At 46.1% G+C, this 72,089-nt stretch overlaps 1 protein-coding gene across 1 annotated transcript; it reads right to left on the bottom strand.

Moving 5' to 3' along the window:
• Window positions 1-3,391: 3,391 nt before the first annotated feature.
• On the bottom strand, window positions 3,392-43,305 carry ACOT11 (acyl-CoA thioesterase 11). The gene is made up of 16 exons (XM_075321070.1): window positions 43,241-43,305; window positions 34,797-34,960; window positions 31,238-31,307; window positions 29,481-29,541; window positions 28,417-28,518; window positions 27,069-27,204; window positions 25,325-25,484; window positions 25,001-25,120; window positions 12,290-12,434; window positions 11,048-11,103; window positions 9,380-9,446; window positions 7,786-7,869; window positions 6,021-6,154; window positions 5,810-5,941; window positions 5,612-5,735; window positions 3,392-3,890 (listed from the first exon to the last, which is right to left on the bottom strand). The coding sequence occupies exons 2-16, from the start codon at window positions 34,936-34,938 to the stop codon at window positions 3,747-3,749; spliced, it is 1,677 nt and encodes a 558-aa protein (XP_075177185.1). The 5' UTR covers window positions 34,939-34,960; window positions 43,241-43,305; the 3' UTR covers window positions 3,392-3,746.
• Between the last annotated feature and the right edge of the window lie 28,784 nt (window positions 43,306-72,089).

Raw genomic sequence — 72,089 nt, forward strand, 5'->3', positions numbered from 1 at the left:
TGCTTAAAAACACGGAGTAGCGGAGGCTACCGCCGCACGGTTCGCAGAGTCCAGGACAACCTGAATCGCGTAAGAAACAAATGCAGACATTTGAGAGGTTAAGGATGCCACCTGCGGCACAGATGTACGTGTAACCGTGTCAATCTGTGTAAGACAAGCTGAAATAGCTTGGAGTGCCCCAAGGGAGAGAATGCCGGAGCCAACGGTGCGCCGACAGCCTCATAGATGGCTTTCGACCAGAGATCCATCTGTCTGTCAGTGGCATCTTTGAGTTTGCAGTTCCATCTCCCACTGCAACTATGGATCTAGCTACAAGCCTGGAGATTGGAGGATGCCGCTTGGGACACTGGGTCCAGTCCTTGACCAAGTCAGGGGACAGGGATAACGTGTATCCTAAGCCGTTTGGAGAAGCGCATATCTGGATAAGCGTGGTGTTCCTGGACTGCCTCTCTGAAGGCAGAGTGGTCCAGAAAAATACGTGAAGCTGACTCCTCCACTGGAGGAGCTGTGAGAAATAACCCACATTCTATAGATGGACGCTATAAGATTATTTACTATGGCGTCACGATCAGGTGTATCCAGATTGAGAGCGGTCTCAGGATCAGAATCCTGAGCCGCTACTTCCGCCTCATTACACAGCGAGTCCTTCTGCTAGGACCCTGATGAAACCGAGGGCCGCTCATAGTGAGCCCGCTTAGGCTGTCTGGGACTGACGTCCGTGCAGAGCCGTGACTCTGGGATGCGTGTGACATTCCCGGAGCTGTTAGTTGTTCACACTGAGGGGGGCCATGGATCAATGATTCAACAGTGCCCATATTGTGAGAGACATGTCCGGACTGCTAGGCTTCTAGTATCATAGCCATAGTCTCAGAAAAACTGTCAGTAAATACTGCAGACACCGTCCTCATCCCCTGGCCATTAGTGCATACAATGGGAGTCTATGTAACCTGCCGGCCGTATAGCCGTACATGCTGTACCAGCTGTATAGAAAAACATGTGGTTCTGCACCTTTGTTTTACACAGAGAATATGCTGATAACTCCTCCGCATAATCCAGGAGGGTATATACAACGTGCGACCAAACAGTGCAATGTATATAGTACAAGCATATCTATAAGTGCACTTCTGCACTAGTGGGGTTAGCACCACAGGTGCTGCTTAACGCCTGTTGCAGCGATTGTGTGACTATCAGAATGCCAGGGTCTTCCACACTTGTCTCTGTATCGTACAGAAACTGACACTAATGGCTGCCGGCGTCCTTGTAGAGAAGGAAGCCGTGGGCGTGCCTGAGAAAGTGCGGGAATCCGGATTCACAGTGCACACAGTGAGAGGGGTGGAGTATGCAAAACATACTCCAGCTCTCAGCGCTGCTGTGCTATGCAGCGTCACGCCCCTACCCTGACTGTCAGGGCTGTGGGCGGTAACGAAGGGAGACTAGGCCCAGAAGCCGGGGACTCGAGTTAACAGCGCGGCCGCCGTAAAAGCGCGGGCCGCGCTGAAGTCCCCGGCGCACCACAAGTGCCAGCCGCGCCGCAGTCCCAGCGGCCGGCGCGACCGATTCCTAGAAGTGGCCAGCGTCCCGCCCCTCTCCTGACTGGCAGGTCTGGGGGCGGGAACGAACGGAAGCAGGCCGCAAAAGCCGGGGACTCTAGTTATCAGCGCGGCCGCCGTAAAAGCGCAGGCCGCGCTGAAGTCCCCGGCGCACTACAAGTGCCAGCCGCGCCGCAGTCCCAGCGGCCGGCGCGACCAATTCCCATAAGTGAGCCTGCTTCAGCGAAGCTGAATGAGGCCATGGCACAGGCGCCGCAGCGCTGATGTCCCCCGGCGCACTACAACACCCAGCATGCTGCGGTGTGAGCGCCAAATGCACGGGGACACAGAGTACCTTGAGGAAGCAGGGCCATGTCCCTGATGTACTCCGCTCCATCCAGCATCTTCTCCAGGGGCTGTAGATGGAGCACGGTCTCAGTGCCTGGAGACCGGTAAATCCCACTTCACCCAGAGCCCTGTAAAAAGGGATGGGGAAGGAATCAGCATGTGGGCTCCTGCCGCCGTACCCGCAATGGGTACCTCAACCTTACAAACACCTCCGACATACAGTGGGGTGAGAAGGGAGCATGCTGGGAGCCCTTAGTATGGGCCCTCTTTTCTTCCATCCGACATAGTCAGCAGCTGCTGCTGACTAAAAAGTGGAGCTATGCGTGGATGTGTTGCCTCCTTCGCACAAAGCACAAAACTGGTGAGCCAGTGATCCCACTGGGGGTGTATAGCCAGAAGGGGAGGGGCCTTACACTTTTAAGTGTAATACTTTGTGTGGCCTCCAGAGGCAATAGCTATACACCCCAATTGTCTGGGTCTCCCAATTAGGAGCGAAAAAGAAATATCCTATTCTTTACATACGACGTTTCAGAAATCTCATTATCGTCACAGGCAGAATTACAATGATCAGTAAACCCTATATACACAGCTGATAACACATATCACCACCACTCATAGGTGTTGTCACAGCTCACCTGTTCCCCTTTCCTTCATAATGACTTTTGCATAGATCAGAGTACACTATTTACATACTTCAATAAAAGTAAGGTCTGATTGTCTATTGCTAGTAATATCTACGTTATCTATGTTAGTCTTTCTCTTACAGCGGATATAGCTACCATAATTCAGTAATGGCGTATGCCGTTGAATACAACACAGTACATCTAATGTTCCAGGTCACTTCTTTAATATATGTCTACATGAAAAACCACACGCTGCCGGCTCAGACACTGACAGAGTGAAGAATTCATTCTCTGATTTCATGCAACATCTCAATGACAGTCTAAATCCCACAAATAACATCACAAAATCCAAAAGTGCTTTATGTGCAAAATGTCTCAAAACTACCGGAATTGTAAACGGCACATCACGTCAGGAGTGACACGTTCGCTTCCCATCTGTTAGGCTGCGCACCTCCAAACTCAACGCCATTGTGGCATAAGACTGGCTGCAGCCTGACAGATGGTGGACATATTATGAATCCAATCTAAGGTTACCCATACACCGCGTCGGACTGGCTACCGGAGGAATCTCCAGTAATGCCAGGCCTGGATTCAGGTACCTGCATTGCACTCCGGAGCTCTCACCTGAGCTCCGGAGTGCAGCCGAGACTGTACCGCGAGCACCGAGTTATTGATTCCCCGGCGTTTGCGGTTCAGTTCATGTCAGCTGCAGAAAGGCCGGTGTGATCTCCGGTGCTCTCACCTGAACTCCGGAGATCAGCCCGGCCTGTGTGCAGCTGACATGAACTAAACCGCAAGCACCGGGGAATCAATCACTTGGCGCTCGCGGTACAGTCTAGGCTGCACGCCGGAGCTCGGGTGAGAGCTCTGGAGTGCAATGCAAGTACCTGAATCCAGGCCTGGCATTACTGGAGATTCCTCCGGTAGCCAGTCCGACGCTCACCATACATAGCTGTTCCTCCAACAGTTTTACTCCCTAATCTCCCCATACATATGCACACTCCGTTTGGCTGATCATGCATTGCATTTTCAGAGATGATAAGAGTAAACCACTGCTACAGACCTCCAGTGGTGGCTTCTCTACTGATTAGAACAAAAGAATAAGGCGAGGAAATACCACATACCAAATTCTTCTTTCTCCCATCGTCATCCTTCAGGGAGAGTTGAAAGCTATGGCATGTTTAGCAGGGTCCTCCGCCTTCATTGTATTGTGTTTAGGGGTCTAAAGATACTTTCTATATGTGCTTTATGGCTGGTTAGAGTCCTTTGTATTGTCAATAAGAAATTGTTCACAGGCTTGGTAAGTGTTGGCGAAATCTGTAGAAAGTCCTGAAATGTTGGTTGTTACTTGTGAGACAATTCCTGGGGTAAACTGGTTGTAATAGGAAATCTGCAATAGAAAAGTAGATATTCTTTTACAACCAAAATCTTACATTGTACATATAAAAACTTCCATTCAGAAGAAGGAGACCATGTAATGACATCAGGTCCATGCATTTCGAAGAACCAAGTGTCTTGCACCATAATTGAAGGCAATAAACAGCAGTGGCGGGAAGATGTCCTTCCTAGTATGACCATAGCCTTAAGTTGAAATTTTGCAAGTTTTGACCTTCCGAAAACTATTGGCTTAGAAATCGTTGTGTAGCAATGTGATAAAATGTGCAATAAGTCATCAGCTACGTGCATACATATATTTATACACATATATATATATATATAAAACTACAGCTGGAGCAGACAAAGCTGCTATTATTGGATACAGAAAGCTGATCCCTGCACTTTGCATATCATTTTACAGTAAAACTATGTGTGAACACGTTTTCGGTGACAAATGTAAAAAACATTAGTGATCGCATTTGTTTTAAAAGTAAAAAAGACTTATGGCACTTCCTAACATGCAAGTGTGAACAGGTACATACCGAACATGAAATGTATTATAACCAATTCAGAGACAGGTGCACTCTGAAATGCGTCAACAATGAATATAGGAATATAAACATGCATTACTGCTAAGAAAATACATATAAAAATATAGATACTTCACAAAGAAAAGAGGCCAGTTTTATGTGAGCCCAACAGCCAGGTGCCATCATTTTTTTTTTACTTAGACTATGGGGTTATGCCTTCTGATTGCGCACTCTTTCTCATCAGTCTTAGGTGATTTTCATTCTTTACTAGCAGGTTCCTATCCCCTATTCGCCCATAAATTGGAGGGTTTTTTTTAACCCAAACAGAGACAGAGTAGACAGTGTTCCAACAAAAGAGATACACCTTGATGTTGGCTGCTGGGCTCACATAAAACCTGTATTTTTTATATACTAAGTATCTCAATTTATATATGTATTTTCTTAGCAGTAATGCATGTTCACATTTTTTTTTTTTAATTATGGCTCCCTTTTCATTTCCTTAATTATATATAAACATACAGTGGCATAAATGATAGTTTTGAAACCTAGGACAGAATAACTCCTCTGCCCTGTTCATTACAATCATTACAACTTGCCCAATACCCACTGTGATAAGGCAAATTCTCACACAATAGCATAGTAAATGGCACCAACCTGGGTTGGGTTCTTTTTCTCCAAAGGCCCCATAGAAGTACAATGTGCTTCTTATTATGGTATATTATAAATTTGCCCCTAGACAATTTGACTCTTTGGCCAAAAAATATGGCATGGGGTATGCATTTAAAAAAATACAAAACATACTTTAAGGAGACGTTGAAGTTATCAAAGGCATAACATGAAGCGCCTGTGCATAATCTATAACTGGATCACCTGCCTCTTCAAGCACTACTATCATCGCAACGTGGTAGAGAAGCCATAAGGGGGTGCAGTTCAGAAGACAGAAGAGGGCCCCTGTTCAAGAACAGTATATTGGCTCCCTGCATCCAATAGTTCATCATAATACAAAATTCTATCTACTTTGGAAGTGGTTGTGGGCCTCCTCGCCTCGTGGACCCCTATGCGGTTGCACAAATGATATGGCCGCCCCTGGAGCAGGCAACTTTTACAATCCATTTAATCAGGCGCTTGGCTGTAACGTAACAAAATCCAACCCAACTGGTGCTCCCGGTTGGGGCATGTACGTCAAATGATAAAAACGCAGTACCTTTGTCATAGCTCCTTGTGCCCATATACAGAATCCAGAACAGAGAGTCTCTCCCCGGGTGTACTCATCACAGGGGGGATGTGCGGGAAGGGAAACCGAGCGGAACGCTACAACGAAGGGGTCTCTGTAAAAGAGAAAACTCTGAGTATACTGTACTCGATGATCTAAATAGACAAGTGGTTTAGTGTCAGATCTCACCCAACATCACAGGGTGGCCGCCGAGAAGCCAGGATGATAAAATCTTGTAGTTTGCCATCTGTGCTGCTCACGGTGCTGACGACGTGGTAAATAGCATCATCTTCATTCACTTGTTGCAAGAGTTGGCATTCTCTGCAGACAACACACAGCATATAAAGATGCAGAAGAAGAAGATAACCAATGATGACGTTTCTTGCGTTCCTTCTCTCACTTGTAATAGCGGTCCCATTCCCTGCGACGGCCCAGATCAGACAGCAGGTTGAAGGTTTGTCTTGCCTCAGTGGCCACTATCACTTCTACCTTAAAGGATAGAAATTTGCCATCTTCCAGTGTGTAGAGCTGAACCTGCGTGGATAAGACTGGACAGTTATACTGTATGCCAACCTTCTCTCATGGTTTGCATCGTACTTGCACAAACAGTCTTATAGCTACAAGATTTATAAAAAGAAATAGCAAAAATATTGAGACTCAACATTTTATATTACAGGAGCGTGAAATTTAAAGGACATCTTCGTGTGTGATGGGAAGGGGGGGGATTTTATTACTTAAAACAATATATGGGGACATAAATATCTCTGCAATTGTGTTTCCTGAAAAATTTTGTACTGTTTGAGCTTCATGATAACCATGAACCGGTCAGCGACATGTTCGGTTCTGATGATTGTAACTCTTTTATCTGTCCTTATTCTGAGATCCTGTCAGATGTTTTATGTCCATATGTTGCAAATCGAAAAAGACAGATAAAAGAAGTACAACTTCCGCAACCAAACAAGCTCAATGACGGATGCTCAGTAACCTTATTCTACAGGCAGAAAACAAAAAGCCTGGAAAAGCTAAAATAATGAACATTTTTAATGAAACCCAATTTCAAAATTTAGCAGGATGTCAATCAAAATGCCAGGGAGTGATTACAGTATTCACTGTATATTGGAGTGGTGACTTATAGCTTCCTGCACTGCCCCAATGACTGGAAGCGAGCGGAGGCAGGGAGGACGTAACTTCATTTTCTCCCTGTAGCCGACTGGAAGCGAGCGGTGGCAGAGAGGACGTAACTTCATTTTCTTCTTGTAGCTGACTGGAAGTGAGCAGTGGCAGGGAGGACGTAACTTCATTTTCTTCTTGTAGCCGACTGGAAGCGAACGGTGGCAGTGAGGATATAACTTCACTTTCTTCTTGTAGCCGACTGGAAGCGAGCGGTGGCAGGGAGGAGATAACTTCATTTTCTTCTTGTAGCCGACTGGAAGCGAGCGGTGGCAGGGAGGATGTAACTTCATTTTCTTCTTGTAGCCGACTGGAAGCGAGCGGTGGCAGGGAGGACGTAACTTCATTTTCTTCTTGTAGCCGACTGGAAGCGAACGGTGGCAGTGAGGATATAACTTCACTTTCTTCTTGTAGCCGACTGGAAGCGAGCAGTGGCAGGGAGGAGATAACTTCATTTTCTTCTTGTAATTGACTGGAAGCGAGCGGTGGCAGGGAGGACATAAAGTTATTTTCTCCTTGTAATTGACTGGAAGCAAGCAGTGGCAGTGAGGACGTACCTTCATTTTCTCCTTCTAGCCGACTGGAAGCAAGCGGTGGCCAGGAGGACATAACTTCATTTTCTTCTTGGAAGTGAGGGCTAGCAGAGAGGACATAATTTCATTTTCTCCTTGTAGCTGACAGGAAGCGAGTGGTGGCAGGGAGGACATTACTTCATTTTCTCCTTGTAACCGAATGGAAATGAGCTGTGGCAGGGAGGATGCAACTTCATTTTCTCCTTGTAGCCAACTCGAAGCAAGCGGTGGCAGTGAGGACACAACTTCATTTTCTCCTAGTAGCTGCTGCTCCACTAAGGTGGGAATGATTTTAATGCTACTTACCTGCAGATTAGCCCTATATCTGCAGGGAAATAGCGTTTCAGGACAAGACCGATTCCCTTTAAGATATCTTACATCAAATAGCATAATACAAATTAACAAGACATCAATATCATGTACCTTATTGATTTCTGAGGCCAAGACCCAGTCCGTTTTAGACACCAACATTTTCAAGGCAGAGACATTGTTGTAGCTGAGATAAACCTATGAAACATAATATACAGCTCAGTACATGGAGCACAATATAACCAGTTCATCAAATTACTCCTCTAGTCCGGGTCTACATTGTAAGGACAGATCAGTTTACATTGAAAGATTATAACTATTTTTCTTGGAAAGCTGCGGCAATAATCAGCCTGGCCCAATAAAATCACAAAGGGCTGACTACAGGATATGCAGTCATATGGGGCTTCTAGAGAAGGGTAAAGCTTCTAAAAGTTGCACAATCATCATCCATTTTTAGAACTGGCCCTTGTTGAAAAAAAGATACAAGGTGTACGGTAATTAAAATGTATAGAGATGCCGAAATTGTAGACAGCTGTCTCTTTGGGCTATGTGTGGATGCTGAGTATTTGGTGCAAAAAATTTCTCCATCTTGCAGAAAAATGCACCAAAAATGTGGTGCGTTTTTGCTATGCATTTTTCATAATGAAGGCAATGGGTGGAAGCCTGAAAAATGCAGGAAATGAATCAAGAATTGACACGCTGCAGATTATTTTCTGCACCAAATCTGCATGGAAAAAATAAGCAACATGCGCACAACACTCATGAATTCTCAATGACTTTGCTGGTATAAGAATAGGCATGCACCAAAAAAAAGAGAATTTTGTTTACTTACCGTAAATTATTTTTCTTATAGTTCCGTAATGGGAGACCCAGACCATGGGTGTATAGCTTCTGCCTCCGGAGGACACACAAAGTACTACACTAAAAAGTGTAGCTCCTCCCTCTGAGCATGGTCTGGGTCTCCCATAGGAACGATAAAGAAAATGCATCAAAACGCAGTGAGACATAAGGTACCGTCACACATAACGAGATCGCTGTGGAGTCACGGTTTCTGTGACGCAGTAGCGATCCCGTTAGCGATCTTGTTATGTGTGACATCTACCAGTGATCAGGCCCCTGCTGTGAGATCTCTAGTCGTTGCAGAATGGTCTAGGCCATTTTCTTCAAAGGCGATGTCCTGCTGGGCAGGACACATCGCTGTGTATGACACTGTGACAGGGTCACAGTGACTGCTGAGATCGTTATACAGGTCACTACTGCGACCTGTATCGTTCCTGCATCGCTGGTAAGATCTGTGTGACATCTCACCTGCGACCTCCCAGCGACTTACCAGCGATCCCTATCAGGTCGCATCGTTTTCGGGATCGCTGGTAAGTCGTTGTGTGTGACTGGGCCTTTAAAAGAGGGAAAGTATAGGAGCCTGTTGTGGTGTCAGAGAGATAAAGCAGAGAAATAGAGTGAGGAGAATCTGATCCCTGGACAGGTGTAGTTGCCGAAATTGTAGCGTGAGGTTGCGGCCTGAAATGCTTCCATGCTAAAAGTCGAGGTGAGCAGAGTCAAGATCCGCGAGTGTACTTCCACACCAACCTGAGGGAATCTCCAGCCAGAGCCCTCCTATAAATTATATCGAGGTGCAGTCACCTCTTACATATACATGTCTATAAAATGGCACTGACAGACTAAAGACTGATGATCTTCAGTAACTTACCTGGTTGCATGGGTCCCAGGGGACTGACAGAGGTACCTCTGACTGTTTACAGGAGATGACATATTTGCTGTTAACACAAAGAAAACCATGTAAAAACATAATAAAGTAGCACTAGTCTAATTATACTAAAACTATTTTATTATTACAATTTCCCCTCCATAAAACTAAGTACTACAAGGCCTATGCTGGTGGCCATTAGTAATGAGAGAGCACTACTATGCTCGGGTGCTTCTAACTAGTGATGAACGAGCAGTACCATGCTTGGGTGCTTGTAACTAGTGATGAGTGACACTACCATGCTCAGGTGCCCGTAACTAGTGATGAGCAAGCACTACCAAGCCCGGGTGCTCGTAACTAGTGATGAGCGAGCACTACCATGCTCTGGTGCTCGTAACTAGTGATGAGCGGGCACTACCATGCTCGTGTGCTCAGTACTCGTAACTAGTGATGAGCGGGCACTACCATGCTCGTGTGCTCAGTACTCGTAACTAGTTATGAGCGGGCACTACCATGTTCAAGTGCTCAGGTCTCGTAACTAGTGATGAGTGAGTACTACCATGCTTGGGTCTTGTTAAGAACAGTTGGTGCTTAGATAGGCGTGACTCGAGGACCTAAGTATCATAGAAGTCAATGGTGAACAGATTTTTCTGAGAGATTTCCAAGAAAAATGCTTCAGTCCCTCATTGACTTCCATTATACACGGGTGCTTGAGTCGTGCCCATCTGAGCACTAACTGCTCGTTACAAGTACTGAGCATCCGAACATCGTAGTGCCCGCTCATCACTAGTTACGAGTACTGAGCTCCTGAACATGGTAGTGCACGCTCATCACCAATGGCCATACATAAGAAATGTAAGTACCCGATAGAACAATTGGGCAATAGAATTGAGACATGAACGAAAAATATAAAGATTAGTTAGAATGGCTTGTTATGTAAGAGGTGAATTTTAATATTTTTTAGATAAAAAAACATCAGGATCACATCTCAAGACAGATTATTTTGGAAGCCCTGATATTTGTCACAGGAATGGGTGTGCAGGAGGCCTAGTTCTCATTAGATGCCTTCCTATATCCCATAGAGAGTGACCATTGTTACTGTTATGGATGCCACTACCTATAGGTCCCACAATAGGAAAGAGCCATAAATATTCTCACGGCTTATCTCTCAAGGGGCAGGTAGACCCGCCTGAGATTTCAGACAAATAAGGATTGAAATGTACTGGACAATGGACAAACAACCCCAGAATATTATTGAGATTCACTTTTTAATTCATAGAAATGGGTGCAAATTTATCAAAATGGTCTAAAAAGAAAACTGTCTTTGGAACCCATAGCAACCAATCAGAACTCATCTTTTATTTCTTAAACCGCTCTGGTAAAATTAAAGCTCCACTGTGATTAGTTTCCTTGGTCAATAAAGAGAACTTTCGTTTTAGACACCATTGACAAATCTGCAAGATTTATAAAACCTGGTCCAATACAGAAGCGGAGGCGTCGCCCATAGCAACCAGATCACTCTTTCATTCTCAAAAGTGCCTCTGAAGAAAAAAAAAAGACCTGGAATCTGATTAGTTGCTATGGGCAACTTCTCACTTTCCTTATAACCAGTTTTGATAAATTGATCCTTTAGAACAATATACATAGCAATCAGTGTTGATCTTGCCTTACCGGTCCAGTCTAATTTTTCGACGAGCAATTGCTTCACGGTATCGTCTCTCTCCATCCTATTTTTTTTTAAAAAATGAGACAAAATAAAGCCCTATATAAGCACAACATAAAATTCTAAGGAAAGGTCAGAACACGTAATATTATATATATATATATATATTTTTTTATTAGGCCGGTTTCACACATCCGGCTTTTTGCCGGTTTGCCGGGTTCGGCGCACGCCAGTACAGTGTATACAGTACAATGGCAGCGCAACAAGCGCCAGTCACATGCTGTCATGTGACCGGAGCATGTGACCCGTAAGTTGTGGCGCTGCCATTGTACTGCCATTGTACTGTATACAGCTTGAATTTCTTTGGAACTTGATTGGGGCGGCTTATCTCCCATCCGACTATCCTGCGTTGCAACCTTTCATCAATTTATCTCTGCTGCCTACGCCCAGGCAAATTAGTTACAGTGCATGGGTTGCAAACTTCTTGATTATGTTGTGCACAGTGGACAAAGGAACATCAAGATCTACGGAGATAGACTTGTAACCTTGAGATTGTTGGTATCTTTCAACAATTTTGGTTCTCAAGTCCTCAGACTGTTCTCTTCTTTCTGTTCTCCATGCTAAGTGTGGCACACACAGACACACAATGCAAGGACTGAGTCAACGTCCCCCCTTTTTATCTGGTTTCAGGTGTGATTTTCATATTGCCCGCACCTGTTACTTGCCACAAGTGAGTTTGAACGCGTATCACATGCTTGAACCAAAGTCGTTTACCCACAATTATGGAAAAGTGTCAACAATTTGTCCTGATCATTTTTGGGTTTTGTGTGAAATCATGTCCAATGTGTATTTTTTTTGTGTTGTTTCAATACACACAAAGTAAATAAACGTGTGTAACACATTATGTGTAATTGCAATAATTTTCTGGGAGAAATACTTCATTTTTTGGAACAATTTCAAGGGTGCCAACATTTTCCACCATGAATGTATATATGTTATATACAGTATATGATTAGAGGATTATAGAAATACTTTATACACACTTTCACAGGTATATGGTAGAGGAGGGCAAATCAAAATATAGGTAGAATATGGATTGCCAGATGTGAAAAAATAAAATAAACAAAAAGTCAAGATATGATATTGTTTACAGTAGGTCTGTAGTCAAAATACAGCAAAAAATGTTACATGCATCATATATTCGGAAAGAGGTCTTAAATTACAAGGTAACCATTGGGACAATCACTTACCCCTGACTCAGGTTTGATGCGAGGGAGAATACATGGATGATTGTTTTCATCAAGAACAATGAAAGTCATGAAAGCGCTATTTATGTGCCTTCTGGGTACACACACATCGTGGCAAAAGGCTTCAACGCAGACGCCAACTTCCATACTGCAAAAAGAAGGGAATTTTGTTTACTTACCGTAAATTCCTTTTCTTCTAGCTCCTATTGGGAGACCCAGACAATTGGGTGTATAGCTTCTGCCTCCGGAGGCCACACAAAGTAATTACACTTTAAAAAGTGTAACCCCTCCCCTTTGCTATACACCCTCCCGTGCATCACGGGCCCCTCAGTTTTGGTGCCAAAGCAGGAAGGAGGAAAGTTATAAATTGGTCTAAGGTAAACTCAATCCGAAGGATGTTCGGAGAACTGAACCATTAACCAAAAGAACAATTGAACATGAACAACATGTGTACACAAAAAAACAACAGCCCGAAGGGAACAGGGGCGGGTGCTGGGTCTCCCAATAGGAGCTAGAAGAAAAGGAACTTACGGTAAGTAAACAAAATTCCCTTCTTCTTTGTCGCTCCATTGGGAGACCCAGACAATTGGGATGTCCAAAAGCAATCCCTGGGTGGGTAACAGAATACCTCGATAAAAAGAGCCGGAAACCGGCCCCCTCTTACAGGTGGGCAATTGCCGCCTGGAGGACTTGCCTACCTAGGCTAGCCTCTGCCGAAGCATAGGCATGCACCGGATAGTGTTTTGTGAAGGTGTGCAGACTCGACCAGGTAGCCGCCTGACACACCTGCTGAGCCGTAGCCTGGTGCCGCAAAGCCCAGGACGCGCCTACGGCCCTGGTAGAATGGGCTTTAAGCCCTGAAGGAATCTGAAGCCCCGATGAACGGTAGGCTTCAAGAATCGGTTCCTTGATCCACCTAGCCAAGGTTGACTTGGAAGCCTGAGACCCCTTACGCTGGCCAGCGACAAGGACAAAGAGCGCATCCGAATGGCGCAGGGGCGCCGTGCGAGAAATGTAGATTCTGAGTGCGCTCACGAGGTCTAACAAGTGCAAATCCTTTTCACATTGGTGAACTGGATGAGGGCAAAAAGAAGGCAAGGAGATATCCTGATTGAGATGAAAAGGGGATACCACCTTGGGGAGAAATTCCGGGACCGGACGCAGGACCACCTTATCCTGGTGAAAGACCAGGAAGGGGACTTTGCATGACAGCGCTGCTAGCTCAGACACTCTCCTAAGTGAAGTGACTGCCACTAGGAATGCCACTTTCTGTGAAAGGCGAGATAGAGAGATCTCCCGCATCGGCTCGAAAGGTGGCTTCTGGAGAGCCGTCAGCACCTTGTTAAGATCCCAGAGTTCTAGCGGACGCTTGTAAGGTGGGACTATGTGGCAAACTCCCTGCAGGAACGTGCGGACCTGCGGAAGCCTGGCTAGACGCTTTTGAAAAAACACTGAAAGCGCCGACACTTGTCCCTTGAGAGAGGCAAGAGACAAACCCTTGTCCAATCCTGATTGAAGAAAGGAAAGAAAAGTGGGCAATGCAAACGGCCAGGGAACAAAACCCCTATCCGAGCACCAGGCTAAGAAGATCTTCCAAGTCCTGTGGTAGATCTTGGCGGACGTTGATTTCCTGGCCTGTCTCATGGTGGCAATGACATCTTGAGATAACCCTGATGACGCTAGGAGCCAAGACTCAATGGCCACACAGTCAGGTTGAGGGCCGCAGAATTCAGATGGAAAAATGGCCCTTGAGACAGCAAGTCTGGTCGGTCTGGGAGTGCCCACGGTTGCCCCACCGTGAGGTGCCACAGATCCGGGTACCACGACCTCCTCGGCCAGTCTGGAGCGACGAGGATGGCGCGCCTGCAGTCGGACCTGATCTTGCGTAACACTCTGGGCAGTAGTGCCAGAGGGGGAAATACATAGGGTAGTCGAAACTGCGACCAGTCCTCAACTAACGCATCTGCCGCCAGCGCCTTGTGATCCTGAGACCGTGCCATGAATGCCGGGACTTTGTTGTTGTGCCGAGACGCCATTAGATCGACGTCCGGCGTTCCCCAGCGGCAACAGATCTCTTGAAACACGTCCGGGTGAAGAGACCATTCTCCTGCGTCCATGCCCTGGCGACTGAGAAAGTCTGCTTCCCAGTTTTCTACGCCCGGGATGTGAACTGCGGAGATGGTGGAGGCTGTGGCTTCCGCCCACAGCAGAATCCGCCGAACTTCTTGGAATGCTTGACGACTGCGTGTGCCGCCTTGGTGGTTGATGTATGCGACCGCCGTGGCGTTGTCTGATTGTATTCGGATCTGTCTGCCCTCCAGCCACCGCTGGAACGCCTGTAGGGCTAGATACACTGCCCTTATCTCCAGAACATTGATCTGCAGGGCGGACTCCGTCGGAGTCCAGGTTCCCTGAGCCCTGTGGTGGAGGAAGACCGCTCCCCACCCTTACAGGCTCGCGTCTGTCGTGACCACAGCCCAGGATGGGGGCAGGAAGGATTTTCCCTTCAACAAAGAAGTGGGAAGAAGCCACCACTGAAGGGAGGTTTTGGCTGCTCTTGACAGGGAAACGTTCCTGTCTAGTGACGTCGACCTCTTGTCCCATTTGCGGAGAATGTCCCACTGAAGTGGACGCAGATGAAACTGCGCAAAGGGAACTGCTTCCATTGCTGCCACCATCTTCCCTAGGAAGTGCATAAGGCGTCTCAAAGAGTGTGACTGACCCCGAAGAAGAGATTGGACCCCTGTCTGTAGTGAACGCTGTTTGTCCAGCGGAAGCTTCACTATCGCTGACAGAGTATGAAACTCCATCCCGAGGTAAGTCAGGGATTGGGTCGGTGTCAATTTTGACTTTGGGAAATTGATGATCCACCCGAACCTCTGGAGAGTCTCCAGGGCAATGGTCAGGCTGTGCTGGCAAGCCACCCAGGAGGGTGCCTTGACTAGGAGATCGTCTAAGTAAGGTATCACCGAGTGGCCCTGAGAGTGTAGGACCGCCACCACTGTTGCCATGATCTTGGTGAAGACCCGTGGGGCTGTCGCCAAGCCGAAAGGCAGTGCCACGAACTGAAGGTGTTCGTCCCCAATGGCGAAACGCAAGAAGCGTTGATGTTCGGGTGCGATCGGCACATGGAGATAAGCATCCTTGATGTCTATTGATGCTAGGAAGTCTCCTTGTGACATTGAGGCGATGACCGAGCGGAGAGATTCCATCCGAAACCTTCTGGTGCTGACATGCTTGTTGAGCAGTTTGAGGTCTAGAACGGGATGGAAAGATCCGTCCTTTTTTGGCACCACGAACAAGTTGGAGTAGAAGCCGTGACCATGTTCCTGAGGGGGAACGGGAATCACCACTCCTTCTGCCTTCAGAGCATTCACCGCCTGAAAAAGTGCAGCTGCTCGCTCTGGGGGCGGAGATGTTGTGAAGAAACGAGTTGGAGGACGAGAGCTGAACTCTATCCTGTAACCGTGAGACAGAATGTCGCTCACCCATCGGTCTTGGACATGTGGCCACCAGGCGTCGCAAAAGCGGGAGAGCCTGCCACCGACCGAGGATGCGGTTTTGGGAGGCCGAGAGTCATGAAGAGGCCGCCTTGGTGGCGGTGCCTCCGGCGGTCTTTTTAGGCCGTGACTTAGACCGCCATGCAGAAGGGTTCCTCTGGCCCTTCTCCGACCTGTTTGACGTGGAGGAATGTGACTTGGCCGAAGGCCGAAAGGACTGAAACCTCGATTGAAACTTTCGCTGTTGAGGTTTGTTTTGTTTAGACTGGGGTAAGGACGAGTCCTTTCCCTTGGATTGTTTAATAATTTCGTCCAATTGCTCGCCAAACAAACGGTCGCCAGAAAATGGCAAACCGGTTAAGAATTTCTTGGAGGCAGAGTCTGCCTTCCATTCACGTAGCCACATGGCTCTGCGGACTGCCACCGAATTGGCGGATGCTACCGCTGAACGGCTCACCGAGTCCAGGACGGCGTTCATGGCGTAGGACGAAAAAGCCGACGCCTGAGAAGTCAGAGACACAACCTGCGGAGTAGCGGTGCGTGTGACCGCAGTAATCTCAGACAGACAAGCTGAGATAGCTTGGAGCGCCCACACTGCCGCGAATGCCGGAGCAAAAGATGCTCCTATGGCTTCATAGATGGATTTCATCATGAGCTCTATCTGCCTGTCAGTGGCATCCTTGAGCGATGAGCCATCTGCCACTGAAACCACAGATCTGGCCGCCAGCCTAGAGACTGGAGGATCCACTTTTGGACACTGAGCCCAACCCTTCACTACTTTCGGGGGGAAGGGATAACTTGTGTCATTAAGGCGCTTAGTAAAGCGCTTGTCCGGGTATGCTCTGTGCTTCTGGACAGCATCCCTGAAATTAGAGTGATCGACAAAGGCACTCCGTGTACGTTTGGGAAACCGAAACTGGTGTTTCTCCTGCTGTGAAGCCGCATCCTCTACAGTTGGAGTTGGAGGAGAAATTTCTAGCACCTGGTTGATGGACGCTATAAGGTCATTTACTATGGCGTCCCCTTCAGGTGTATCTAGATTGAGAGCACCGTCAGGGTCTGAGCCCTGAGCTGCGCCTTCCTCTTCATCCTCTAGAGAGTCCTCATGCTGAGACCCTGAGCAGCGTGATGAAGTGGAGGAAGGTCCCCAGCGAGCCCGCTTCACCGGTCTGGGACTGCGGTCCGAGTCGGAGTCCTCACCGTGGGACCTATGTGTCACCTCAGGAGCAGATTGCTGCGCCAACTGATGGGGACCTGGGGACGAAGAACGCACAGTGCCCTGCATCTGTGTTGTTGGTCTGGACTGCAAGGCTTCTAGTATCTTTGCAGACCATTTGTCCATAGACTGAGCCATGGACTGTGAAAGCGACTCAGACAGTTTGTCAGCCAAAACTGCAAACTCTGTCCCTGTCACCTGGACAGTGGGAACCGGTGTCTCTACCTGAGCCGGGGGTCCCACCAGTGCCTGAGGCTCCGGCTGAGTGAGTGTCACAGGGGCCGAGCATTGCACACAATGAGGGTAGGTGGAACCTGCAGGTAGCATAGCCGCACATGAGGTACAGGTTGCAAAATAAGCCTGTGCCTTGGTACCCTTGCTCTTTGCGGACGACATGTTGTTGTCCTCCAAGAGATAAGTAAGGGATCACCGTGATCACTGAGGGATATATATATAGCCTCAAGTTAACAGTACAGCCGAACCAGCAAATGTATACACAAAAGAGATATATATATATATATATATATATACACAGTTCGGCACTCTGGGGGGTCCAGCACCGGCAGACCGGTGTGGCTTACCAACCGCTCTGTGTGGCCACCAGATTCCCTGCCCCGGGTCTCCCTCAGCTGCAGCCAGAAGTTCTCCACCGCAGAATGTGCTGAAAAAATGGCTGACGGCGTGCTCAGAGGAGGAGGGAGGCGTGGGCGTAGTTACAAAAGTGCGGGAATCTGGTGCCCCAGCGTGAGTAGTGAGGGGGGCGGAGGACAGCTCAGTGTACTCCAGCCCTCACTGTCGGCGTCATACCGACCGTCCCGCCCTTTTCCCTGACTGGCAGGCCTGGGGGCGGGAGAATACTATATTAGGCCGCAAAAGCCGGGGACTAAAGTTAAAACCGCGGCCGGCCGGTAGTGCACGGTCGGCGCGGTAGTCCCGGACCCATACCGACGCCGCAGTCGCTGCAGCGTCTGGGCCCAAGGTGCTTTATGCGCCGTCCCAACGGGGACACAGAGTACCTGTGGATGCAGGGCCATGTCCCTGACGATACTCTGTCTCCTATCCGGCAGATTCCCCCAGGGGCTGCGGAGGGAGACCGGTCCCAGTGCATGGTGACCGGATAGGATCCCACTTCCCCAGAGCCCCAAAGGGATGGGGAAGGAAAGCGGCATGTGGCTCCAGCCTGTGTACCCGCAATGGGTACCTCAACCTTAACAACACCGCCGACCTGAGTGGGGTGAGAAGGGAGCATGCCGGGGGCCCCATAGGGGCCCTCTTTTCTTCCATCCGATAAAGTCAGCAGCTGCTGCTGACTAAAAACGTGGAGCTTGCGTGAATGTGTGCCTCCTTCAACCCAAAGCAAAAAACTGAGGGGCCCGTGATGCACGGGAGGGTGTATAGCAGAGGGGAGGGGTTACACTTTTTAAAGTGTAATTACTTTGTGTGGCCTCCAGAGGCAGAAGCTATACACCCAATTGTCTGGGTCTCCCAATGGAGCGACAAAGAAAATGACCATATATATTTCACAATAGCAGTTATTTGTGTTAACAGAATGACAGAGCTTGAAGAAAATTGCAGTCCCTTTGCCAAGGCAAAATCTCTTATTTTACATGCTGTGTAGACTAACTTAGGGTATGTGCACATGACGTCTTTCTCAGGCTTGTCTGCTCTGAAACCCTCCTGAAAAAGCACCTAGAAAACGCTATGCGAAACAACTTGCTGTTCCTATGTTCAGCCTTTTGAACATCTTTTAACCGCTTCAGGTTTCCAAAGCCGCCAAGCAGTTAAAAAAAGTGAGAGGACCATTCCTCTGGTGTTTTCTGTTCTGAAGACACCATACAATATAAGTCAGTGGATAGGCTCAAAAGACTCCAGGAAGACATTGAGCATTTTGCTAGCGTTTTTGCTTGAAAAACTGCTAGCCCTTTTCTCATTGTTAGGAGTTTAAAAAAAAACATCTGGAAAACACTAGTACAATAGATGTCACAATAATGCTATAAAAATGCTAAAAAAAAAATCTGCTGGCAATAAAAACAGTTGAAAAAGCGCTCAGAAAATGACAAAAAAAGGCTAAAAAAGATGCTTCAAGAAAAAAAAAAAAAATGCAACGTTTGATAAAGCATTTTCCTTTTGAAAAAGTTGGCAGGTTCGCCGGCCTGAACAAGACGTTGTGTGCACTTACTGTTATAGCCCTAAGAGTTCTGTTGCACTTGCGGTTTGCACATACGAGTGCAATCCGATAAAACATCGGACTGAACTCACACCAGTGTATAACTATGGGGCAGCGTCCATCTGTGATTGATTTCTCATGCCATGCGGCATGAGAAATGAATCACAGCATGCTGCGTATGGCAGCGAGTCTCACCTCACACACCCCCATACAAGTCTATGGGAGTATGTGACATATCACTCTGCACTTGGATGTCATCCGACCGCAGTGAAATGTACGCAGAGACAGGCCACAGAGGAGAGGAAGAAAGTGCTCCCTCTCTTTTGTCTCAGCGGTGATTGATCGCAAGATTGGATCACAGTCGCATGACCCTCAGTTCACACCCACAGCAGAGCGTCATTAGCATATCACTTCCCATACTCTCGCATAGGAAAATATGCTCAAGTAGAATTGAGGCCTAATTGGTAGTTTGGGGGCCCATTCAGTAAGACCTTGTGCACCCATTAGTAGGTGCTAGAGATGCTTATTCAGCTGAGCACATTTCCAATTTGTTTGCTGTCTGTATGTGTGACGGACAATACATGGACCAATTGCAGCCAATGTGCTAGAGCATAAGAGTGATCTTGGTCACCATCACAAATCGATGGTGCGTTTAATAAAAAAATAAAATAAAAAAAAAAAAAAATCGCTTTAGGGTGGTGCACATGATCTGTAGACCCTGCGTCCTAGATGCATTGTCAGTCCTCCAGGGGGAGACAAGAGTATTCTCTGCAGGAGATCACAGTGGTCCGAACCCACAATAAGGGTTTGGGGCGCTGCAGACTTTAGCTGTGTTTTCCCCGCTTAGAATACTCGCATCTCTGCCAGCATAAATTGACATGCTGCGGCTCGGAATGTCAGTTTTTGCAGCGGAGAAAAGAAGCACAGAGGACATGGGATTTCTATTAATCCCATCCACTGTGCTCGTACTGTACAATGCAGCGTTTTGGATGCAGCGAAAACAGGCTGCGTCCAAAACGCTGGTAATCCTGATCGAAACGCTGGTAATCCTGATCGTGTGCACGTACCCTAACATACATAAATAGAGAAGGTAATTCATATGTCTCTGTCTTTTTTTTTTTATGGACTCGTGGAAGCGTCAGTTGTAAAGACGCGAAACGGCCGTCGTCCGACGGATTGTGTGTTCCCACCATGGACTCATGGAAGCGTCAGTTGTAAAGACGCGAAACGGCCGTCGTCTGACGGATTGTGTGTTCCTACCTCCCTCACGCCTTTCCCCCTGACCTGATGGTCGAATAAACAACTTTTTTTATATTGAGCATACTTGGTGAGTGCCTTCCGCCTCTGTTTTATGAACTTTATGGATTGTTGTCTAATGGAAAGAGCACCGCTTCCACTGCTCTATGGATCTGCTGCCATATAGTGCAGTGACAAGTCTGGATCAAGTGGATTGAGAGTTATGCTTGCTGAATAGTGCCGGGTGGTTCCTTCTTCCTTTTGGATAAACTATTTATTGTTTGCAGCTCACGTAACTCTCCATAGCCCATAACAAATATACAATATGTTGTTACAGTTCTTCAGCTGTAATGGAAATATCAAAAGGGGAGCAATAAACTCATAAATATGCTCTTGTCCAGAGCTTTATCTTACATAACCTTGGTCTTTGCACAAGCTTCAGATGCATAAGGTGAATCTACCGCAAGACAAAGTTCACTCGCAAAGTTTTTCCAATGAGGTCAAGGATAGAGTTGAGCGGATCGGTCATAATCCGGGTCCGGCGGATCCGGATCGGGTTGCCTCCGAAGTCCGGATCCGAAATCCGCGGCCATGTAAACCAATGGGGAGCCGGATCCGGGAAGAGAGAGAGAGGGAGAGAGAGGATGAGAGAGAGAGGATGAGAGAGAGAGAGAGAGAGGGAGAGAGAGGATGAGAGAGCGAGGGAGAGAGAGGATGAGAGAGAGAGGATGAGAGAGAGAGAGAGAGAGGGAGAGAGAGGATGAGAGAGCGAGGGAGAGAGAGGATGAGAGAGCGAGGGAGAGAGAGGATGAGAGAGCGAGGGAGAGAGAGGATGAGAGAGAGAGGGAGAGAGAGGATGGGAGAGAGAGGATGAGAGAGAGAGGGAGAGAGAGGATGAGAGAGAGAGGGAGAGAGAGAATGAGAGAGAGAGGGAGAGAGAGGATGAGAGAGAGAGGGAGAGAGAGGATGAGAGAGAGAGGGAGGGAGAGGATGAGAGAGAGAGGGAGGGAGAGGATGAGAGAGAGGATGAGAGAGAGAGAGAGGGAGAGAGAGGATGAGAGAGAGAGGGAGAGGGAGGATGAGAGAGAGAGGATGAGAGAGAGGATGAGAGAGAGAGAGGGAGAGAGAGGATGAGAGAGAGAGAGAGGGAGAGAGAGGAGGAGAGAGAGAGGGAGAGAGGATGAGAGAGAGAGGATAGGGGAGAGGAGGAGAGAGAGAGGGAGAGAGGAGGAGAGAGAGAGGGAGAGAGGAGGAGAGAGAGAGGGAGAGAGGAGGAGAGAGAGAGGGAGAGAGGAGGCGAGAGAGAGGGAGAGAGGAGGAGAGAGAGAGGGAGAGAGGAGGAGAGAGAGAGGGAGAGAGGAGGAGAGAGAGAGGGAGAGAGGAGGAGAGAGAGAGGGAGAGAGGAGGAGAGAGAGAGGGAGAGAGGAGGAGGAGAGAGGGAGAGGGAGAGAGAGGGAGAGAGGGAGAGAGGGAAAAAGAAAAAAACAACAAAAAAAACCCCCAGATCTGGATCGTGCACCACGAATCCTGGGTACTGGTCGGACTCGGATCGGGCGCTCAAACCGTGCGGATCCGGATTTTACGGATCCGGGTCCGCTCAACACTAGTCAAGGACAAATCAAGCTATTCAATTCCAGGACGATATGCACAAAACAACAACCAGAGTCAGGTAACGTAGCTATTTCAAGGATTTAATATACATATTAAATAAACAAAATGCAGCTTAAATCAGTGAGAAAATGCACAACCTGAGCCGTGACTTACACTTATTTCCTCAGCTATTTAAACAGAAGATCAGGTTCCTTAGGGCTGTCCTTTTTATAGACAAGACTGGTTGTTCTGGTTTCGGAGGAGAATATGTTTAATTGTATAGCTATTGTATACATGCCAATCATTGTAAGACTGCACCATCAAAACCAAAAAGGTGGAATACTTGATAGTTTGGTAAACTTTAAATTAAATATTTTGTTATTACATATATTTGAGATCTCAGTATTGTGATTTCTATTACACACTAAAACACGTCACATACCAAAAGAATAAGGGCCCCCAAGTAATTATTTAATCCTCAAAACTGGAAGATCCCAAGTGTGTCATAGACAAGTAGCCACCTTTCGACTTAGAATGACATGTTTGTGTTCTGGCATATAATCTGCCAATCATGCATCCCTCAAAGTTCAAAGGTCTAGATGTCACGGGTGTGTCACATTTGACAGACAGTCCTATGGTGTCTGGCTGTGGAAGGTTGCAGCGTTTGGCTACACAAGCTGCTCCCTGACCTTCCCTTTTTCCCTGCTTCAGGTTATTCCCTTTCTCTTTAGGACCCTGCAGATTTCCTGTCCTTTCAGCTATTAATCATCAGCACCTAACTTTCAATTTTTAAATACTCTCATTCCCCCTTGCTCTTTGCTGGTGATAGGTTTAAAAACTCTTTACAGGTCACGAGTGCAAACAGTCTGCTTGTATTCATCTGGAGAAACTTTATTACTCCCTGAGTCATCTAGAGTTAAGTTATTCGTATACTTTTCCTGTGTGTATTCCCTGTGTGTTCTTTAGTACTTAGTGGGGTTGACTAGTGGGCGTTCATCCCATCCATTCCCTACCTAGGGCCCAGCTCAGGGTTAGCGAGTGTCAGGTATCCTTGCTTGGGGCATAGCTTAGGAACCTATCTAGGATGCTGAGGGAAGCCAGGGGTCAGCGGTAGGTTCAGTCAGGGGTCAGCATCTCCCCCTTCCTTAGACACAGGGTTTCCCTTCCCTTCCACCATTCACTTGGTACTTCTCCATACCTAGCGTGACACTAGGTTTGGTTGCCCTGCCTCATCTTAGTAGCTGGGTGGTAAATTGGTGCACCGTCTATCTTTGCACACACAGGTTTTTGGACCTTAAATTGTACCAATCTTTGCCACTGCAGGTTGATATACGGATATTTTTCTCTCCCCTGATGAACTCTCTTTAATGAGAGGGAAACGCGTCGGGAGGGCGTTTCTTTTTGATAAGGTTGCGGGGCAGACAGCTCACTAGGGTGCTGCCCTTGTCAGGGCGGAAGCTGATACATGGGGCACGACAGGGGTTTTGTACATGACAGCCTGATGATATACCCCAGTGTTTCCGGCCCATCTTTTCCTCTCTCATCTTATTGGTGGTTATCCTTGCCTGTGAAGAAAGATCGGGTGAGATCATTCCATTTTTTGTCTCTTTGGCACCTTATATGTAATTTTGCATTTGCACTTTATTCTTTTAATTAATAATAAGTAAAAGTTAAGTTTTAGTCCTTGTTATTGTAATTGCTCTATTCTGGACTACTGGGCACTATCATTCTGCTTGCAGATTTTGCTTTTGTCTTAAATATCGTGAAAAAGTGTTTACTGCTTATCAAGCGAGTTTACTATCCTCATATGACTTATGGGGGCACTTCTTTCCTCAGATTCATAGCATAGCATAGGTGGTCTTGGGTCACCAACCTGCATATAATGTACCTATTAACGTTGAGAAAAAGTATTTGCAGAACCCTGGTTCAATGTTCATGCTGGAATTCCAAGGTAGCCGGACCAGGGACCTAAAATCTTCCTCAGTCACCATCATGGGTGCCTCAGGCATTCACAAAGGTATCACAACATCATGGCATGACATAACAGCAAGGCGTGATGCAATTGAGGACATTGCTGTCACGCTAGGTACAGGGGAGTACCAAGTGATCGACGAAAGGAAAGTGGAACCCTGCATCTAAAGAAGGGGGAGATGAGGACCCTTGCCCAAACCTAGCACTGGTCCCTGGGGTACCTCACCACCCTAGATATGTTCCTCACCTATGCGCAGAGCTGGATACCTGACCCTAGGTATTCCTAGTGCTGGGCCCTAAATAGGGAACGGGTGGGATGAACTCTTTGTCAACCAAACTAAACACTAAAGAAGACACAAGGAGGACACACAGGGAAAAAGTGCATGAACTACTTATCTGCAGATGACTGAGGTAGAAGTTCAGCAAAGTTTCAGCAACGGTACCACAGAGGAGTACAAGCCAGGTGCTTGTAGCCAGACCTTGAAAGAACTGAATAATATCACCAGCACAAGTCCAGGGAAGATGGGAGTATTTAAGCACAAGGGGAATACTGATAATCATCAACTGGACGGAAAGAGAGCTCCGCTGGGTCCTAAAGGGGTAGAGATGAAAACCCAACAGGAAAGCTACCTAATACAATGGATACTAACAACAGGAACAATAGAAAGTCAGGGAACAGCCAAACGCTGTGACATTCTATTGCCAGAAACCACATGACTGTGTCACCTGTGACAATTGTAGGGACCTTGTCAATGTGAAAAACATAAAAATGTCGGCATAAAAAAGTGCCGACTAAGAACATTTACAAGAGCCTGGTCTGGGTCCCACAGAGTACTGACATGGATGCCAAACCAGGGTTCTGGAAATCTTTTTGCTCATATTTTGGACCCATCTATTACCAGTAGCCACCAAAATGGCCAAGTATGACTCTTATAGCTCCACACAATTTTCTAAAATTTTCTATTACTTGATGCAAAATTAACAGAATTTTACAGTGGGTAGGCCTTAGTGGGTATATATTGTTTGTTACTGACCTGTCTTTAAAGGCATTGTTGACAATGGCCTTTAGGATCAACCGGTCCCCGACTTGTGAGGGTCCTCGAAAATGGAACATTTCAATTACCTTTAATGTTGGGTGAGCATGACAAAGCCGGCTGTGAAATCAGAAAATCAACTCGTTACTAAGAAAGATAAATGATTAGACCAGTACTTGATGGTAACAGAAGGATGATATATGCCTTAAATACATAAAGAATTTAATCTGTATATACCATGCTCAAAAGCTGGCCCTCAGTGGATCACAATAGTCCTAATAATATTATTATGATGATAAACAGATTATAATCCCTGGTTCATACCTGGCAGCTATTGTGGCAATATTCTCCATCCACGCCATTATCTGCCCACCAAAAGTATTGCCCTGATGGTTTGCGTGTGGAGGAAGCACCAGTTCAACACTCTCCACACGAGTCTTCTCGGCAGGAACTTCTCCATTCATCCCTTTTTCTCGGCTCCTTTCTACAGTTCATACATTAGAAAAAAATATTACTTTCCGCTTTTCAAAACCATGAAGTACTGGACCAGCAGCTATTCCTCCCAACACTAACATACATATAAGCGCTCGACTCGGTCAAGCAAATATGAGATCTAACTAGGGAAAAGGGAGTAAGCCCCTGCTGGACACTAATAGTAGCAGCTAAGTTCCCATAATAGTGTGAAAACTGGGCATGTTGAAATATTGAGTGTCAATATGCCCATTCCTTTTTCCCCCCCTGACATGGGACAAACAAACTTTAGCGGACAATTTCATACATATTAGTTGGCTTGCAAGTTTGGGTGATTTAAAGGGAGTCTCGCACAATAAAGTCAGTACACTATAGCGATTGTCATGTCTGAAACTGAAGGCAAACAATGGGTCATACCATTTTGGGTGGCTGTGGGCACGCTATGATGCCTGACTCCTGCCTGTCTGCGGCTTTCATTTGCTGCAACCTGAAATGTAGCGAGCAAGGTGCTTCAGTGAGTAGAGGGTGTTCTGATGTGCGGCTGCTGTCTGTTCAAATTAAAGGGGTTGTCCACTATTTGGACAAGGGCTTCTCATTCCCTATGTTTGCCCCCATTAGTATAAAAAAAGCCTATACTCGCCTCCGCTGCCAGCGGTGTCGGCACTAACGTTCCTGGGGCTCAAGTGAGGTTGTTACGATACACAAGCCCATGCTTCCAATCACCGCCGGCTTCACTGTCGCAGCCTTTGAACGTATGAGTAATCACCAGGGAGTGAGAGCTGCGGCTGATGGCTCACTTCCTGTTAATTTCTTATACTGCGAGTATCAACGTGGCTGGAACAGCGCCGGCAGCGGAGGTGAGTATAAGCTTTTTTATTTTAACTGGGGCAAACATGGGAATGAAAAAGGATTGACCAAGTAGTGGACAACCCCTTTAATTGTCAAAGTCTGACCACTGCCATATGTGCTGTGAGCTCGCTGCCATGCTCATCCAGTGTCAGTGTGCAGGCACAGACATACAAAATGATATGACACAATGTTCTCTCTCAGCTTCAGAGAAATGTCAGTCACTATAAAGGTACTAGTTTTAGTATACATAGGCCATGCCAAGGATGCGCCAAAGCATGGGCCACGCCAATGGTTCGCCAAAGCATAGGCCACGCCAAGGGTGCACCAAAGCATAGGCCACGCCAAGGGTGCACCAAAGCATAGGCCACGCCAAGGGTGCACCAAAGCATAGGCCACGCCAAAGTTGCACCAAAGCATAGGTGATGTCAAAGGTGCACAAAAGCATAGGCCACGCCAAGGGTGCACCAAAACATTGACCACACCAAGGGTGCACAAAAGTATTGGCCACATGAAGGGTGCACCAAAGAGCCCCTAATTAAAAATCAACTTTTATTTTACCTGCAAAGTATTAAATAAAACTATACAAAAATCATTTAAATAAGGGTAAAGTCCCATAAATAAATGTTTATGCACTTTAATTACCATTTACGGCTGCCAGACTACCTTTAAACGTCCTGCCCCATGCACAATAAATTGGCATTAGTCAGAAAGCCAAAAATCAGCCAACAGGTGATGCTCCAATACGTACCGTCCTGCTGAGTGCTTCGGGTCAGCAGATCCTTTATATTGTCAGTATGGACTAATCTCATACGACGTCTTTCTGCAGCAATACTGTGCTCCAGGTTCTCTTCTTCAGTGACCGGTGTCACCGGTTTTAGTTTCACCTGCAAACGTTTAAATACATCAAGAAATATGATCGATTATCAATTCTGGGGGATTTTCCCCCCCAACCCCTCCCTCCTGGCTTATGTGTTGCAGTGGGAGAGGGATCTAGAATTTTCCTTGACAGATATGCAAAGGGATAAAAAAAATTTGCTGGTGCATAAGACTTCGATTAGTTCTAGACTGCTGGAAGCGAATTTCAAACTCCTGGCAAGGTGGTACAGGGTCCCGACCTGACTTCATAGGATATTCCCCTCAGTGGACCCTACATATTGGAGATGCGGTTTGGGGGAGGGTGACTACGTGCATATCTTCTGGTCTTGCCCTTCTTTGAGGCGGTCTGATGTGGGGGAGGTAATCAGATTGTGACCGGCACGAGCGAGACACTGGGACCGGAGCGGTTTCTTTTACAGTCTTCGGTGTCTTCTGCTCCTACATACACGCTCATTGCTAAGACTATTGGTTATGGCCGCTAGGTCTTGCATCCCACTTGGTTGGAAGTCTATTGCACCCCCCCCCCCCCCCGGCACAGTGGGTCTCAAAGGTCAACAACCTCTTGCATATGGAGGATTTGACATCTTCTCTCAATGACAGACATGAAGATTTTTACAGGACAAGGTCTCCTTGGCTGGAGTTCATTTACTTGGCTGATTATACAAGATTGCTCTCTGACCCATGGGTACCCCTCGATAGTTGGTGGTGTGATGCTACTGGAGGAACTTGTCAGGCTTGCACCCCCCCCTCTTTTTTTTTTTTCTCCTTACCCCCCCCTCCCCAGGGCCCCTTCTGCCCCTTTATTCCCCTTTGCCCTCTTATCTTTCTTGGTTTTGCTTCCTCTTTTTCTGCTCTTCTTTCTCTGTGTAGTAGGTTGATTTTCAAATGTTTAAAATTGGGCCAAACCCAAATTGGTTGAGAGGTTGGGATTTGTTTATGGGTACTGATTGACCGGGTACTTGCTAGTGTTATGTTTTTGATATACTCTAAGCAGCTCCATGGGGAGCATACTGTATCCTCGTCTGTTCTTGGTTTGTCTTTAAAATAAAGAATTTTAAAAAAAAAATAAAAAAAAAAAAAAATAAAAAAATCGAAAATGGAGTGAACCATTTCACACTGAGCGCCATACCACATACCACAGAAGTCATTATTGATAACTGTTAATATTGGCACTTATTATAATTTCTTTATTGAAGTATTGATGAGAGAAGTGATATTACCTTTTTATTGCCTTGCGGTTGCGCAACAAACGTTGCAAATGCCTGACACACTTTCCATTCTTTTCCATTACATAAGTCTTCTGATGTGACATGAATTCCAACCTAGAGACAATAACATACAACGACATGATCTTCAGCTACACGTTCTTTGCTTTACGGCCGAAACAAGACAGCGTTCCCGGTGTCGGCACGTGATCTGAGCTGTGAGTGAAGGCGGCTGAATGCTCATTTCACTTTCTCAACCTTCCGCCTTCTTTGGCTAAACACTAGTTGTGATGGAGAAGGGGCATGACCTTGCTATTAAAATTAATAGTTTAAACATATTTAACATCCCATTTTACAACATATCAGACTCTCACCTACCTTGACAAGCTTCAAAAGGAACCTGAAGACCCACCTCTTCCGACAAGCCTACAACCTGCTGTAACCCTCAGTCCGCTATAGCGGCGCACAACCAGCTCTGTCCTCACCTACTGTATCCTCACCTATCCCTTGTAGACTGTGAGCCCTCGTGGGCAGGGACCTCTCTCCTCCTGTACCTGTCTGTGTCTTGTACTGTTTATGATTATTGTACTTGTCCCTATTATGTATACCCCTTCGAATGTAAAGCGCCATGGAATTGATGGCGCTATAATAATAAATAAAAATAATAATAATAACATACACATGAAAAACCAGCCAAATTCACTAATCACATTTAATGTCAAGGGTAGGGCTGTACATATCATTGGTGCAGCCACACAGGGGCCCAAGGGATGGGGGGCCCCTACCACCTCCAAAGCAGGTGGAATTGTGCATTTTGATGAGCTCTTGGGCTGCAATGGGTTTATAAACTATCCTTACACAGGGGCCGTTTTCTGTTTGTGTGGACGAGTGGTGTATGGTGGTGTCCAGAACCTCCCACAACATCAGATATTGAGGGTTAAAGGGATCAGGCATGATGGGTTTTAACATAATGCCACTGAAGGAAGATTATTTATCATCATAGGTGTCTGGTGATCTTGCGCTTACGTCAATGTGTTTGACATTTTGAATCTCATAGTAAATCGTCATCATATACAAACCTCCATGCTGGAATTAAAGGCTCGGTTCACTTTTGTCTTCAAATTAACAACTTGCCCCACGCTGGAATTAAAAGAAAAGGAACAAGTGAAAAATTAGAAAAATGTTGTTGTTTGCACACTTCTATCTTATATATAACTATGTGTGTTTGTGCGTGCATGCGTGCGTCCGCTAAAGGAATCCGCACCGTCATATTTGCACAGACACCTCATGTGACTAAGGGAACGTCACAGACTATGTTTTGACAAGAAAATTTAACCCCGCGCTTTACAGTTACTCGCCAAAAAACCTGCCTCCATTTAAGTGAATGGAGCTGCGAGCTACAGGTTATTAATAGGAGCTGTGATTGGTTGCTATAGGAACAAAGGACATTCTTAGTATAAGAAGCTCATGTGTGAGGTAATATGATGTCAGTGGAGAGACAAATAGAGACAGACAGACTAAGCGACAGACAGACAGGCACAGACAGAGACAGAGGCACACAGGGAAAGAGACAGAGATAAACGGAGACTGACAGAGACAGACAGGTTAAGAGACAGAGAGGCCGGCGGGGAGAGAGGCCGGCGGGGAGAGAGGCCGGCGGGGAGAGAGGCCGGCGGGGAGAGAGGCCGAGGCGGGGAGAGAGGCCGAGGCGGGGAGAGAGGCCGAGGCGGGGAGAGAGGCCGAGGCGGGGAGAGAGGCCGAGGCGGGGAGAGAGGCCGAGGCGGGGAGAGAGGCCGAGGCGGGGAGAGAGGCCGAGGCGGGGAGAGAGGCCGAGGCGGGGAGAGAGGCCGAGGCGGGGAGAGAGGCCGAGGCGGGGAGAGAGGCCGAGGCGGGGAGAGAGGCCGAGGCGGGGAGAGAGGCCGAGGCGGGGAGAGAGGCCGAGGCGGGGAGAGAGGCCGAGGCGGGGAGAGAGGCCGAGGCGGGGAGAGAGGCCGAGGCGGGGAGAGAGGCAGAGGCGGGGAGAGAGGCAGAGGCGGGGAGAGAGATAGAGACAGACAGAGACTGATACAGAGACAGACAGAGAGATAGACACAGACAGACACACAGAGACAGACAGGGAGAGAGACAGACAGGCAGAGAGTGGGAGAGAGACAGTTACTATCCCAGCCAACACCCGGGTACTACAGCTAGTTACTTATAAAACAGTTCAGACCATAGAGGCTTACACCCAATGAGGGTCTTTTTGAAATTCATCTTTCTTGGGGGCTCATTGTACTGATATTTATAATATGCATCAAAGCCTTTGTTATTTAGTTGTGTTTTGTTTCCAGATTGGAAGTATACTTTCTGAAATATAAGCAAGTAAAGTTTGAGAAATGCACTGTTATTTGATTGACAGCAGCTATACAATATCTAATAGATGGGTCGGGTTTTGCTAGTTATTTCTGCCCCTGTCTGCTGCCTGTCCTTCCTTCCCCTGTCCTTCCTCCCTCACGCCTTCCCCTGTAATAACAGATGGGAGGAAGGACAGGCAGCAGACAGGGGCAGAAATAACTAGCAAAACCCGACCCACCTATTAGATATTCTATAGCTGCTGTCAAATAACAGTGCATTTCACAAACTTTACTTGCTTATATTAGAGAAACTATACTTCCAATCTCACAACTAAAGGTATGTATAGAATCAGCATGATAATGCCAGCATAGCACTGGCTTTAGTTTATATATGAAAATCCTCTTTAAATACATGTCCAATTTGTATTTTATTTTTATTTCGGATATCATAACATATTGGACCCATGTGGACGACCACTTATACAACATTTATATCACAGTACCTAATTGTTTGTTCAAAATAGATGTCATCCATGGAGGCGGTGACGCACGGGCAGCCCGCATGTCTCTCGGCTGTAGGGGATTAGAAAGGTAAACAGTCAAGTTCTATCCTGTTATGTATTCCTATACACACATACACCAACATTATTTATTTAACCCCTTAGTGAACAAGCCAATTTTGACCTTAATGACCAGGTCAATTTTTTGAGATCTGACCAGTGTCACTTTATGAGGTTATAACAATGGAACGAGGCAACTAATCCAAGTGAATCTGAGACTGTTTTTTCGTGACACATTATATTTTATGCTAAGGGTAAATTTAGGTTTAATTTTGCGTTTATTTGTTAAAATATCAGAATTTTGGTGACAATTTTGCAATGAAACGTTCAATTGTTATATCCTCATACCAGTTAGGATGATGTACAATATCCATACATAACATTTCCCATATGTCTACTTTACATCTGCATCATTTTTTAAACATAATTTTGTAAGGATGATAAAAGGGTTAAAAGTGTAGAGCCAATTTTTTTTTGTTTGTTTGTTTTTTTAAGAAATTTACAAAACCTGTTTATTTAGGCATCTATTCAGATTTAAAAGGAATTTGGAAACTAGACTCATCAAGGAATTTACACATATATATATATATATATATATATATATATATATATACACACATACATACATACATACATACATACATATATATATATATATATATATATATATATATATATATATATATATAGGTGTGTTCAGCATTTTGAACCCATAGGTATTTCACAGAACTTTTTAAAATGTGGATGTGAAAACAAAAATTTATCTTTTTCAGCTATAATGTCGTTTTAGCCCCAATTGTGTAACAAAATATAGTCTTTTGAGACTGACTTAAAAGCATGGCACGCCTCCTAAAAAGAAGGACATGGACGGAAGGGCAGCCAGAAGGAGCACAAAGTGACTCCATCTGCCACATTATAGTGAATGGTTGAGTGGTTCCATCCCCAAACCTCATTTACCAGAGCTTTATTCTATGTGCGCACTAGAAACTGACTTTTTCTCAACGAAAAATCGGACCCTGTAAAAGAATCCCGCACTTGCGGTAAAAAAAATGCACCGAAATCCGCATGCGGTTTGGTGCGGTTTTGGTGCGGAATTTCTGGAGTTTAGCCGCAGTTTGGTCCCTGCGGGTTTTTACCAATAATTAATGGCAAAACCGCAGGGACCTGCAAAAAAGAAGTGACATGCACATTAATTCCGCAGCGGAAATTCCGCAAGTAAATCCGCAGGGACAAAAAAAAACGCAGTGTGTGCACACAGCTTTTTTTTTAATCCCCATAGATTTTTCTGGAGAAGGACTGCAGAAATGTTAAAAACATTTTCTGCAGCATTTCTGCAGCAAAATCCGAAGCAATTCCACGGGTAAATCTGCAGCGTGCGTACATGGCCTTAGTCAGAAGCCCCTAATAGATTCTCGAACATTGGTTCTCAAAAACATGTTGTCAACCCAGCCATAAGTAGACAAGAAAGGCCGTTCCTTCTAACTTACTACGCTTCTCAAACCATAATAGCACACTTGCCAACAGTCCTGGCAAATTCTCCAGGTCGATCCCAATTATTTAAATAGAAACCAGGCACTTTTGGAGGCGTTCTGGGTCAAAAAGGGTTTTGGTTTTATGAGAACCCCATCCAGAAACCGATGCCTGCTATGGAGGTGTTACCAGGTGGGAATGGAGAAACATCTCCTATACCGTAATGGTCATATTTTAAGAAGGGAGTATGAAGCAGTGTTTCCCAACTAAAGATCTTGGGCTTGGGCCCTAATTTTGGGTTCCCTTAAAATTCACCTGTATTATACTGCAATTTGCTGCATAAGGCTACTTTCACACTTGTGTTCAGTGCAATCTGCCGCCATGAAGAATATCACAGTCCGTTAACGCACTGCGCTATTCTCCATAGACTTGTATTGACGACGCTCTGTAATGCAAGTGTCTGCGTTGCATCCACTGGAAGACGCAGCATCGTTAATTTGACGCAGCGTCGGGTGGAGGGAACGCTGCATGTAGCGTTTTTTGTGTCGTTAAAAAAATATCGCACCTTGACGGATTCCGTTAGTATTCGCCAAGGTGTGTAATGATTTGCTATGGTGGTGGATTCCGCCGCAATGCCCTAAGCGGCGGAATCCACTGACTGTTCCTGTCACGTTCTACTGAGCATGCTCAGTATGTCCAGCAGAACGATCTAAATCATTTAAAATCACTCCAGGTTCCCCCCCCCCTCTCATATTCACCGATCACTGGCACGGCGTTGCACGGCTGACAAAGCTCCGGCGGCTTTTCCTCTTTTGAAAAATGCCGGACGCTCATTAATCCATCTCGTATTCACTGCTTTCCCCGCCCACTGACGCCCATGATTGGTTGCAGTCAGACCCGCCCCCACACTGAGTGACAGCTGTCTCACTGCAACCAATCACAGCTGCCGGTGGGCGAGTCTGTATCGTGCAGTAAAATAAATAATTAAAAAAAACGGCGTGCGGTCCCGCCCAATTTTGATACCAGCCAAGATAAAGCCACACGGCTGAAGGCTGGTATTCTCAGGATGGGGAGCCCCACGTTATGGGAAGCCCCCCCAGCCTAACAATATCAGCCAGCAGCCGCCCGGAATTTCCGCATCCATTAGATGCAACAGTCCCGGGACTCTACCCGGCTCATCCCGAATTGCCCTGGTGCGGTGGCAATCGAGGTAATAAGGAGTTAAATGGCAGCTTGTAGCTGCCACTAAGTCCTAGGTTAATCATGGCAGGTGTCTCCCCAAGATACCTTCCATGAGTAACCTGCAAATGAAAGTAAATAAACACAAACACCCGAAAAAATCCTTTATTTGGAATAAAAGACACAAAAACCCTTCTTTCCCCACTTTATTAATCCCCAAATAACCCTCCGGGTCCGGCGTAATCCACACAAGGTCCTGCAACGCTTTCAGCTCTGCTACATGAAGCTGTCAGGAGCGGCAGTAGAACACCACCGCTCTCTATCAGCTCCATGCAGCAAACTGAAGTGAGCCGCGCGATCAGCTGTGCCCTCATTCAGGTGACCCGCGGACACAGCTCTCGGGTGAAGGACTGCAGCTGTGGCCGCGGGTCACCTGAGTGACGGCACAGCTGATTGCGCGGCACACTGCAGTCACTCAGTGGATTTGCGGTCACCTCCCCCCCTCTCTCTCTCTTCCCCCGACCGCAAATCTCCTTTCCAGGCGAAACATTTAAATAAAAATAAAAAAAACGCAAAACGTTCTTTAAAAGGAATCCGTTACCTTTATTAGCACACTATTTGCAACGCATCCGTCACACAACGCACTGTGATGGATACCTCACAACGCAAATGTGAAACCGGCCTAATTCACACCAAAAGCCCATGGGAAATCCGGAACATCTAGAATTCAGTACTGCCCACCCCAAAAGCAGGTTTCCTTGAGGCAGCTAGAGACATTTTTAGAAGTTCTTTTGAATGACATTATTATGGGCTATAATCAAAGCTCACAAGTTATTTGCACGCTCGTCCTCACCTGACAAGCAGGCCGCTGTGTCTATCCATTTCAGCAGCTGTCCGGTGCTGAGTTGACCGCGGTGGTTGGCGTGACATGGGAGCACCATCTGACTCATACGCACCTCTGTGAGGTTTCGTACATCTCCGTTGTTACTCGTCATGGCAAGATGGGACAAGTGTGACCTGCCAACAAAAATTCAATATTTTGGGTTTTTTTTTCTTTAAAAATGTAAAAATGTTGAGGATTTTCCTATAGCTATTAAACAAATTAGAAATTCAAATGAGTGGTCGGACTGGTTGCTGCGTGCATTTGCTCCACCTAGGGCTGCCAGATGCTGTTTACGATAATTGAGGCCCTGTGTTATAAGACCAACGTGTTCACATCTGGTGGACAGTCTGAAGATTTTCTGGATCTATGGATGGAAATACCACAGTCTATTACATTACATGCAAAGTGGATGAGATTTTTGTATACGAATTTTAGAAGGCCAAGATATTTATCACTCCAGATTTTTACCCTGCACATTTAAGAGGGTCAAATTTGAATCATATCCGAATCAGAACCTATGGCAAATCTGTGGATCTGCAGCCGAGAAATTGTAGGTATCAATGTCAGAAGTCAACTTTTTGCGGAAATATGTCTCCTTCAAGATTTATGCGGACCATCGATCAACAAGAACAAGAAAAGAAAAATGTGTGAATACGCCCACAGAGAATAATGTGTCCATGTGCTCTCTATGGGAAACAAGGACATGCATAGGAAAGACTAAAGTCTAAATTAGGCCTAAATTGAGGATCAGAGTCCTGCAAACCTCCTCCAACCGACTCTTCTGATCAGTAGTCGTAATGTCAAGTATCGCAATGATGACTTCACATTGGACATACTAATCAGAAGAGGAGCCGAAGATGCTAACAGTTAGGGCACACTGACACGAGCGTGAAAAACGGACGAGTGCAATGCGAGAAAAATCTCACATTGCACTCTGACCAATGCTAGTCAATGAGGGAGTCAAAAAAGTCTGTGGAGCCTCTGTTAGGAGTCTCGACACAGAAACTAGCCAGATATCCCTCCGGGAAGGACCTAGCCAAGGAGTGGCTCTTTTTAGGAAACCACCATAGCCACCATATGAAGTGGCCCTTTTAGTCAATATCCAACTCTTTGACAAGTTTAAAGATTTGACAAGGGAAATACCAAGGCCAGGTATCCATCCACAGACAGCTGTTTCGAGGTATTGCCCCTCATCAGTGTGGAGTAGGATTCAGCTCAGGTGGGAGCAATGCCTAGTAGACCAACAAGACTAAACAATCACTTATCTCGGGGAGACCAGCTAGAGAAAACACTGCCGGCAGCCAGTGAGAGCGCTCAACACAGTGAAATCCTAGGTGCAATGAGGGAGAGCAGTTGGTCAGTTTTTCTCATGCTGCGATTTTCTGCGAGAGCCGTATCCCTCGCACCCATTCAAGTAAATGGGTGCGAGAAAAACCTCGGACTGCACTCGGATGTTATTCCAGTGCAGTGCGATATACGCACAGGCTGACAGTGGAGGAGATGGGGGGGGATTAACCCCTCCCTCTCCTCCGCAGCACCCGCGCTTAGCTTCACAGCTGTGACCCGATTGCAAGATCGGGTCACAGTCACATGACACTCGGCTCACACTCGCAGCAGAGCCCGAGTTGGGGGTCATTAGCATATCGCATCCAATGCTCTCACATCGGAAGCCATACGTTCATGTGACTCCAGCCTTAGGCAGTGGCTCTCAGGAATCAGGTCAGGCAGTTATGGAATACTGACGTGGAAACTGGACCAGGATTTTTCCTCAAGTCTAAAGGCTGCTTTACACGTCTCAATTTATCGTGCAATCGCATTTGCGATTGCACCCGCCCCCATCGTTTGTACGACACGGGCAATTTGTTGCCCGTGTCGCACAATGTCGGAACCCCCCGTCACACGTACTTAGCTTCCAAACGACCTCGCTGTTGGCGGCGAACATCCTCTTGCTGAAGGGTGAGGGACATTCGGCGTCACAGCGACGTCACACATCGGCCGCCCAATAGAAGCGGAGGGGCGGAGATGAGCGGGACGTAACATCCCGCCCACCTCCTTCCTTCCGCATTTCCGTCGGCCGCAGGTAAGCTGTATTTGTCGTTCCCGGGGTGTCACACGGAGCGATGTGTGCTGCCTCGGGAACATTGAACAACAGGACGTTCGATTTTTAGAAAATGAGCGACGTGTAAACGAGCAATGATAAGGTGAGTATTTTTGCTTGATCACAGTCGCTCGTAGCTGTCACACGCTACGATATGTCATACAATGTCGGATGTGCGTCACTAACGACGTGACCCCGACGACATATCGTAAGATATATCGTAGTGTGTAAAGCCCGCTTAAGCCCAAAGCTTACAACCAAAGACAGCATTGGTTCGTTGTCCATAGTTTAGACAAGGCAGCAACATAATACACTAGAAAATATGCCGTGTATAACAATGTTGACTTTATGTAGCTCCCTATGCAATGTTTCCATCAGATTCCCATTTGTACAAAAAAGTGGGACTTCAAATTTGTATTCCATGCTACTTATTTAGGCTATGTTCACACGTTGCTTTTTTGCTTCTTTATTTTTTTTTTTTTTAATTTGTAGCAAAATCTGCTCTCCAGGCTTTGCTGCATTTTTGGTGTGGCACTTCACTACAGGACAAGTTTAAATATATATATAATTTATATACAGTATTCCAGAATGCTGTATATAAGAGCCCAGGCTGCTCTGTAGAACAGAAAAAAGACCTTTCTAATACTCACCTAGGGGATGGCCCAGTCCTATGGGTGTCGCTAGTCTCAGTCCGGCGCCTACTCCATTTGTGCGATCACCGTCCTCTTTCCCAGCCCCATGTGCATGTCCTGCGTCATTCACAGAATCCTACATTGCAGTCCTGCACATGTGCACTTTGATCTGACCGGCTGAGGGCAGATCAAAATACTGTAGTGCGCATACGCGGGCGGTCTTTGACCTTTTCTTGTGTCAGCAGGGCAGATTAAAGTGCGCATGCACTGGAGCGCAATGGAGGCTTTTTTGTGAGGCTAGTTTCACACTTGGGTTGAACGGTATCCGTTGCATTGCGTTGTGTGACGGATGCAACGGATGTGTTGCATATAGTGGCACAACGGATGCTGCAAAACAACGCAATTCGTTTTTAAGTTTTTTTTGTTTTTTTTATTACAGTTTTACCGTCGGCAGACTATTGTGAACGATCAGCTGATCACTCCTAGTAGCCGGCCGATCAGCCGATCACTCCCAGTAGCCGGACGCCGGTTGGTCAGCCGATCACTCACAGTAGCCGACCGATCAGCTGATCACTCACAGTAGCCGGCCGATCAGGCGATCACTCACAGTAGCCGGCCGCCGGGTGATCAGCTGATCATTCGGTCGCCGACAATGTGTGCGGGGGGCGGGAGCGGGGGGCGGAGCCGAGCGGGGCCATGGCTGAGGACGTCAGTGCCGCGGGGACTGCTGCATCGCTGGGGGACAGGTGAGTGAGTGTGACAGTGTGTGTGCGATTGTCTGTGTGCGATTGTGTGTGTATGCATACGGAGTGCGGGAGGGGGCGGAGGCGGGCGAGGAAGTGTCGGGCTCCCGGCACACGTAACCAGGGTTCCTTGGTTACCCGATGTGTACCCTGGTTACGGGTGGAGGGAGCCAGGGAGAGCATGCACAGTGAAATCCAAAGGATTCCGCTGCTCAAAAAAAGGTTACATGCTGCGTTCCTTCCGCCCGACGCAGCGTCAAAATAGCGACGATGCGTCGTCCGGCGGATGCAACGCTGACACTTGCGTTACAGTGTGTCACCCATACAAGTTTATGGAGAATAGCGCAGTGCGTTAACGGACTGCGCTATTCTCCATAGTGACGGACTCCGCTGAACGCAAGTGTGAAACTAGCCTGAATGACGCAAGACGTCTCATGCACACGGGGCTGGGCAGGAGGATGCAGATTGCACAAGATGGAGGAGGTGCTGTACTGAGACCAGCAATACCCATCGGACCACACCGCCCCCTAGGTGAGTATAATAAAGGTTTTTTCTACGTTCTACAGAGCAGCCTGGGCTCTTATATACAGTATTCTGGAATGCTGTATATAAGAGCTCACAGGTGGTGGCCGCAAGTTATAAAGGAAGAAACAAAATCGAATCAAATCTTTAATTTTTTTTATATAGCGCTAACATATTCCGCAACGCTTTACATACCTGGTGACAGGTTCCCTTTACGTCAGGGGAAAAAAATTCTGGTGTATGCATGAGATTTTAGGATTCTTCTAGCCTTTTCTGCTGCTGTAAAAAGCAGCTTTTAATTTGCATAAAACTCATGAAAAAAACATGCATAAAAACCATGCAAAAAAAAACCCAAAAACAACAAAACAATGCAGCAAAAACGCAACATGTGAATATAGCCTAAAGGCCCAGTCACACTAAACAACTTACCAGCGATCCCAACAGCGATCCAACCTGATAGGGATCGCTGGTAAGTTGCTAGGAGGTCGCTGGTGAGATGTCACACTAGCGACATTCCAGCGATCCCACCAGCAACCTGACCTGGCAGGGATCGCTGGAGCGTCGCTACACGAGTTGCTGGTGAGCTCACCAGCAACCAGTGAACAGCCCCCAGCCAGCAGCGCCGCGTGGAAGCGATGCTGCGCTTGGTAACTAAGGTAAATATCGGGTAACAAACCCGATATTTACCTTGGTCACCAGCGCAGACCGCTTAGCGCTGGCTTCCCTGCACACCTAGCCACAGTACACATCGGGTTAATTACCCGATGTGTACTCTGCTACGTGTGCAGGCAGCAGGAGCCGGCTTCTGCGGAGGCTGGTAACCACGGTAAACATCGGGTAACCAAGAAGCCCTTACCTTGGTTACCCGATATTTACCTTCATTACCAGCGTCCCTGCTCTCAGCTGTCAGTGCCGGCTCCCTGTTCCCTGCACACATAGCCAGACTACACATCGGGTAATTAACCCGATTTGTACTGTGGCTACGTGTCCAGAGAGCAGGGAGCCGGCACTGGCAGTGTGAGAGCAGGGATGGTGGTAACGAAGGTAAATATTGGGTAACCAAGGTAAGGGCTTCTTGGTTACCCGATGTTTACCGTGGTTACCAGCGTCCGCTGAAGCCGGCTCCCTGCTCACTGCACATTCAGTTGTTGCTCTCTCGCTGTCACACACAGCGATCTGTGCTTCACAGCGGGACAGCAACAACTAAAAAATGGCCCAGGACATTCAGCAACAACCAACGACCTCACAGCATGGGCCGGGTTGTTGCTGGATGTCACACACAGCAACATCACTAGCAACATCGCTGCTACGTCACAAAAGTTGTTCATTAGCAGCGATGTTGCTAGCGATGTTGCTTAGTGTGACGTGGCCTTAAGGGTATGTGCACACGAGGTTTTTTCAGACGGATTACATTCGGAATCCACCTGAAAAAGCATCCAATAATATGAACATAATGCACAGCAATGTTATAACGACACTGCTGTGCACATGGTCCGCATAGTGTCACATCTTTAAACAGCTTCAATGTTTAGAAACCCTGAAGTGGTTAAAAGAAGTCACCTGTCCATTCTTCAGGATGCGTCCTAGGGGAACCCAACCGAAAAAAGACGCTCACTTTCGTTGAGCCAAATCTTTCCCAGCACTTGACAGCTGATTTAATCAGCCATCATGTGCCTCCAACAGCCGCAAGTGGATGGCAAATCACTCTTGGCTGTTAACCAGTTACATGCCGCTGTCAAACACTGACAGGGGCATTTAACACTCGCTGACAGGACTCGTCACTGATTCTGCCATGGGCACCCTCATCTCATGATCACGGGTGCCGATGAGTTGTCATGACCAGCGGGGGTGAGCTGCTGACCCCTGTACCTGTCATCACAATCCTCCAGTGACCGCCTGCTGCGAGTCATCATTCATAGGAGATTGTGAATTTTGCTATACAGGTCAGTGCTGATGCTCTGCTCTGTACAACACAGGCTATTAGACGATCACAGCTTCAAGTCTAATAAGAGAAATATTAAATATAGTAAAATGTAAAAAAAAAAAAAAAAAAAAAAAAATTTTAAAAAGTTTTAAATAAAAACAAAAGTTTAAATCAACACCCTATTTGCCACATAAAAAAATACACATACTTGGTATCGCTGCATTCATCTGATTGCTAAACAGCATAACAAGAAAAAAAATGGCCGCAATTGTGGGGTTTTTTTTGCAATAAAAGGCGATAAAAACATCACATTTACCCCAACATGGTATCAGTAAAACGTCAGCTCAGGACGCAAAAATTAAGCCATCACTGACCGCAAGATCCTGAAAAATGGTAATGTTACAGGTCTTGGAAAATGGCACCAAAAGCAAAAATTTTATATATATATATATATATATATATATATATATATATATATATATATATATATATATATATATATATATATATATATATATATATATATACATACATACATACATACATACATACATACACAATTTTCAGATTTTTATTCACCAATTAAATAGAAAAAAAAAAACTATGCATGTTTGGGGTCTATGAACTCATACTGACATAGGGAATCATTTTACCAGGTCAGTTTTACCATATAGTGAACATGGAAAATAAAAATAAAAAAAAAACCTTGTGGAATTGCACTATTTTTTGCACTTTCACTGCACTTAGATTTTTTTTTTCCCAATTTCCGTACATCATGTGGCAGAATTATTATTAATTATTATAGTGCCATTTATTCCATGGCGCTTTACATGTGAAAGGGGTATACATAATAGGTACAAGTACAATAATCGTAAACATTACAAGGCATAGACTGGTACAGGAGGAGAGAGGTCTCTGCCCGCGACGGCTCACGAATGAATGGTGTCATTCAAAAGTAAAACAGGTCCCGCAAAAAAACAAGCTACGTGGACAGGAGAATAAGCAAAAAAGTTATGGATCTGGGAAGAGGGGAGGAAACGGCGCAAAAAAAAAATGGAAAATCTCCAGGGGGTGAAGGCGTTAAACCCAAACAGTAACGTAAGTTTATCTGGTTACTATACTGAGCAACTTTGTATTTATAATGTATAGTATATTTAGACTATAGCGTATGTATATACTGTATGTATAGTATATTTAGACTATAGCGTATGTATATACTGTATGTATAGTATATTTAGACTATACCGTATTTATATACTGTATGTATAGTATATTTAGACTAAAGCGTATGTATATACTGTATGTATAGTATATTTAGACTATAGCGTATGTATATACTGTATGTATAGTATATTTAGACTATAGCGTATGTATATACTGTATGTATAGTATATTTAGACTATAGCGTATGTATATACTGTATGTATAGTATATTTAGACTATAGCGTATGTATATACTGTATGTATAGTATATTTAGACTATAGCGTATTTATATACTGTATGTATAGTATATTTAGACTATAGCGTATGTATATACTGTATGTATAGTATATTTAGACTATAGCGTATGTATATACTGTATGTATAGTATATTTAGACTATAGCGTATTTATATACTGTATGTATAGTATATTTAGACTATAGCGTATGTATATACTGTATGTATAGTATATTTAGACTATAGCGTATGTATATACTGTATGTATAGTATATTTAGACTATAGCGTATGTATATACTGTATGTATAGTATATTTAGACTATACCGTATTTATATACTGTATGTATAGTATATTTAGACTATAGCGTATGTATATACTGTATGTATAGTATATTTAGACTATAGCGTATTTATATACTGTATGTATAGTATATTTAGACTATAGCGTATGTATATACTGTATGTATAGTATATTTAGACTATAGCGTATTTATATACTGTATGTATAGTATATTTAGACTATAGCGTATGTATATACTGTATGTATAGTATATTTAGACTATAGCGTATGTATATACTGTATGTATAGTATATTTAGACTATAGCGTATGTATATACTGTATGTATAGTATATTTAGACTATAGCGTATGTATATACTGTATGTATAGTATATTTAGACTATACCGTATTTATATACTGTATGTATAGTATATTTAGACTATAGCGTATGTATATACTGTATGTATAGTATATTTAGACTATAGCGTATGTATATACTGTATGTATAGTATATTTAGACTATAGCGTATGTATATACTGTATGTATAGTATGTTTATACTACGCCGCTCGTGTAAATACGGTATATAGCATGCACATATAGTAAAAGTAAGCACTCAGTCAGTATACAGCGGTGACAGAGGAAGACACAGCAGATATACAGAGTTACATAACACAGTGGTAACAGTATATAAACTGTGTGTGGTGCTAGAAAGACATAGAAGAGGGATAGTGAGAAGTGCAAAGAGGTGTATAAAGAAAAACAAGCCACTTTACTATGCCATGCGCCTGTCCCTCCACCTGCTCCTTCCCCAGATTAGGATAGCCTCTGTCCCTCCCCACATTCTTACCCAGCCAACACTTCCTCAACCCAGCAAAGCAGGCGTGGAGCAAGCCTTAAAGTGGCAGTACCTGGCTGCAACAGACCTACAATACAGCTCTATGCATTTTCCATGTAGTTGGCTGAGAAAAGTTCCAATTCATGCACCCAGTTCCCAGCACACAGACCAGCTCAAGGCAAAGTCTATTTTCTGCAAAAACAACACAATATTATACAATATTATATTATATCAGGGCTACAAAATAACAACAAAACTACAAATAGAACTCAATAACTTAATTTTATTGCTGTGCACTTTCCATAGAGAGAAAATAATAAGATTCCCTGTATAAAAACCCATTTTTTAGAGGATTATCTCTCACTAAGGGAAGTTTGAGGATTGCAGACATTGCCCCTTTAAATCACAGTTTGCATGTGGAAGGCATAGTCTGCTAGGGTGAAAGGGATTCTGGGAATGGCACTGATTTGGGTCAGTGGGGTGAGAGGGGGAGCTGCAGGGGATGACTAGTTTTTGCAAAGGTCATTGTATTTTTGGAACTTTGTTACAACTTTTCGCTGTTCTTTATTGTGAGGCTGAGGTTACTAAAGGGCAACATTTAGCATTCACTATTCACTTGCCCTCTACCAGCCTGTGCTGTAAAGGACTTCCTGATAAATGAGGATTCCTTTTTTTGGGCAGCTACATTTAATATTTCTTTGTGTGCCAGAGATGAGTAATCCGGGTGTGCACGCTCGCCTCTGTCCACATGGCTTTATTAGAAGTGATCCCATCATGTATCAGTTATGCAAGGTTAGGCAGAGGAGCACTTATTGACTATAAGGTCCAAATTTTGGAACAGGATAAAAAGGGGTCCTGCATGGAGAACTTTTCTTCCATTCTAAAGAAGGAACCCAGGCGGTCCCTATAATTATTATTATTATTATTTATTATTATAGCGCCATTTATTCCATGGCGCTTTACAAGTGAAAGAGGGTATACATACAACAATCATTAACAGTACATAACAGACTGGTACAGGAGGAGAGAGAATCCGGCCCACGAGGGCTCACAGGGAATGGGTGATGGTACAATAGGTGAGGACAGAGCTGGTTGCGCAGTGGTCTACTGGACTGAGGGCTATTGTAGGTTGTAGGCTTGTTGGAAGAGGTGGGTCTTGAGGTTCCTCTTGAAGCTTTCCACGGTAGTGGAGAGTCTGATGTGCTGAGGTAGAGCGTTCCAGAGTATGGGGGATGCGCGGGAGAAATCAATAGGGATTATCTGCTTTAACAACATCAGGATGTTCCTATATAAGGTGCAGTCAGTGCAGTACTGGCACTATCGGGCACAGGCTGTACATACCATTAGTGGGCAGCTCGGGTGTTTAGGCTGTGAAATTCAACTTTTATAAAGTTTGAAAATTCGTGTACTTTTTGATTGACGTGTGCACCTCTCCTGCTAATGTCCGGGCGGGTTATGCACGTGTATTCCCCCCCCCCCCCCCCCGCTTGTTCCTCCCTCTCATTCGCCGTATATATGAAAATTTCTAATCTTCAGATACACGGCGTCGGATTTAGCGCCTGCGCATAGCGCTCATCTCCGGCGCCATGTTTCTGAAGCCCACAGTATTATGGTGCTTGAGAGGGCGGCGCATGGACCCTCACTTCTTCAGATCTGTTGTGACCGCGGGAGCGCGCACGGTCACAACAGGACTGGAGCACAGCTGATCTTACCCTGATTAGCTGTAGCAGACGTCTATACGATATCGCCTGCTGCAGCTAATCGGTAAGATCAGCTGTTCTCCAGTCCTGTTGTGACCGCGCGCGCTCCCGCGGTCACAACAGATCTGAAGAAGCGAGGGCCAATGCGCCACCCTCTCATGCACCACTCTCTCATGCACCATCATACTGTGGGCTTCAGAAACATGCCGCCGGAGATGAGCGCTATGCGCAGGCGCTGACTCCGACGCCGTGTAACTGAAGATTAGAAATTTACATACGGCCAGTGAGAGGGAGAAACAGGCGGCAGGGGGGCGGGTGTATTCCTGTGCATAACCCGCCTGGACATTAGCAGCGAGGTGCACACGTCAATCAAAAAGTGCACAAATTTTCAAACTTTCTAAAGTTGGATTTCACAGCCTCAACCCCTGAGCTGCCCCCTAATGGTATGTACACACTGTGCCAGTACTGCACTGGCTGCACCTCATATAGGAAAATGCTGATGTTTGGTTCCCTTTAATTTGCACAACTGAAGCAATGGACTACTTTTCGGGACATGTGAACAGATGTGGTCACCGTGCAATTAAAGGGAACCTGTCACCAGATTTTTCCCTATTAAACTAAAAGAATTCCCTTCCGCAGCTTTTGGGCTGCATTCTATGAAGGTGCACCTTGGCCCTGACTCCCCTTCCAGACCCCAACGTACGCCGTTAGGTATGCTAATTACCTGTGTTGGCCAGATGGGCCAAATATGGTGACCGGTTCTCTTTAAGGTATATTATATACCATTCAAATCAATAGGAAACGGATGTTCAGTTCCCGGTCGCGGCCACAAGCGGAAGATGGGGCAGCTCCAGAACTGAGCATTTCCGGCTGGCTGCACGGAGAAACAGCTGATCGGCGGTGGTGCCGGGTGTCAGATCCTGGCCGATCAGACATTGATGACCTATCCAATATAAAAGTAGTGGATGACCTCTTTATCTGTGAGGTTACCATAGGGCAGAAATAGGCATTCACTCCAGACTTATCCCTTCCCAACTCAGACAGCTAATCACATGGCAGCAATGAAGTAATAATCTGGACACCACCTTGAGGATGTCTATTAAAAAGCAGAAGCGGGCTGTGGTGCTCATTGTCCTCTCATGTGGTATCACTGTGCATGGGGAAGTGGTTATCTTAGCATTGATAGCGGGGTGTGAGGACCCAAAATCTGTCAGACAGCCTAACACATATTAAACCAATTGAGTATGGCTAATCCATGTGCGGATATGCGTTCGTTCACACTCCAAATCCTCGACAGAAACCCGTGTGTAGCCTTTTAATGGGAACATACCCTGAAGGAGTTACATCCATCTAGTGAGCAAATCTGTACAAATTTCTATCCCGAAAAGTAGCAGTCTTGTCGCGGTCGACTGACTTGATTTTTCCAAAAACCACAGCATTTTGCTTATAGGAGATAGCCAACTAATGATCAGCTGAACGATAAAAACTATTTTTTATACATAGGGCTTACCTTTTTAAGCGGTGTTAATGTTTTCACGGATAGTCCAAAGGCGCGCCTGCAAATATTTGCATTACCACAATATTTAACTTGGCGGATTGTTCTGGTGGCGATCTACCAACTGCTCAATGAATTTCACATCTATATCATTAGCGCACTCTAGAGGTAAAAATCAGTTACTGCAGATGAACTGAGACTACATACTACAGTGCCATTACTTTATTTTTTAATAATATTCTTTATTATTATATAGCACTAACATATTCCGCAGCACTTTACATACATCAGCAACACTGTCCCCATTGGGGCTCACAATCTAAGGTCCCTAAAGGTATGCCTATGGAGTGTGGGAAGAAACCCACGCAACATGGGGAGAACATACAAACTCCTTGCAGATGTTGCCCTTGGTTGGATTGGAACCCAGGACCCCAGTACTGCAAATCAACAATGTTAACCACTGAGCCACTGTGTTGCATTATCCCTGTACTGTAACATCACTGTGTGCATCATTAATGAACTGCGACATCACTGTGTGTATTATGCCTGAATTGTGAAGCGTTCCCTCTAGGTTGAATAACCCAGAAAAGAGTTAAAACAACATATTAATGGGGTTAACAAACCCAATATCAAATATACCTGTTTGCAGAGCATGGCATTTGCAAGGTTATGTTCACACGTTACTTTTTTGTAGTTTTTTTTTGCATGTTCTTTTCATTAATTTTATGCAAATAAATGTTTTACAGTACCTATGAGATTCCAGAAATCTGCACACACTTACTTTTTTTTCCTGCCAAATGGAAAACTGCTGCATTTTTGGAAGAATCTGTCAATTCTTTCAGTGTTTTTGCTGCTTTTTTCACCATTGGAAGCAATGAGAGTGAAAAAACACAGCTGAGTTTTTTACAACTTTTTTGCTGTTTTTGTGGTGAATGAAACGAACTACTGTAGAGAAAAGACGCACCGAGCGAAAAACGCAGCAAAAATGACAGCTATTTTACTGCCAAGAGATCAGCTTTTACTGCAGAAAAAAAGTGCAGCACATACATGTGTGAACACAGCCTTAGGCCTCCTTCACACATCCATATCTCCGGTAGATATGATGTCTATTTTCACATGGACTGGAGACACGGGCACACGTAGACCCATTAAAATCATTGGACTTGTGCGTGTTTTCCCACTGTGTGCTCCACACGTAGACCTGTCCTTTTTTCTCCAGCAGCACGGACCGCACACTGATGTAATCCGTGTGACATCAGTGTGACACATACCGGAGAAAATCACGTTTCTGTGAAATAAAATGCTTTTCTATACTCACCTTCTCCAGCCCTGATGTCTCTGCCACTGCTGTTGCTTACGAACCCGCTCATTATGCTCCTTGCATATTCACTGCCCTGAGGACCGGAAGCAGCAGCAGCGCCGGACACAGCAGCACCATGGACAGGTAAGTATAGAAGTTCATGCTGTCCGTGTGTTATGTGGATGTCACACGGAGAGCACACTGACTGCACATGCGGAGCACACGCACGGACACACACATACGCACCTGCACCACAGACCGTGCAAAATGTGTGTGTTTTGCACCTACGTGGGAACATAGCCTTAAACTGTCCCATTTTCAGTGTGCACAGGTTGGAGGCTACAATGACTGTGACATCGTTATGCAAAATATTTCACTACTGTGACTCTGCTGTGTATAATATCCTTGTATTGTAACATCTGTGTAATCATTATAGCAGTACTGTGACATTACTATGTGCATTATTCCTCAACTGTGACCTCAATGTACACATTCATTTATTACTCTGACATTCCAGCTTTGCTATGGCACCCCATTTACATTACACATATAGTGATTCTTCTAAGGTTGCGGTCATATGTTATTGTCATGTCACACATCTGAATGAATTCTGATTTTTTTTTCAGAGACCCATAGACTTCCATTGGCGATTTTGATCCATGGACCACTCGGGCAGGGTGAAAAAAAAATTGGACATGTGTGTGTCACCCAGGGAATGGGGTACTCGGTCTCGGGCAGTTCACTATTTAGGAATGTCACTTTGGTGGCCGTTGCCCGGTCCCGTGCACTGGGGCCTTTTTGAAAAGGGGTTATTTACATGGGAGATGCAAGTCATTTATGTGACGCCACCTGCGGGTTGCGGTTAATAGGATGGAACCGCCGTTGCTTAGTGGAATTACCCCTGAGCTGATGGTGATGGCAGCTATGGTGGTAGGCCCTCCGCAGGCAGGGCTGAGCCAGGGGATTTGTGAGATGGGAGCTTTGCACTTTATAATGAAGGAGACCATACCGGGGTTGTAATGAACAGTCTCTACTTACATTAACCTGTGGACGGCTGGTTCAGGTCCCTGTATTCCAGTACCAGTTTAATGACTCGGTTGCTCTGTCCCCGGCACTCAGTGTAGTTTGGGTCCCCGTAGCTTGAAGCGGTTTGGGGGCCCCGACTGTCCCTGTTAGGTAGCAGTCTCCTCGTCCGTACGGCTGGCAGTGTAGACCCTGTGGGGACGTATGTGTCCGAACCCCGATCCTTGCTTTACTGCTGATGCCCCTGGATCTGTAGGTCAGGGAAGTCCATGCAGATCCCTCTTCCCAGGAATTTGCCAGGCCATGTGAAACTGTCGTCTGACCTAGGGCCCTGTGCCCCGTGCGTGCTTGGTTCCAGTGGTGCTCCCTCGTACCGTCCCTGGTAACTTCACTCCAGGTACTCGTTTGCCCCTATTCTGGCAACCTACTACTGTGCCCCCGGGTCACCGTTACACGACCTAGCTCTAGGCACGTCCGTGCACTTCCCTGTGCACCACTGTTCTGACTTGTCCACTCCCACCAGGCTGTTTAGTCCCCTGGCCTGGCTCCTCCCTCTAGGTGGTCATCCCCCAGTGTCTGACTAGTGAATGCCCCTGGTGTGGTGTGGGAACTAGGATTTTGGTGTGTGCAGGTGTTACTGGCACTGGTGTTCCAGGTCCCAGAGGGTAGGCCCTGCATCCTTGTGGGGATGCAGTACCTAGTAGTGCCCTGAGTGGCTCAGGGGCACTACATGTGCACAGGACTGATGGATATGAGTACTATTCTTGAAAAACAACAGATAGAACTCGTAATGGTACGTCCAAGATCGGAAAGCGTCCTCCAAATAGGACGTATTGGTATGTCCAGGTTCGTGAAGGAGTTAACGGGACTCTGTCAGCACAGAATAACTGTTCAAACCAAGCATGGGCGATCAATGCATCATGGCGGGGCCAAACATTCAATTGCACCTTCCGACCTGTTTGTTTTTCCTCTATCTCCACCTCCCCTTCTTTGATTAGATTCATAGAACCAGACAAGGGTAGAGATATATAATAGGAAGGCGCACTTATATCTCTGGCCACACCATGATGATGCACCAAGTTCTTGCTTTGAACAGTCATTCTGTACTAACAGAGTCCCTTTAGGGCTTTTTGCACACGACGTCTTTTTCAAGCAAATTCCGAAAAAGTGCTGCAAACCGGCTGAAAAGATAAACAACATGAACAGCAATGTTTAGTGTTGTTACTTCTTTTAACCGATTTATGATTCGGAAACCATGAAGCAATTAAAAGAAGTAACATGCTAATTTTTTCGGGTGGCTTCAAAGTCAGTCAATAGTTATAGTGTAAAATTATAGAAAAAAGATGGTTGCAGAGCCACTGCAAAAATAACAGCAAAACTCCAATAATGCCACTTCTCGAACGAGACCGCTGGCTTTTACCTGAAGCCAATTCTCCTAGGAAAACCTCAGCAGGCAAAAACCCTAGCACATGCCCTTATTATCTCCCGCCTGGACTATTGCAACCTCCTGCTCTGTGGCCTCCCTTCTAACAGTCTCGCACCCTTACAATCTATTCTAAACTATGCTGCCCGGCTAATCCACCTGTCCCCCCGCTACTCCCTGACCTCTCCTCTCTGCCGATCACTTCACTGGCTTCCCATTGCCCAACGACTCCAGTTCAAAACACTAACCATGACCTACAAGGCTACTCGCAACCTGTTTCCTCCCTACATCTGTGACCTAGTTTCCCGGTACTTACCTGCACGTAACCTTCGATCCTCACAAGATCTCCTTCTCTACTCCTCTCTCATCTTCTCTTCCCACCATGGCATCCAAGATTTCTCCCGTGCCTCCCCCATACTCTGGAACTCTCTACCACAACATATCAGCCTCTCACCTACCATGACAAGCTTCAAAAAGAACCTGAAGACCCACCTCTTCCGACAAGCCTACAACCTGCCGTAACCCTCAGTCTGATATAGCAAAGGCATGACCAGCTCTACCCTCACCTACTGTATCCTCACCTATCCCTTGTAGACTGTGAGCCCTCGCGGGCAGGGACGTTTATCCTCCTGTACCCGTCTGTGTCTTGTATTGTTTATGATTATTGTACTTGTCCCTATTATGTATAATCCTTTCACATGTAAAGCGCCATGGAATAGATGGCGCTATAATAATAAATAATAATAATAATTGTGTCTAAGGCCACGTACAGACATTGAGTATTTGGTCATTTTTGCCTTTTGCCAGTTCTTTGGCATGCCAATATTAAGGTAAAAAACTCACCAAATATTCAACATGTACAGTACAGACCAAAAGTTTGGACACACCTTCTCATCTCTAGAACAACTATTAAGAGGAGACTTTGTGCAGCAGGTCTTCATGGTAAAATAGCTGCTAGGAAACCACTGTTAAGGACAGGCAACAAGCAGAACAGACTTGTTTGGGCTAAAGAACACAAGGAATGGACATTAGACTAGTCGAAATCTGTGCTTTGGTCTGATGAGTCCAAATTTGAGATCTTTGGATCCAACCACCGTGTCTTTATAGAAAAGGTGAACGGATGGACTCTACATGGCTGGTTCCCACCATGAAGCATGGAGGAGGAGGTGTGATGGTGTGGGGGTGCTTTGCTGGTGACACTGTTGGGGATTTATTCAAAATTGAAGGCATACAGAACCAGCATGGCTACCACAGCATCTTGCAGCGGCATGCTATTCCATCCGGTTTGCGTTTAGTTGGACCATCATTTATTTTTCAACAGGACAATGACCCCAAACACACCTCCAGGCTGTGTAAGGGCTATTTGACTAAGAAGGAGAGTGGTGAGGTGCTACGTCAGATGACCTGGTCTCCACAGTCACCAGACCTGAACCCAATCGAGATGGTTTGGAGTGAGCTGTACCGCAGAGTGAAGGCAAAAGGGCCAACAAGTGCTAAGCATCTCTGGGAACTCCTTCAAGACTGTTGGAAAACCATTTCCGGTGACTACCTCTTGAAGCTCATCAAGAGAATGCCAAAAGTGTGCAAAGTAGTAATCAAAGCAAAAGTTGGCTACTTTGAAGAACCTAGAATATAAGACATAGTTTCAGTTGTTTCACACTTTTTTGTATTTCATTCCACATGTTTTAAGTCATAGTTTTGATGTCTTCAATGTGAATCTACAATCTTTAGAGTCATGAAAATAAAGAAAACTCTTTGAATGAGAAGGTGTGTCCAAACTTTTGGTCTGTACTGTACACGTGGCCTTAAAGGTGTTTTCTCAGAACCACTGCTTCTCATCTATTAACAGTTGGCCCGGACAAGGTTCAGGTGTCCCTGGAGAATGGAGTCGCAGTCGAGTATGTGCTGCAGTTCTATCCAGAGTCTGTGTGACTGATGAAGAATACAGGAATTCCATAAGATCATCTCACAATTCAGCAGCACAAAATATAGAAAATGTAGCTTTTTTTTTTTTTTTTAAAATGCACTTTTTGCTGCAGTATGTAAGATTTGATAATGAAAAAATGAGTTTTGGCTCAATAACTACAAAAACCTTTATTAGTACATACAAATATTCAAAAAGTGACATGAATACATTCAAAAGAGAATCACTAAAAAACATGTCACAAGTAAATGAACCCAGTCCAAGCAGTCTCAGTAACTAGGAAGGGGTCCATTGGGATAAGGAAAATCTAACACCCTTAAATGAACAATAATCAAATATCCCCCACAAAGGGAAGGGTTAAAGAGCAAAACAGAGCTCACAGCTTACCCATAAGGATAGTGCCTCTGCATATAGACCACCAAAGCCCCACTCCAATGCGCGTTTCGCTTCTTCAGGGAGATTAATTACAACCAGATTATTTTTGGGTACAAATGCAAAAGAAAGATTTGCTGAATTAACAGACATGCACATCTAAATATATACATATATCCTAAATAAATCCTAAGGGTGGGCGCACACGATCACGGTTTGCAGCATTTTGGATGCAGCTTGTTTTCGTTGCATTCAAAATGCTGCGATGTACAGTACAAGGACAGTGGATGGGATTTATAGAAACCCAAAGCACTCTGTGCTTCTTTTCTGCGCAGCATAAACTGACATGCAGCACGGCTTTCCAAGCCACAGCATGTCAGTTTATGCTGCGGAGACACAAGTGTTCTCTGTGAGGAGAACAGAGTGAAAGTCCTCAGCAGCCTAAAAACTGATTGTGGGCAAGGGCAGCTGTGGTCTCCTGCGGACAACACTCACATGACCGCAGGAGAAGACACGCTGCGTATGGAATGATGTATGGATTGTTAGGGTGGGCACACATGATCCGGACACGCTGCGTCCTAGACCCAGCGTGTCTTCTCCTGTGGATATGCAAGTGTTCCTCGCAGGAGACCACAGCTGCCCGTGCCCAATGGTCAGGGTTTGGGCCACTGCGGTCTCCTACGAACCACACTCACATTTCTGCAGGAGAAGACACTCTGGACCTAGCATGTCTGGATCAAGTGCACCCACCCTAACAATCCATGCTCAGGGGTGCTTTTGGTTCATAAGTGGGGTATAACATGCTTGATAAAAGTTCCCCATAGTTTAGGCCAGCTTGTAGACCTCAGAGGATAAGACAAGTGAATGCTCCAGGACTCCTCTTCTATAGATATAAAGGCGGAATCATCAAGCAGTTTACGCCAACACAACTGCTTGAAATTTTGCACTTTTTGACTTTTTTCCGTCAGTAGCAGCCAGCTCTGCCACCTTTTTGATAAGTGGTCGGAGATCAGGTGGTAGGGTACGTGGATAAGTATGCTTGACACCATAATTTACACCAAAAAAAGTGGCAAATGTGCCTGGTCTCCCACCATCTAGAGACCTCTATCGCTCTCTTCTGGATGTTTATTATTTAGACCGAAAACTGAAATCCAGGGCTTGAAAACTTTCCAACTCCTTAAAACTTCATATTTATTGAATAATTTAAAACTCCATATTAATACAGCAAAGTCCGTGTCAGTAACAGCCAACGCGTTTTGGCCGATGGCCTTACTCATGGTTATCTAGACACTTTATGAATGTTTTATTTGGGCAGTATTTAATTGAACACATGATGGCAATCTATCCCCCCCCCCTCTTTCCTCCATAGGTCTCCCAAAATATTTTTCCCAAGGACCTTCACGGACCTCAATCCCTGCATTCACAAAAGTTTATTACCTCTGGTACAATCTCTTTTTTAGCTTTATAATTTGCCTGTTTACTCCTCATTGTTCAGCTGCATAAAGAACATCATGTAATGCGCGCAACAACCTCAAGATGGCAGCATGATGTTTCCCCCCCAAACAAAAATGAAAAATATACAAAACAAAAAATGTGTTTTTCTAGGTTATATTCCAAAGCGATGACAAAAGAAGTAATACTGTGCCGCTATTTCCCCCTGCAGCCCTAAATCACCGCCATAATGTCAGGATAATTGGGGTTTAAATCCCTTCCTGAAATATGGAGGTGATAATATATAAATTATAAAGGTGTAATAAAAAATAAAAGCAAAGACGATATAAGATGTAAGATTTTCTTTTTTTATCATTGAGAAATAAAAGAAAACTTAAATATGGTAGTAGATTATGGTAGATGGATAACATACCGCAACGCCACCCAATTCTGGCCCCAAAATTAGAAGACCAAATTTCAGCAGCAATTGTGAAATTGGAGCTGGATTTTTCTCTTCCGAGCAAAACACATTGTATTACTAGAATAAGAAGTGATGGGGTCCCTCCCAACCTCAGTGCCAAAACCAGTTGGTCACAATAGGACGCAATACAAAATTTTCCAGCCCGTAGATCCAACAGAGTGACTACTGGTGATGACATCTTGACCAGCAAGTCTTTCCACCCCTCCCCCCTCTGGTTCATCCTGGCTTACCCTTCTGTGTCTGCGGAGTATCTGCAATCCAAAGTGATTAAGTTTAATGGGATAATTTTCTGCTACGACTGTACAAAACCCCACAGGCTCCATCAGGTGCGCTTTGTACAGAGACATATTAGAGGAGGGGGGAATAAAAATATGCATGCATGTAACCCCTTGAAGAAGAGCACTACACATTTTTTCGCTTGGTTCGTATATAATCCAACATAAAAAAACCTCTGTACACATCTGTAGGAGTATTAAAGCTTATGATGATACAGTAGAGGCCTCAAGGGGTCGTGTACAAAATAACAGTAATATGACCATGTACATCATCAGTGGACATGGACAGACGAGGCCCCGATGCAAGAACAATATATGGGGTCTTTGGAGTCCAATAGTTCATCATAATACACAACCCTTCCTATTTTTGGAGGTGAAGTAGCCCCCTTGCTTCTTGGGACCCTGGTTGTATCCCTCATACGTCCACCTCAAGGCTGCAAAAACACACCAAATTTTCATAGAATCCTGCCAACTGTCTATTGTATATGGAGTAGTGATGTGTCGGTCGCGGATCCATGATCCGACACAAAAATCCGGCTCCCTGCTGTGACTGACAGGAGCCGGATCACCAGTGAGACCCACTAAATTCTCTAAACGGCTCTCACTGGGTGTAAAAATGTCCGGTGTTCACTGGACGAAACCACGGCCACCTAAACTAAACCCAGCAACGTTAATATAATCTTAAATACATTAAGATCCATTAACGATCCGAAAGAGCCGGCTCTGTTTGGTGAGTGGAGCCATGGGGAACCGGATCACCAAAAAGAGCCAGACTGCCCATCACTAATATTATGGAGGCCTCCGCACTATGCCCACTATCCACTGATGTTGAAGGGAAAGAAGAATGGGGATGAGTGTGCAGAATTGCCAGCTTGAATAGACTGATTTCTGGTCAACCTGTCTAGAGATGAGTGAACCCGAGGTTCGGTGTTTGTACAGAAAACAATATTACTTGTGGAGACTGACACACTATTCCAGTATGCCAGTGGTAAGGAGACTTTAAGCCGCAATGTTCCTCTGGGAAATATGCAAATTGTCTCTTCAGTGAGAAAGCAGATGAAACCTAGTACCACCTATTGGAGATAGCTGTTAAGCGGGCTTTACACACTGCTATATCGGTCCCGATATCGCTAGTGTGGGTACCCGCCCCCATCTGTTGCGCGACGCGGGCAAATCGCTGCCCGTGCCGCACAACATCGCCCAGACCCGTCACACATACTTACCTGCCCGGCGACGTCGCTGTGACCGGCGAACCGCCTCCTTTCTAAGGGGGCGGTCCGTGCGGCGTCACAGCGACGTCACTGAGCGGCCGCCCAATAGAAGCGGAGGGGCGGAGATGAGCGGGACGTAACATCCCGCCCACCTCCTTCCTTCCGCATTGTGGCCGGGAGGCAGGTAAGCAGAGCTTCCTCGTTCCTGCAGTGTCACACGGAGCGATGTGTGCTGCCGCAGGAACGAGGAACAACCTCGTTACTGCTGCAGTAACGATATTTGAGAATGGACCCCCATGTCACCGATGAGCGATTTTGCACGTTTTTGCAACGATGCAAAATCGCTCATCGGTGTCACACGCAACGGCATCGCTAATGCGGCCGGATGTGCGTCACCAATTCCGTGACCCCAATGAGTTCGCATTAGCAATGTCGTAGTGTGTAAAGCCCCCTTTAGGGTGAACTCTTACAAAGCTCCACAAGTTGCCTACTGCCTGATTCTAAATGGTGTGGATCGAGTGAATGTTTAAACAATGAGATCAGACACAGTCGAATATTCATCTTTCCTCGACCAAAGTCAGCCCAGAAACTGCCTGATTTATTCAAGAAGATGCTCTTATAAAAACTAGGAAAAGGGGCATTGTCAGCCCTACAGTAGACATACTTGGATGTGTCCATTGGTCAGTGGGTTGAACAATGTGTTAGTCCATGAGCTGATTGGTGGGCGTCATCGTAGGCGGGTCTAAGACATCATTGGACGGATCCGTGGTGATGCTGATGGGAGAGACGTCATCTGGTGGATCCATGCTGATAGGCGGGTGTATGATGTCATCGGTGGCCATCTTAGTTATCTCTGAAAATCTGGTTCATATAAGGCACATTTCCCACAATCCCTTGTCAAGAGGTTAATCAAGTATTTGATCTAATGGCCTTCCTCAACATAGCAATCCTAAAAATTAAAAGTGACCCTTTAACGAGCCTTGTCATATGACTTAGGATTTATGACAGGTCAGAACTTCAATTTGCAGACACGGTGTTTCGGGATGGTTGTCTCTCATCAGTGCAAAGTATGAGATCTGATCTGGCTGTATGAGAAGCTAAGATGGGGTCTAAAGGGAAAACTCTTCTCTTTGCATAGACTGACACACCATTTAAGCATGCCAGTGGTGAGAAGACTGTAAGCCGCACTGCTCCTCTGGGAAATATGCAAATTGTCTCTTCAGTGAGGAAGTAGATGAACTCTAGAGCCACCTATTGGAGGTAGCAAACCTAAAAGTTAAAAGTGATCCTTTAACAAGCCTTGTTGTGCCGCCCCGTGGCCCCGTTACCTTCAGGTCGTCACAGGGTCTTCAGGGACGGCGCGTCCTGGGTCCTTCTGGTCACAAGTAGGTTGACTTCTATAGGATTCGTGACGTCACTCTCGGTATTGCGATCAGGGCGACCGTCACTGCAGATTAGGGGACGCCTGGGGCTGATGTTGGATGCAGTTAAATGTAGTGGCTTCCCGAAGTGAGGCTAGCCCTAGGGCCCGGTGTAAGTGTGTGGAACCACAGGTCGCAGAATGACTCACACGCACAGCAAGAATGTCTTTCAGGGTTTTTACTCACTTCAGGTGGCAGAGGTGAGTAACCCGGGTGTAGCTGTGATAGACAGGTGGAACCAGGAATTCCTTCAGGCTGACTTGTGAGGGTGGCTACTGACTCGCCTTCCTAGCCCTTGTGTTTTTGTTGGACTTGTAGTCCTCGGGGTCACCCAGGGAAGTTGCTTCCGCCTGTTCTCCCTTTTTTCGGCCCGTCTGCTTGTAGCCTGGACCAGGTCACTCCGGCTGCTTGCCTCTTGTGAACTATGGGCCCTCTTGTTGCTACGTGGCTCCGGACTCTGTGGTGTTGTGGTTGAGGGTGTGAAGTACCCCCACCTGCAGTTTGAGCAGGCCAAGTGAATGGGCCCCTGTTCTGGGGACCTGTAACCCCGTGCGGGCTTGGTCCACGCCTGGCAGTCCCCGTATTCAGCCACCCCTTTGCACTCCAGCCTTGGGTGGATTTCGTGCGGCACTACCAGGTGACCGTTCTCCCCTGTCAGTAACCACTGCACCTGCGGTGTCTGACTAGTGACAGCCTCCAAGTCTCCTCCTTGCAACTTCTCTGCCTGAGCTCCACTGACTGACTGGCTCACTACTCCCTCCCCTCTGTGCCTGCCTCTGCAACTTAGCAACCAGCCTCTCTACCACACCCCTTGAGTGGAGATGGAGGCCACGCCCCCTCCCGGATTCCCCAGGGGTCCCTTCAAAGGTCAATGTGGGAGACCTGATTACTATGCGCCTGTGTAACCACACCCCGGTCAGCCTTCTGGATTACCTGTATTGTACTGCCCCCAGCATGGGTGCAGTACTCAGTGGTGCCTGGCCAGGTCAGAGGCGCCACATTGTCACATGACATAGGATTTATGGCAGATCAGAACCTCAATTTGCAGACACGGTGTGTTTCGGGATGGTTGTCCCTCGTCAGTGCAAAGTATGAGATCTGATCTGGCTTTATGAGAGGCTAAGACTGGGTCTAAAAAATATCTGGAAAAGATATTCTCCTTGCGTAGACTGACATACCATTCCATCATGCCAGTGGTGAGGAGACTTTAAACCGCAATGACTTTTAGGATTGCTACTTCCAATAGGTGGCACTAGAATTCGGCTCCTTCCTCACTGAAGAGACAATTTGAGTAACGAAAACAGACTTTATAAAAAAACAAAACAGAGTTTGGATTTGGAGTTTAGGTGCTTTATGGATGCAAACCACTTGCGCGAGTATCATTGTGCTCGGATACGCTCATTGCTCAGTGCAGTGCGAGCCGCTTGCAGTGTTTGAGCAGCTCACCCTGGGGGTAACAACAGCGTGATCGGATGTAGTATGCACCAAACAAAAAAAATGGAAAAATCCTACCCACCCTCTTCTGAAAGTGTTCTGTTTATGGCTGACTGCATGTGACCGGAGACCCGAACCGCCCAATTAGTGACTTCCATTGGGGTTCAGGTTAAGTCCAGGTATCAAACTGAACTCTATGTGAAGTCCGGCAGAACCTGCCGAACCGAACTTCTACAGGTCCGCTCATCTCTAAACCTGACCATAATGACTGGCCAGTTAAGGTTCTGAAACCCATTAAAGTCAGATGAACCCACCAATATCTAGGAAATCGGTAAACCATTTTGTCTATATGGGGGCCTTTCAATTAGTGTCACATTATGGAAGGGTACAGGGTGTCATAATCTATATAGGCACAAATTAAAATAAACAACAACCAAGGGCCCATTGACACTCCTTCTCAAACCTACACATGGGTCTAGTGAGAGCCTACCTGATGCTGGCGATCTGAACAAGCACTGCTTTGTCATCTCAGCCACTTCCAATGCAAAGTGCAGCAGTTTAGATGAATTTGTCATCAGCTGCTGGGCTCTGCATAAGTAGTGAGGAAAACAACAGAGCCTGAGCAAGGCAATATCGATCCATGACCCATGTGATGGTCTATGCTCTCCCACGGCTCTTTGGTTTCACTTGTAACTTCAGAAGAAAGTGAGGGACCTGCTAGGAGAGCTGTGCAAAATGTTCAACTGTTTCCAACCCTAACTAGTGTTAGGCTATGTGTGCACAATGTATACTGCTGTGACAAATATTCTGCAGCGATTTGGCAGTGCATGTGCGCTTCAAATCGCTGCAGAAACACTGCGTAATGGATGCAGTGTGTCTGCAGAATAGATGCCGATTTCATGCGCTCGGGATGCTGCCTCTCCCAAAGGCCTCTGCCACACTCACGTGCCTCCGGTACGTGTTTGGCAGTTTTTTCACGTACCGGAGGCACGTACACACGTGGACATATGATTTCATAATTGTTAGGACACACGCAAGTATTTTGGAACGGAACGTGTGTCCGTTCCGTACTTACGTGTGTCCGTGTGTTTCGCACGCTGACATGTCCACGTATTCTCCGGCAGCACGGGTGTCACACGGCCCGCACCCGTACCACACGGATGTAGTGTGGATGCGGTCCCGTGTGACACGCGCCGGAGAAACACGTGTCATTATTTTAAAATAAAAAAAAACACATACTCACCTCCACCAGCCCTGCAGAATCTTCCGCTGCAAACAGTTGCTGCCGACCGCCGCTCATTATGGAGGTGGGCGAGCTGTCACGGGCTCTAATCTCTGCCCCTCCGCTCGGCCAGAAGCAGCATCAGAGGGGAGTGGGCGTGGCAGGAGCCGAAGATCAGAACCCTGGACGGCAGCATCTACCACGTGAGTATGTAAATTACCGGTTCTCCGTGTGTTATCACGGATAGCACACGGAGAACACACGTGGACCGCACATACCGGAGACACGTACTTACCACACGCAACACGCAGGGAAAATATGTGTCTTGCGGCACGTGCGTGATTTCCACGTGAGTGTGGCAGAGGCCATAGACAGAGTGGGAGCAACATCCAAAGCGCACAAAATAATTGACATGTTGCTTTTTTGAGCGCAGCAATTTGGATCAAAATTTCAGCATGCAAATCGCTGCGCTCTCAAACGCAACGTGCGGATGGATTATGCACAATCTTCATAGATTGTGCAGGGGACGCAGGACGCATGCGTTTACGCTGCAGTGCAATATGCAGCGTATACGCATGAAATTACGCAATGTGCACACACAGCCTTAGGGCTTGAGCTAGGGTTAGGGCTACATTTAGGCTTAGGGTTATACAATAGTTGCTTACAAAAAAGTATTAAAAAAATCAAAACCTGTAGGATTTCTTAAAGGGAACCTGTCACCACTTTTTTGGCCTATAAGCTGCGGCCGCCACCACCGGGCTCTTATATACAGGATTCTAACATGCTGTATATAAGAGCCCAGGCCGCTGTGAAAAAATAAAAAACACTTTATAATACTTACCTAATGGTCGCGCGGTTGGCCATATGGGCGTCTCCGTTGTCTAGTACCAGTGCCGCCTCTTTTGGCCATCTTCGTCCTCCTTCCTCTGTAGTCGCGGTGCATGACGCGTCCGACGTCATACACACTCGCCGGCATTCAGGTCCTGAGCAGGACAGATCAAAGTATTGTAGTGCGCCTACGCAGGACCGGCGAGTGTGTATGACGTAGACGCATCATGCACCCAGGCTTCAGAAAGAGGACGAAGATGGCCGAAAGAGGAAGCACCAGCACCGGAGAACGGAGACGCCCATATGGCCAACCACACGACCTTTAGGTAAGTATTATAAAGTGTTTTTTTATGTTCTCACAGCGGCCTGGGGTCTTATATACAGCATGTTAGAATACTGTATATAAGAGCCCGGTGGTGGTGTCCACAGATTATACGACAAAAAAGTGGTGACAGGTTCCCTTTAAGTCGCAGGTAACATGCGTCTTTATAGACTTCCATGTAAGTCGAGTGTTTTTCTGAGTTTTAGTAAGTAAATCTTGTATAACCCTACACCTAAATGTAGCCCTAAGGCCGGGTATACATATCCGGCTTTTTGGCGGTTTGACGGATGTGGCGCACGCCAGTACAGTATGATACAGTACAGAGGCAGCGCCGCAACTTCCGGGTCGCATGCTCCGGTCACATGACAGCATGTGACCGGCGCTTGTTTCACTGCTAGTGTACTGTATACACTGTACTGGCATGCGCCGCATCCGTCAAACCGGAGAAAAGCCGGATATGTGTACCCGGCCTAACCCTAGCTCAAACCCTAACTGATTCTATTAACAGTTGTTGGAATCGATGTCTCCTTAGACCAAATTTTTCCATTTCTTTATTCTTTTTTTTCATGTTTGTGTATTCTACATATGAAATTGTTTAATATCCCATCTATGTCTTGCACAGGGTATAGCTGGTGGATGTCTTCAGCAACTTTAAGACTGGGTTTATATTATATGTATTCGGTGCGGATTTTATGTGTTGGTATGAATGAGTTGTAACTAGGGATGATCGAATGCCTCAAATATTTGGCAACGTCCATATTCGCCCAATAGGTCGCCGCTATTTGACTATTTGCGAATATTCGATGCGCAATGTAAGTTTATGGGAAACCCGAATAGTTGCCGAATAGCAACTATTCGGGCTTCCCATAGACTTAAGGGGGCTTTACACAGTAGCGATATCGGTACCAATATCGCTAGCGTGCGTACCCGCCCCCATTGTTTGTGCGACACGGGCATATCGCTGCCCGTCGCGCACAAAATCGCACTCCCCCATCACACGGCTTACCTGCCCTGCAACGTCGCTCTGGCCGGCGATCCGCCTTCTTTCTAAGGGGGCGGGTCGTTCGGGGTCACAGCGACGTCACACGGCAGGCGTCCAATAGAAGCGGAGTGGCGGAGATGAGCGGGACGTAAACATCCCGCCCACCTCCTTCCTTCCGCATTGGCGGTGGAGGAAAGTAAGGAGATGTTCCTCGCTCCTGCGGTGTCACACACACTGATGTGTGCTGCCGCAGGAACGAGGAACAACATCGCTAATGAGAGGTAAACGATTTTTTGTTTTAGGACGACCTCTCCGCGGCAAACGATTTTGGCCGCTTTTGCGATCGTTTTAAGTCGCTCATAAGTGTCACACGCTGCAATATCGTTAAAGACGCCAGATGTGCGTCACTAACGACGTGACCCCGATGATAAAACATTAACGATATCGTAGCATGTAAAGCCCCCTTTACATTGCGCATCGAATATTCGCATAGCGGCGACCTATTCGTCAGATATTCGCGAAGCCGAATATTGCCAAATATTTGTGATATTCGATCATCCCTAGTTGTAACTCCATTTCATCCTCATGCTGTGGGGGCTTTTGTAATGCAGAATCCATGCAAAAATTATTTTGCATTGTGTTTCACAAAACTGCATGTTAATTATTTTGTACAAAATTACTACGGACTTCACTTCTTGCAATGGAAGAAACGTCTGTGCCAAATTCACCCCTAATCAAAACCCAGAGTTCTGGCAGTAAAGTATGCATATTTTTTTTGCATTGTTTTCCCATTGATTTAAATGGGTGAAGTATGTCACATAAACAGATAAGAACCAATTAACATTATGCAGATTTGAAAAATACCAAACAAACAAAAAAAAAACTTTAAAGGGTATGTGCACACATTGCAGTTTTGGTTGCAGAAATTTCTGCACCACATCTGCATCTCTTAGCAGGAAAAACGCTGCTTTAAAAATAACGTGTGTTTTGCCGCGTTTGTTGTTGCTTTTTTCATGTGTTTTTTCAATGCAGTAAATAGATGAAAAAAGTTGCCAAAAACAGAAAAAACTCATATGCTGCAGATTATTTTCTGCACCAAATCTGCAAGGAAAAAAATCTGAACACATTATTATTATTATTATTTATTATAGCGCCATTTATTCCATGGCGCTTTACATGTAAAAGGGGTATACATAATAAGGACAAATGCAATAATCATAATCAATACAAGGCACAGACAGGTACAGGAGGATAGAGGTCCCTGCCCGCGAGGGCTCACAGTCTACAAGGGATGGGTAGAGATGGTCGTGCGGTGCTATAGCGGACTGAGGGTTACGGCAGGTTGTAGGCTTCTCGGAAGAGGTGGGTCTTCAGGTTACTTTTGAAGCTTGTCAAAGTAGGTGAGAGGCTGATATGTTGTGGCAGAGCATTTTAGAGTATGGGGGAGGCACGGGAGAAATCTTGGATGTTGTGGTGGGAAGAAAAGGTGAGAGGGGAGCAGAGAAGGAAATCTTGTGAGGATTGGAGGTTACGTGTAGTTAGGTACCGGGAGACTAGGTCACAGATCTAGGGAGGAAACAGGTTGCAAGTGGATTTATATGTCATGGTTAGTGTTTTGAACTGGAGTCTTTGGGCAATAGGAAGCCAGTGTAGGGATTGTCAGAGAGGAGAGGTTGGAGGGTAGCGGGGACTGGTGGATTAGCCAGGCAGCAAAGTTTAGGATAGATTGTAGGGATGCAAGAGTGTTGGAAGGGAGGCCAGAGAGCAAGGGGTTGCAATAGTTCAGACGGGAGATAATAAGGGCATGCACTAGGGTTCTTGCAGCTTCTTGGGAAAGGAATGTTCGGATGCGGGAAATATTTTTGAGTTGGAGGCGGCAGGAGGTGAAGAGGACTTGGATGTGTGGCTTGATGGGGAGAGCAGAGTCTAGAGTTAAGCCTGCTTTACCCGTTAGAATTAAGCATATGATATCGTATGCGATGTGACACGCCCCCATCGTATGTGCGGCACGTTCAATTTGTTGATCGTATCGCACAAACGATTAATTGCCGTCACACGTACTTACCTACCATACGACCTCAATGTGGGAGGCGAACATCCACTTCCTGGAGTGGGAGGGACGTTCGGTGTCACATCGACGTCACACGGCAGCCGGCCAATAGAAGCGGAGGGGCGGTGATGAGCGGCACGTAAACATCCCGCCCACCTCCTTCCTTCCGCATTGCCGGCGGGAGCCGCGGGACGCAGGTAAGCTGCAATTCATCATTCCCGGGGTGTCACACACTGCGATGTGTGCTGCCTCGGGAACATTGAACAACCTGACGTTCAATTTTTAGGTTTTAAACGACGTATATGCGATCAACGTTTTTTCGTTCAATCGCAATCGCACGTAGGTTTCACACACTACAATATCACTAACGATGCCGGATGTGCGTCACTTACGACGTGACCCCGCCAACACATCGCTAGATATATTGTAGTGTGTAAAGCCTGTTTACCCCCAGGCTACGTATTCACAACACTTCAGGATTCTCATTGACTTTTTCTGGGGATGTGCTTGCAGTTTTGTGACAAATTTGCAACAAAAACGCATCAAAAGAATGTAGCAAAAATACTCACAGCCTCAAATGTTCCAATCTACAAGAAAACAAAAATGAAGCATGTGCATAATATTTCAAATTGTCTCTCCAGTAAAGGAGACAAACTCTAGCACAGCGCCACCTATTGGAAGTATAATATTTCAGAAATCTCATTCACTTTGCTGGTAATGTGAACTTGAAAACGAGGGGGGAATAAACATGGCAAAAACGCAGCATGTGAACAAACCCCAAGGGGTAGTTTGCACACTACGACATTGCAAGCCGATGCTAGCGATGCCGAGCGTGATAGTACCTGCCCCCGGCGCAGCAGCGATATCTTGTGATAGCTGCCGTAGCGAACATTATCGCTACGGTAGCTTCACACGCACTTACCTGCCCTGTGACGTCGCTCTGGCCGGCGAACCGCCTCCTTCCTAAGGGGGCGGGTTGTGTGGCGTCACAGCGATGTCACATGGCAGGTGGCCAATAGAAGCAGAGGGGCGGAGATGAGCGGGACGTAAACATCCCGCCCACCTCCTTCTTCCGCATTGCCGGTGGAGGCAGGTAGGAGATGTTCCTCGCTCCTGCGGCTTCACACACTGCGATGTGCGCTGCCGCAGGAACGAGGAACAACATCGTATCTCCTATTGGTGCGACATTATGAAAATGACCAACACTACACAGATCACCGATTTACGACGCTTATGCGATCGTTTATCGGCGCATCTAGGATTTACACGTTGCGACGTCGTTACCGGTGCCGGATGTGCATCACTTTCGATTTGACCCCACCGATATCGCAGTAGCGATGTCGCAGCGTGCAAAGTAGCCCTTACTGTTTGGTCATGCACAGCAGATCTTTCTGCCACTGAAACGACAGCAAAATCTGCAAATGTATAGGTTTAACCCCTGCTACATTAAAAGGGCTAAAAAGCCTCAACAGAAATGGCCGTGTCGCCGATTCTAAAATCCTAAACCACATGTCAATTTCTGAAAAAGTTTGGAAAAGTTTTTAACCGGCGCAAATTTGCAGCAATTCTGGTAGATGTGAACCAGGAGTGATTGCACATTTATATATATTTTTCCTGCTTGATCCATCTCTGGTTTTGGCTGCAACAAAAAAAACTGCATGTGTGTGATTTCAGCCTAAAAAAAAGCATAAGGTTTCTGTTTTCATGGCCAATTTACACCCGCCAGTGTGTGTTAATGTCTGGTACATGACCACAGAAGAGAATAGGGCAGGGACTGTTAGCACAGCCACACGTGGAGCGCACACAGGGAGTGGGGGAGAGTATACAAGCTGTATAATGTTACAGGAGGGAGGAGGAGGGGAGCTGTGTCCTCCTGGGATCCTGCTCTCACTCTCCTTCCTGGTGATGGGGGGGCTCACAGCGTCACACACACTCCTCCACCAATCACACACAAGCTATGGAAGTTTCAAGGCGCCCTGGCATCAGTGAGACAAGTGTGTGACACTGTAACAGCTGGCGTCATGGTGACATCTAGTCACTACAGCCATGAGGCGACAGCTGTCGTCACAGGACACACTTCCTTTCACCTCCAGCGTATACATATATATACCACGCTACAAGAAAATATCTCGCGTTATTACGGAGATTATATTATTGGGACGATATATCCCCAATCTACGTACATACGCTATGTCATATCTGCACTATATAGATTTACCCACAGACAGAAAAGGGCCCCTGTGCAAGAACAATATATGGGCCCCTTGCAGCCCAAGATCTCTCCATGATGCACAATGCCACCTGCTTTGGAGGTGGTAATGGGCCCCCTAACCTCTTGGTCCCCTGGTTGCACCAGTGATATGTCCACCCCTGGATTTACCACCACATATATGAATAGATATTCCCTACCATATTAGCAATTTTACCCAATAGGGCAGAACTTCATCAATGAGAACCATTAATTTTTAGGGGGTTTTTTTTACATTTTTTTTACATGGATTGTGTATTAAAATACACATGAACAACTGCTTCAAACACTCCTGGAATAAGCTTCCTATTAAGGGTACTTTCACACTTGCGTTAATTACCTTCAGTCACAATCCGCCCTTTTGGAAAACAGCGGAATCCGTTAACTTGTATGGATGACGGATTGTGCCAAAAGTACCTGCGTTGCTTCCACTGGCCGACGCTGCGTTACTTCCGCCCAGCGGGAGGAATGCAGCATGTAACGTTTTTTGAGCAGCGGAATCCTCTATTTTTCACTGCACATGCTCATCTTTTTTTTTTTTTTTTAAATCACAGAAACTTTATTTTGCCCGGCAGCCAACATGTGAGAGCTCTCAGCTGAGCGCCCGGCCGCCAGCATGTGAGAGCGCTCAGCTGAGCGCCCGTCAGCCAACATGTGAGAGCTCTCAGCTGAGCGCCCGGCCGCCAGCATGTGAGAGCACTCAGCTGAGCGCCCGTCAGCCGGCATGTGAGAGGTCTCAGCTGAGCGCCCGGCCACCGGCATGTGAGAGCGCTCAGCTGAGCGCCCGTCAGCCGGCATGTGAGAGGTCTCAGCTGAGCGCCCGTCAGCCGGCATGTGAGAGCGCTCAGCTGAGCGCCCGTCAGCCGGCATGTGAGAGCGCTCAGCTGAGCGCCCGTCAGCCGGCATGTGAGAGCGCTCAGCTGAGTGCCCGGCAGCCAGCATGTGAGAGCGCTCAGCTGAGCGCCCATCAGCCAGCATGTGAGAGGTCTCAGCTGAGCGCCCGTCAGCCGGCATGTGAGAGCGCTCAGCTGAGTGCCCGGTAGCCAGCATGTGAGAGCGCTCAGCTGAGTGCCCGGTAGCCAGCATGTGAGAGCGCTCAGCTGAGCGCCCAGCCGCCGGCATGTGAGACCACTCAGCTGAGCGCCCATCAGCCAGCATGTGAGAGGTCTCAGCTGAGCGCCCGTCAGCCGGCATGTGAGAGCGCTCAGCTGAGCGCCCAGCCGCCGGCATTTAAGAGCGCTCAGCTGAGCGCCCATCAGCCAGCATGTGAGAGGTCTCAGCTGAGCGCCCAGCCGCCGGCATGTGAGAGCGCTCAGCTGAGCGCCCAGCCGCCGGCATGTGAGAGCACTCAGCTGAGCGCCCATCAGCCAGCATGTGAGAGGTCTCAGCTGAGCTCCCAGCCGCCGGCATGTGAGAGCGCTCAGCTGAGTGCCCAGCCGCCGGCATGTGAGAGCGCTCAGCTGAGAGCCCGGCCGCCGGGTGATCAGCTGATCGTTCACATTAGTCTGCTGCCAGTAAAACTGTAAAGAAGAAAAAAAAAAAAGCTTTCTGTTGTATTGTACGATCTGTTGCATCCGTTGTGCCATTATATGCAACGCATCCGTCACACAACGCAATGCAACGGATGCCGTTCAACGCAAGTGTGAAACTAGCCTAAGGCTGTGCACGCACGGTACGTTTTTTGTTGCAGATTGTGGCCTGTGTCTATCTTCATGCCAGAAAAGTCAACGAGTATTCTGAAGTGCCCTGCACACTTTGCTTATTTTTTTACTTGCAGATTTGGTGCAGAAAATAATCTGCAGCGCTGGGGTCCTGGATTCAAATCCCACCAAGGACAACATCTGCGAGGAGTTTGTATGTTCTCCCTATGTTTGCGTGGGCTTCCTCCGGATACTCCGGTTTCCTCCCACACTCCAAAGACATACAGATAGGGGATTTAGATTGTGAGCGCCAATGGGGACAGTGATACCAATGTATGTAAAGCGCTGTGGAATTAATAGCGCTATATAAATGAATGAATGAATGAATATATATATATATATATATATATACATATATATATATATATATACGTCAATTGTTGGTGCCGTTTTTCCTGCGTTTTTTTTAGCCCTTCAGGAACTTACTTGACTAAAGATAACGCATGGCACAATAATGCACCAAAATTATATGCATTTTTTTAGTGCTTTTTTTCGCCAGAAGGTGCGGAAACACTTTGCACCAAATCTGCAGCATGCGCGCACAGCCTAATTTTGCTACAGGAAAATAAACCTATAGTTGCTAAGCAAGCAACATGATGCATCTCTGTGTGATACAAAATGCTCGAAATAAGACCATTGAAAGAGAAAAAAATGACCACTACACAAAAACAGCATAAAATAGTTAAAAGAAAAAATACCCAAAAAGGCGGCATGGTGGCTCAGTGGTTAGCACTGCAGTCTTGCAGTGCTGGCGTCCTGGGTTCAAATCCCACCAAAGACAACATCTGCAAGAAGCTTGTATGTTCTCCCCATACTCATGTTTGTTCCTCCACATTCTCCAGTTTCCTCCCACACTCCAAAGACATACAGATAAAGAATTTAGATTGTGAGCCCCAATGGGGACAGTGTTCCTAATGTATGTAATGAACTGTAAAATATGTTGGCGCTATATAAAGATTATTATTTTTATTTTTTTTTCAAGTTGCACCTTATTCTTCTTTTAATTTGCGTCTTTTTTAAAGTCTGTTTTATGTTTTCGCCTGTATTTTTTTTTACGTTCGCCATGGTGGACGAAGTTTGGGAGATTCCATGTTTTGTTTCTTTTTGCTGATTTATTGTAAATTAGAACTTTTAAAATGTCTCAAATATTTGGCATAAATGCACTTTGCTCCCCCTTCAAGTCATTTTATGTTCCGTACATTTGGAATTGTTGTACAAATCTTGCATCATTTTAGAGGAACATGCAGTTTTTTGTTTTAAGGGCTAAGAAAAATAAAATAAAGAGCATTCATAAATCTTGTAAACCATTTTGAAAAACTGGAAACAAAAGTGTCAATGAGTACCAAAAGACAAAAAAAAGTAAAGGCGAGAAAAAAATGTGGATAATGAATCATGCCCGTAGTTGTTTTAAGCCTTTTTTAATGTCGATTTTTTTTTTTTATAGAAGCCAAAAAAATGAAAGAAAAAAAGAGTGTATGCTGATTTTTCTTTTTTTATTATTAATTTTTTTGGCACTGATTTAGCAGACTAAAAAATAAAAATAAAATCCTCTTGTACTAGGCTTCCCATCTCATTAAAAGGGATAATGCAACTATTTGCACACTCTGCATTTATTGATTTTTTTTTACACATTAAAAAAAAGTGTCTTGTCAGTTCTTTGGTGTTTTTTTTCCTGAACATAAATCATGGCATAATGTGCATTTTTACAATGGTATTTATTTATTAAAGTTATTTTAAAGTTATTTTTATGCAATTTTGGTATGATCTTTGCGGTGAAAATGTTCTAAAAGGCACACACAACTAATATTTCATAGGGTATGTACATATTGAGGGTTTTTTTGGACTTACAGTTTTACTTTCCTAAGGCTGTGTTGCAGCGGGTCTAAAGGGCGCTTTACACGCTGCGACATCGCTAGCGATGTCGCTAGCGAGCGTACCCGCCCCCATCGTTTGTGCGTCACGGGCAAATCACTGCCCGTGGTGAACAATATTGCTAGGACGCGTCACACATACTTACCTTCCTAGCGACGTCGCTGTGGCCGGCGAACAACCTCTTTTTTTAAGAGGGAGGTTCGTGCGCCGTCACAGCGATGTCACACAGCAGCCCGCCAATAGAAGCGGAGGGCCAGAGACCAGCCGCAACAACAACACACCCACCTCGTTGCCGGAGGACGCAGGAACGCTGTTGTTCATCATTCCCGGGGTGTCACACATAGCGATGTGTGCTGCTTCAGGAACGACGAACAACCTGCGTCCAGCACCAGCAACGATATTTTGGAAATGAACGACATGTCAACGATCAACGATTAGGTGAGTATTTTTGATCGTTAGCGGACGCTCGTAGGTGTCACACGCAACGACGACGCTAACAAGGCCGGATGTGCATCACGAATTTTGTGACTCCAACGATATCTCGTTAGCGATGTAGTTGCGTGTAAAGTGGCCTTAAGACCTATATGTAATATGTTGCTAGCCCCAGATTGCTAAATAAGTTTATTTTACCCCTCCCCCATTGCATTTGTACACGATACACACCTCCTTTGATGCCACAAAAGGGATGCACACCCTTTGCCGTGGACTTTGCTTAATTCAATAATGGACTTTGCCACTAATGGACTGTGTCCCAGTCCTAAGGACTGGAGGGGGAAACATGGACTGTGCCCTTAACATAAAGGTTCGCAAGGATGGACTGTGCTAAATGATATCTTATTATAATGGGCTACCATTACAGGGAAGGACTGTGCCAAGTTGTGTTGGCTTGAGGGTCCCTTATTAAAACAGACTAAGCCAACCCGAGGGATGGATACTGGGTTGGGGACAACAATGTACTTGGATTTTGGTGGTTGTGGTTCCGGGGTTGTAACCTAATAGAACCAGGTTTGTGTCACTTTAAAGTGTGAAAATGTCATCATCTGTAGTCCAGAGAAGACAGATGAAGACGTTGTGTTAATTAATGTTATATTGTGTGTGATCTGATGACTTGGTGTCTCCTAGGTTTCCTCGATGGTCGAGGACAACCATTATTAAAGCAGGGGGAAATGTAAGGAGGTGGACATATAGTCATGCTCCCCTTGAAGACACCAATCACGTTATAGTTATGTAATGTTGTCATGATTGACTCCTGGCTCAGCTGGAGCTGAGCCTTTTTTTTAGTTTCACTTCTGATGCAGGTCACGTTAGGGGTTAATCCTTTCTGCCTCGTTCTGGAGGTCAGGCTGCTTTATTAGGGCACTGTTTCTCTTGGACTTCACCAGTGATACTTCTGGCTCTGCTGTGATCTGCTCTTGAGTGACCTGTTGTCTGCCCTGCCCCCTCCTGACCTCCGTGTTCACCTGACCTGTTAACCTCCTCTGTTGTCTGTTTCCATCAGTGTCTCTCCCGCTGTCTCCCTGTTCCTTATCTGTTTACCTTAATTCTGTCTTGTCTTCCCATTCCCCCTCGCTTCTAGGCTCTGATTTCCCGGCTACTGACTATTTGCTTCCCTCTGACTACGTTTAGACTTTGCCCTTGTGTACTTACAAGACCTCATGTTGTGACACGGCTTTCTGACGATTCTACTGCCATCTGGTGGGCTTGACTAGTATTACCTCTGCTAGGGAATTCCCTGCTCATACGTTTCCTCCACTTTTACGCCCCCTAGTGGTTTACCAGCTAACTACCTTCTCAGATAGTTTCAGGAATCCTCTCAGTCCCACGTTACTGCGCTGTACTGCTATTGTACATCTTAGAGTACAGCGTGACATTTGTAATATATAATATGTATTGTGTCCTGCATTATTGTGTAATGTGAATTGTGATAAGTAGTGAAGAGGTTTTGCCACACGATAGGGCAAGATAGAGTTAACAGTTGAGACTAGCCCATAGTGGGAGGAGCTGGTGAACAGGGACAGTGTCGGTTTCCTATGGATCTGGGTATCAAATATAGAAAACAAACAAAGAAATGCC

Source organism: Anomaloglossus baeobatrachus, chromosome 8 (genome assembly GCF_048569485.1).
Source record: "Anomaloglossus baeobatrachus isolate aAnoBae1 chromosome 8, aAnoBae1.hap1, whole genome shotgun sequence".
NCBI classification, from domain to species: domain Eukaryota; kingdom Metazoa; phylum Chordata; class Amphibia; order Anura; family Aromobatidae; genus Anomaloglossus; species Anomaloglossus baeobatrachus.

Coding starts and splice junctions, on each gene's coding strand:
- ACOT11 (XM_075321070.1), bottom strand. CDS start 34,938: ATGACGAGTAACAACGGAGATGTACGAAACCTCACAGAGGTGCGTATG. Junction 29,542..31,237: donor TATTTTGAACAAACAATTAG/GTACTGTGATAT, acceptor TTTTAATTCCAG/CGTGGGGCAAGTTGTTAATT. Junction 6,155..7,785: donor TGGCCTCAGAAATCAATAAG/GTACATGATATT, acceptor TTATCCACGCAG/GTTCAGCTCTACACACTGGA.